Here is a 72,089-nt window from a genome sequence, read left to right as displayed (position 1 = left end):
GAGAGAGACTCTCCTAGCGGGCCAGGGCTGAGTTTTCTGCAACCAAAAAAGCCACTGAGAGGTGTTGACCTGGAAAGCAGGGCTCAAAGGAAGAACTATTTTTCCAAGGACTCACTGAATTCAGAGGCGTGTGTTCAAAACTTTTGATTTAAATTGCTCCCCCAACAGGCCTGCAATTATCTGGGCCCAGCATATCATCAACTAGTGCATGCATGTATTCTCCAAATAGACTCCTGAGATTTTTTATTTTTTTTGCTGGGCGAACGAATATCCTTTTTACAAGCAATATGTAACATCTACTTGCAACTGGCCTAAAGGCCTCATTTTTTTTTCCTGAGTAATGCTTCACAAGTACTGCAATTATTGCATATGGACTGAATATTTCAGTATCTAGAATAGAGAGAGGCTAGTAATGCTATTGTTGTGAAATATTTCTCTACTTAGGTAAAATTCACTAGGCCTTGGTAACCGTATGACAAAGCTGATAAAAAGAACAGCATAATACAGACACAGCTGAGGACGCTTTTGGTAATTGCTGATATTTTCCTGAGGCCTTAAAGTCGGCATTTGCATTTGGTACATAATAGTGGCACATACAGTTCACAAGCATCGTGAGGATCAGTAACATCATATGCACAAGCCTAGACCTTTGTAGTCTTGGGCTAACAACATCACAACCAACCTGGTTAATTGGAAGGCCTCATTAGATTTGGCTAAGAACATATCTCAGACACTGCCCTATGTTTCTACTTTTAATTATCCGGTACAACTAAGAACATGCCTACAATGACACATCTGAAAACTAGAGGTGTCACTGAGAGCCAGCAGCCCAAAGCTCTCTCCATAGTCATGGGAGACTCTCACCTTGAAGGCGCAATGCATCCCAACCTGAAAGAGGTTTCTAAGATACATGATGTGAAGCTCTCCTTGAACTTGTTTATACTTTCACATACAACTACACCACTACCTTTTAGACGTGTGCATTTTGATGAGATAGTTAGCTTTACCACATACTTCATGCTGATGGCTAGCAATGTATGGTTTAGCAGAATGTCAGACGTTGCATTGTGACAGGATTGGATTATCAGCACTGGGATCTAGATGTAAGGTCTCAGGTTAGAAGTTCCAGAAAGGGAGCATCTCACAGGCAGGAGGTGCATTCGTTTGGCTAGTATTAGCACCTCATCACTTGGCTATCTGTACAGCACTGTATTTTGGAGCCGTGTATCACAGAGAGATTTTGTATGAAGTATTGTCCTCTTGTGGCTGTCCAACAAAAGATGGGTAACTCGGAAAGTTTTCAGCTAGTGGAGAGCACATTAAGCCAGTTTGGGAACACGGAAGGGCACAGCCCTAGTTCTACTCCTAGGCATACATGAAATGTATCTGTTCACTGTGTCCATTTCTGGCATCTGTTGGGTTTATTACCTAATGATTAGCTCCATTCTCTGTTTCAAAATTTCATGGGATACGTGATTTCTGATGGTCCTAGGGCTTACTGCAGTACACACAAAGAGAACTGGACCTCATGCATTTATTCCAGCCAAAGGTCTATGCAAGCATTGCATAGGGTAGACCTGTGTTTGGTAATCCTTGGAGAATACCAGCATATCTTCTAACATATACTTGGGAGTCTTAATTTTGTAAGAGGCACACACTGCAAACATAGAGAAGAGGCTTTAGGAGTGATTGATAAACAATATTATCCACGTTAACACTGCAAAAGTTATTGGTTGGTAGTGTTGGAACAGTAAATTATACACCAAGCTGTGCATCCAGAGGGAAAGTGGTATTGCAATAAATAAATGCATGGATGCTTCCTGGAACAAGAGTGGGATTTTTTTGATTGTTCTCTGAAGTAGTGCTGGTAATTTGTGCTCATTCTTATGCCTGGCTACACATGCACTTCAAGTAGTGCATGGATTTCACAAGTGGTTTACCTTTTGTCATTTCTGGAGGGCCTATACAAAATCATAGCTGATCATAGTAATGAATTGCTAGAATGGTTATCAGTAAAGAATTTCCTGCATAAGATTCAGCTAGAATATTCTTGTGAGCTCTCGCTATAGAACCAGTGTGTAAGTCATTCCTGCAAGTACTGAGGTACTGTTTAATATAGTAATGCAAGGTATACGGAAAGATCCTTCAATGCCAAGTCTGCCTAGACTTCTATGCACTGGGAGAGGGGAAAAAATTAAATGTCTGAGTAGATCCTAAAAGTGATAATACCGTTGTTATGAAAGTCTACAGGGCAAAATTTATAGGAAGAAGTGTAGTCTTTTATCAGATACTGGATTATATTCCATTTTGTATCCCACCAGATAAAGCCAAAAGAACAAAATGCATTCTGGGTACACCATCCCTTCCCTGAGCTTCAGTTTGTGCCCATTGCCTATTTTCCTGTCATTGGGCACCACTGAGAAGAGTCTGGCTCCATCTTCTTCACACCTTCCCATCAGATATTTATAAACATCGATAAGATCCCCCACCATGAGCCCTCTCTTCTCTGGGCTAAACAGTCCTCTGCCTCCCTTTGTAAGAGAGATGCTCCAGTGCCTTAATCATTTCATGGCCCTTCACTGGACTTGCTCTGGTAAGAGGCAGAGTGCTGTGCAGACTCCTGGGCGTGCATGTTGTGGTGATAAATCTGGGTGCATCTTAACTATGCTTCTGTGCTGCGATGATGAACACTCATGGCTGGAGATAGACCTCAGGTTTGTTAAAGCACTATGGCATGGCATTCCAGCTGTGGTGCCTGGTGCAGAATAATTGAGAGGACTTTGTTGTTTGCACACTGCTCTGTACTGAAACCAAGTGTCAAGGATGTGTTTCTTAGGGGCCTTTTATTGTGGTTGCTGCCTTTCTGTAAAGGCTAAGCTCATGACTGTTTCCTGCTGGAACTCAGCTCTCAGTGCTAATGAATGTGCATTCTTAACAGTAAACCAGTGAAAGTATGAAAGTAGTTTAAGTTTTGTTCACCTTCAGCTGTGGGTCATCATGTTGACAAGGGGTTCATAATGCATTTTCTGATTTTTTTTAAAGTATATTTCAACAACTTTAAAAATAGCATGATTGTCCATTCCTATCCCAAACCATTTAAATTCCAAAGCCAGGCTTTAAGAAGTTGGTAAATGCCTCCATGAATTTTTCATGAAGCTTTTTTTTTTGGGGGGGGGGGGAGGGAAGGGGGCTGCCTCTGTTCTCATGTTGACATCACAGCAGAGTTGTTATGGATGGGATTGATGTGAAACAGTGCAGGTGAGGCATCTGTACCAGGGCTTTCTGTGTAGTTCCCTGTGCAGCAGGTGAAGAGAAATCAAGAATTGGCATTCATCCCATCCCAAAGTAAATATTTCTCCTACGCCAGATGAACTGCACCATCATAGCACCTTTTCTCTCAGCTGAAAAAGAGCCTCGGAGCCACGCACGGATGTGTAATTTCAGGGTCCAAACTAGGCAATTCCTACATCTGCAGTTAAATAAAAACCAGCAGGGCATTGTCTCCAGAACTGGTTTGGTATGACTGTCACTACTTAAATAATACAGAGCCTATCACAGCGTTGGCATGCACCAAATCCATGTCCGTCTATCTCTTTCCCTCCCCCCTCTACCCCCAAGACAATGACAGGATACAGTGCCAGGTGACTGCTCATTAATAGTTTGCCCATGGCTAACCGCTTCTGAAGTGGTAAATGGGAGAAGAGAACTGACCCATTTGGATGTGAGCCATGCTATACTCTCATAGTTTTGGGGAACAGTAGTCTGCATTGACAGCTGGAAGACCCTTTCTTACCCTTTTCAGTAAGGTCATACCAATGTAATATTCACCAACAAACTGAGGCAACCAGATCATTGCTTCTGGTACCAACAGGCTGTGCAGTCACCAACAACGTTTACTACCTCTATAAATGGAAGGAATCTCTTACGAATTGTGGACTAAACTAGCACTGTCTGAATACTACGGAAAAGTTTTCTGTAGCTACACCGTCAAAAAACATTTCAGATGTTTCTGAAAGCTACAGGCAAGTTAATGACCATGAATTTCCAAACATTTGCTTCCGAGTTGGGAAATGAAGCAGACAGCTGGGGACTGGACAAACATATCTTTTCTCATTAATCAAGATTTTCAAAATGAATATTAACCCAGATGGATGACCAGCATAAGGCACTTCAGAAGAAAGAGTTTTAGGAAGTGTAAAGAACATTCTGAGAAGGAGTTTCTTTAAAGCATCTAAGATTGAGCTGTTGTGAAAGGTCTGGAACTAGGTTTAATAATATTTTAAAATGATATGTGCGTGCCATTGTTTTGGCCACAAACTATTTCACAGCAGATAAAAGCTTGAGCAAACGTTAGCTGTTTCCAACAGCCTCTTTCTAATCAAAATGATACGCAGGTGACTTTGAACTGCATATCAAATGGTTGTCTGAGAGTGGGAATGGACAGCACTGTCAAGGAAATCCTGATGTAATGGGTTTAAAAAAAAAAAAAAAAATCTCTGCTGGGAGCAGAGGCCAAGACCTTTAGAAGCTGTAGGGATTAGCTTCTTTGTGCTTGAGGTAGGTTTGGTCATTGCTGCTTCTGTTGGGTTTAGCATGGATATCTGTCTGTTTGAATACCTGATCTAGAAGATTGGGTTTTTTTGGAAGGAGATTGTCTGCTGTAGAAACAATAGCCCTACTAAGAGCAGCATGCAGAGATGCAACCAGACTGCAGCACCCTGAAAGCCTTGTGGGATTATACAGGAAAATGCAAAATTCAGAGATGCAAGAAACTTCTGACTCTTCTTCTCTGCCTCATATACAGTTTAAGAGTGAGTGGACCAAGGAAAGAAGTTGTGACAGTGTGCTCCTTTCTCCCCCCACTGATGTGCTCTCTCCCCCTCAACCTGACCTCCCTGTAAACAGCACGTATGTAGGGGCTAGTTGAGCATGCACCAGCTAAGACCTGTCTAGCATGCAAATACAACCATGAGTCAATCATCTCCCCCCCATAAATAGGGGGCAGCCCAGAGACCATTGAGCTCTCCTGAACAGCAGCGGGCTGCACTGCAGAACCTCCTTTTGAGTAGGAGCGCCTCTCAAGGTCACTCCTCGAGGCTGAGAGATTCATTACCCGCCACAGATCCTTGGTAAGTGATCAACAGCATGCTGAACTTTTGTGAACTTCGCAAAACTTTCCTGAGTTATATCCCTGACTGATAGCACACCTAATTCCTTACACATAAACCGTTGACCAAGTCTGAGACTAGGACTGGATTCTGCCGCACCTAGGCTTCTCTTCGGAGGAGTTTAGAAAGCAAGGGGGTCCAGTCTGAATCTTGTGACTCAACGGGAGGGTTCCCTTTGCACTCACCCCTTTAGACATCAACTGTTGACCAAGTCTGGGACCAGGACTGGAGCCAGCTGCACCTGGGCTCCTCTCCAAAGGAGTTTAGAAAGCAAGGGGGTCCAGTCTGGACCTCGTGACTCAACGGGAGGGTCTCCATTGCACACGCATCTGACCCTGTCCTTCATGCAGTAAATAACTGAGAGAACCTTGCCAATCGAACCTCGTTAAATCGTTCTTATTTACGACTGAACTTTGTTAAGTCGCTGTTTTACTGCAGTAAACGTAGTGCTGCTTCCTTCTTACAAGGGAAGTGCATCACTCCTTTCGCGACAGAAGTCTTTTCTCAAACCTTTTGCAACTAAATCATAGGTGGAAGAGACAAAAGGGGCATGTTGTAGAATGTCATGTAGTACACCTCTGTTTTCTTCCCTGCTCTGCTGTCAGATATTAGACCAATCACTTGTAAATCCCTATGGATTTCCTATCTATGGAATGAAAGGCCAGTGACGCAAAGGACTTAGAAACTTCTTCCATTACATGCCTGCTTTCCTGTAGTTTTACTCTTGTTGTTTATTTATATCCACCATATTTAATAAATACTGTCTGTATATTAAGATAATTCTCCAAGAATGAAATGAATCACCATCTAAAGGTTCTTCTGTCTCTCTAGTTTAGAGGGAAACATCCAAATCAGAGTCAATATATTCCGCTCCTCAGGCTGACAGTGCAAACAAAATGCATAACGTAAAATACTGAAAATCTTCAGTGGCATCTAAGCACACTGCAGGGGGCTTTCAAAACATCCTGAGGATGCTATCAGCTCACAGAAAAGAATTTCTCCATCTGATAGCAGTCAGCGTGCTATATGCAACAGCTAGGTGCGTTTATGTTCAACCTCAGTGCAACAGCTCACAATGGCAAGGCAAAATTGGAGCACTATTTTATATGATGTCATCCCCAGGCTAAATCTCTTGATCCACAGCCTGAGAAACACAGGTGGAAAGGATGCCCTGATGTCAGCTGTCACTGTCCACCTATCTAGCCTGAACTTCATCAGTTTCTCTAGCAGGATGTCATGAGAGACTGTGTCAAAAGCCTTGTTGCAACTGAGGTAAACAAGTACCTCTCCTCTCCCCTCACCCGCCAAGCCAATCATCTCCTCAGAGCAGGCTGGCAGCTTTGTTAAGCAGAGTTTTCCCCTCATAAAGCCATCCTGTCTACCTCCAGCCTATCACCTTTCCTTCCCATGTCTGGAAATGACGTCCAGGATTAGTTGCTCCATCACCATCCTAGGGACTGAGGTGAGGCTGACTGGCTTGTAGTTCCCTGAATCCTCCTCCTTGCCCTTCTTGAAGGTAGCAGGGGCATTTGCTCTCTTGCAGTCCTTGGGAATCTCTCCTGTACACTTCCTTTTTATGTTTGAGGTCAGCCAGGAGCTCCTTGCTCATCCACATAGGCCTCTTGCTACCTTTGCTTGATTTCCTGCTTGTTGGAATGGACCACTCTTGAGCTTGGAGGAGGTGATCCTTGAATATCAGCCAGCTGTCTTGGACCCCTCTTCCCTCCAGGACCATAACTTATGGAATCCTTCCCGAGCAGGCCAAATTCTCTTCTCCTCAAGCCCAGGGTATTGATCCTGCCTTTTGTCCTCTGCTCCCTCCTCACAGGATCCTCAGCTCCACCATTTTGTGGTCACTGCAGCTAAGACTGCCCCCGACTTCCACATCTCCAGTCAGTCCTTCCTTGTTTGTATGTATGAGATCCAGAGTGCCTCTCCTCCTCAGCTCCTTGATCACCTGTGTTAGAAAGTTGTCATCAATGCACTCCATAAACTCCCTGGATTTCTTGTGCCCTACTCCATTGTCCAGCCAGCCAATATCAGGGTGGTTGAAGCTCATAGGACCAGGGCCTGTGGACATAAACTTTATTCCAGTTCTCTGAAGAATGCCTCACCTATTTCTTCTTCCCGAAGAGATTATCTACAGCAGACACCCATTACATGGTCACCAGTGCTGGTCTGCCCCCAGTCCTGACCCATGAGCTCTCAGCTGGCCTCTCACCTGTCACCACAGAGAGCTCCATGCATTCCAGCTGCTCATTCAACTATTTCTCTTCTCTTCACACTTGAAACAGATTGCATTTTAAGCAAGAACCTAAATTTTGTCAAATTTAACTTGATGGCTTCAAGGAAGTACTTCAGCTGCTGCCTTGTACATCATACCCATTCAACTTCACCTGCAACATCTAAGTTGATTGTAGAGAGGGGCACACTATTTCTGTGCTCATCCTGCACCACAGGTGTCTGCCTCCTGACAATATAGAGAAAGAAGATTGAAATCAGTATTCAGAGATATGACATCCCCGCTGTTGAAGGGACCATGTCTGTACCACACTGGCATGAGCTGTCTGAGGGTCCAGAGACACATCTCCTTTAGCAGAGCAGAGACTATGAGAAAGCAGGGAAAACCAAGGGGGAGGGAGCAATGGATTCACACACCTCACCCCAGAAGAATCAGCTGGAGAAGAGCAATTACACAGCCATTTGCCCATTGACCACAAGGCGGCTGGGCATCTGTCAACCCTCCATGCCCCATCTCCTCACCATACCGCACGCTTGAATTGCCTTCTCTGAGTCCCTACCCCAAATTGTCTTAGCTCTATGCTATGCCACCTTTTTCCTGAAGCTGCTTACCTTCCTCTGATAGTCTGCACTGTCATCTGTTTCATCTCTCAAGTGCCCCACTCCTGACCCCTTATTCAGGCAGGCACCAACAATACTGGCACCAGGGGTCACTTCTGCACTTTGGCAGAGTGACAGGGGTGCTGTTGAGCACATGCACTGATATAATGGGCTTTCTCCACAAAGGGGCCCACAAATGAGCTCTCAGGTCCATTCATTGGGTTCACCAACAAGATAACCATTTAAATGAGAAGAGTCAAGTCTAGTCACTTAAACATTTTAAACCAGGCCTAGACATACAGGTGAATTCAGAATGCCAAACAGAAGACACTTTTCAGAGCCAAGGACTGGACTCAAGTCCCAGACCTAGGTCTCTATATAGCTTGACTACCAGTGTACTTCTTCAGCATCTGCTTAAGCCGAAATAATGGCCTAGGGAAACAGGCCGTTGCCCTCTTCAGCTCAAGAGGGACAGAAGGTAGCTCCAGGTTCTTAAGTGTTTCATGCCTAAGGAAAGAAGTGACCTCATCTAGTAATCGAATCAATCACAGTGTCTAGAAGATGCCATTCCCTAGTACAAAACACAGCAGCTGTTTCTAGGAATTATTGCTATGCTAAGGTTGAAATGCTGGAAGCTTACCAAAAGTCTATATTCCCACTGAGAAACCATGAGAGGAAAAAATTAAGGGGAAGAAGCTGACAGTTCATATATATTGGGATTTGGCCCAGAGTCAGTATAACTATCCTGGTCTGAGAAAAGGCAAAGGATGGAACTGACCACCAATATATCAGGTTTTATCTTCCAGGGGGATCATTCTATTACAGTGCAATGCAGCCAGTCTCCTAACACTGCACTGAAACACTGGCATGGCATTAATCCCAGAGGAAAGGAGCACTCCTACCAAGCAATTGCATCTTCAACTACTAACGGCTCCTTCCCTATCCCCTCCCCTCCCCCCAGATAGGAAGAGGAATAGGGTACATCACCTCTGCAGAACACTCTGCATGTCCTAGAAAAGGAGAGGGAAGACAACAAGTCAGATCCCACCAAACCCCCCCCCCCCCCCCCCATCAGCATAAATATTGTAGGGTGTGTCTGCATGCCCAGCAATCCTTTTGCCTGTTAGTGCTGGGCTTTATCTAACCCAGGTGTCATTAATTCTGCTAATTATTTGGGGGAAATGGAAAGAAAGGCAGCACTTGTAAGGTCTGGCTCATGACATCTGGATGAGTCACACCCCATTTTTACCCTTTGAGTATAAAGTCTTGCTTTCCAAGGTGCAGACCTACCATGACTAAGTTTAAAGCTCAGCCTTTTCCTCACCTCACCAAGAAAGATGAAAGTCATGTTGCTCTCAGCTAGACCACATGGAAGAGATTAAACGGGGAGATCCAGGGCTCCTGGTTGCAGAGGGCTATACAGATTAATAGTGACCTCTCAAAATGCAAGGCAGAGCTTCAGCCCTGCCCCAGAGAAAGGGACTGCCACAAGAGCTTCTTTGAAAGGCTGTGACAGAGAAGTCACCAGGAGATTAGAGAGCATCTCCCAGCTGGGGACTGACCTGAGGCAACACCCCTAGGGAAGAAAGAGCCCCTCTTGTCAACTCTTCTGAGCTCACCACACCACTCCAGTTCACTCCAGCTGGGTGGGCCTAAAGAGAAGGCCCCTACCCCACTCCTCTCAGCTCTGCCCCTTCTTCCACTTACTCTCAGCTCCTTGGGCTTTTTCTCCTCCATGGATAAATGTTCCTTCAAATCCTTTGCTTTTCTGCCCAGATGCTCCACGCAAGCTTGTAGCTTATCCTGGAGAGGGAAGGGCAAGAGATTCTGCTCAGGCAAAATGGTCCAAGGCATCAGATGCTGAAGCAGCACTGAGAAGGCTTGGATCATACCAGCTGAGAATCATATACCAATTGATCTGACATGTCACTTCATGCACTTTGCTTTCATGGGATGTCAGTTATAAATTCCAGCAATCCTCTGGCTATTCACACTGAACATCTGCATCAGGTACTACACTGAGTGTTTCTGGGTTAAAGTTCTGAACACCTGTGTGTACAGCAGCAATACAGGTTACAATATTCCTCTGCCTTCAAAATTTAGCTTCTGAACAGCAGCTAGAAGTGCAGACAAGGAGTCAAAGCAAGATAGTTCTACACTGTATAGCTTAATTTTTTCTAGGGAGTCAATCACCAGAGCAACTTTCCAGGAAACCTACTGTATCTCTGAATCAAAATGGAACTTCTGACTCCACCCTCAGATACAGGACAGCAGGAGTTACTCAGTGGAACATCACAAATTTTGCTCTAACACTCCCTCCTGCCTCTGAAAACGACTAATCGAATCCTAAGTTGAGATTCCTAAAAAAAAAATAAAGAATTGGGGGGGGGTCCTGAAAAATGCCTCCAACATTTTGGATGCAACTTGTGCAGACACCTTGGCTGGGATTCTGTCCAAGATTAAGACATCTACATTTAGATGAATTAGATGAATTAGATGCCTAAATTCCACTAGATGTCAGTATAGTCACAGGAGTATTCTAGAAAGCTAATTAGCTGACTATGCATCTACTGTCCGGTGAAGTGAATAAGCACATTTGTCAGACTGTTGGTTCTAGCCACCAACACAGCTAGCTCAATTGGTTGAGGTTGCCTCAGAGGGTGAAGCACGCATCCCACTCAGCTGCTGGAATGTTTCTTCAGCTTCAAGATGGAGAGCCCATGAGCAGTAACATCAGTTTCTGATGTCGGAATCATTACTGTAGTTTTGGGTGGTCTCACCTCAAGCTGGCCATGAGGTATAGGCACATTTCTACACAGAGCTGCCTTAGTTCCCGTTCCTCCTTGCTCTATCCATTAGACTCCAGTTTCTTTACTGGATCATAGAAACGAAACCCTGAGCCCCCAGCACGTACCCTCCTCCTTCTGTAGCAGGGACTGTCTTTCTCCTCCCTTTTTGCAGAGAAGAGCGGAATCTACTAATAAGTTCTGCTTCGCTGCTTAGAGCGGGTAGGAGCCAGTAGTCATTGGGCCTACACTCAGCTCTTATGCCTAGATTAAACTCCTTCCCAGAACTGGGGAGGCCCTACATCCTCTTTCATAATCTACTCATGTTCTGATCCCTAGGCTCCGCTTCCAAACTGTGGTGCTTGAATACAAATTTCTCTAGAGTTTCTCTGGTCACCAGCACCCTTTTGAAATATTTAGCGTCAAAGTCAAACTAGAGATGCAACACTTGTTCCCAGACTGTTCTGCTGCATTCCTGTGACTTAACAAGTATTGGTGGGTCTGAACTGCCCTACTGCCTTACTTAGGATGAGATGGTTAGAAGTTTAAAGACTGGAGTGGAATGCCAGGTATCTCAAACCTTGTGAAGGAAATGCTTTCTAGCAGTACCTCCGGGAGATACCACTTGCTTACCTTGTGTTTTTTGAGGGCTTCATCCAGGGGCCCTCCTGTATGAGTGAGATGGCCGTGGGAGACTGCACACACCACACACATGGCTTCCTGGTCCTCCTTGCAGAAGAGATTGATGACCTCATGGTGCCGGCAGCAGAGCTTCTCGTTCTGCATCTTTTCCTTGACAAAAGGCAACTGCCGGGCTGTCTCCACTATGCTGGCCAGCTGCCGGTTGGGGTACATGACTTGCTGAGCACAAACATGCTGACACATTGGGCAGCTGAAGTCCTTGACCACTGGCTCCCAGTAGTGGGTGATGCAGGCTCTACACAAGCTGTGGCCACCAGGAATCATGACAGGGTCCTGCAGGTAGTCAGACTGATGGAGCAAGTGGTGTCCATGTTAAGGACCTCCAAATGACTGAGGCAAGCCATTGGTGGTAGTGCTATGAGATGGGCACAGACTTCGGGAGACAGTTCCTATATCCTCATATAGGAATAGTCACCTGGAGGGAAAAAAAGAAAAAGAAAAAAAAGAAAACCACACCACAGAGCAAATAGATCACATACATGCATTATGCAGCATGTGGACTCAAGGAAGCCTAAGAATCAGGCCTCATAGATATTCTCTCCTAGCTTGAGTGAGGAGAGAAGACTAGAGAAAAGACATGGGCTATGTAACCCAGACACCTGGTTCAGCTTCATTGTCCTGTTCCTCACTGACCAAGGCAAGCAGTAATTTAAGTAACAAGCATTTATTGAATTCCCCAGTACCTTGCAGGAGGAGTTCTTTCCCCATATCAGACATGGGGGGGGAAGGCAGGCTGGAAATAGCACGCATGTTAGCAAGCGTAGTAGTACTGAATATTTCTGCTCTGTCACCTACATACAGACTTTTTCCCTTGAACTCAGTACATGGGGACTAGACACACAGAGAAACAGAAATGAGAGGTCCCACTTTCATACATAGCCCCCTGAAGGCAGTCTGGAAGAGGACTTATTAAAAGATAGCCCAGGCCTCATGGCATAGACTAAATAGACTAGCTTCCCCCTCTCACTGTTTACACATGGTGCTTACAAGATGAAAAATTCCAATGCAAACAAGTTTGTTAACAAGGAAAACATTTTTCATCCAGAGGGTGACAAAACACTGGGACAGAAGCCTAGAGAGACTGTGATATCTTCATACTTGGAGACAGGGAAAAACCAGCTGGATAAGACCCTTAATGTCTTAATCTAATTAGGCCTACTTTGAGCAAAAGACTAAATTAGGAGACCTACAGAGAACTCATTGAACATAAACTAGTCCACAATTTCACAACCCTGTAGATCTCCACTTCAAAAAAGAAAAAGCATACTACAGTTGAAGGAAATCAACAGGAGCAGGACACCCCTAGACAGACTGAAAAAGAACAAGTCTAACCAAGTAAGACCTCTTGATAAAATTTTAAAAGCTAGAAGCACTACGAGTTAGGCATTCAGGGCATCTAAGCTTTTTGGTCACAACACTACCTTGCCAAGGATAACTTCCAAGCTAAAGAATTTGTTAGGCAATACACATCCCAGGTGGACTGCCACAGACCTTTGCTTTCAGCAACTAGAGAACAATTCCCACTCTTCTGCTTTACGGAAAAAAACACAGATGTGGCTAACAATGGCATTTACATAGGAGCAACAGCTGTGATTGCCACCCACATGCCCTTTCCTACCTCACCCTATGAGTATGAATATGAACCATATTAATTTGTGGGTTTAGGCATTAGTCATGGAATCTCTCTCCTTTCCCTCTACGTTGGATGTATATTCCCTGAGATGTTGCAGAAATCCTCTGCGCCCTCCGGGGTGACCCCTTCATTGATGTTAGGAGAAACAGTGCAGGTTTCCTTGACTGCAGAAGCAACTTGGACACCTGTGGTATGGTCAGAAATACAAGTTTATTGTCCTGTTCCAGGCTGTGTTGATCAGATTCAGGACTAATCAACAGGTACCCACAAGCAGCCCTAATGTCATTAGCTTATATTTCTCTTTCCTCTCTTCCCCTCCCAACTATGCTTTCCCTTTTGACTCCTGTTTTGCTCGTTTCACACCTGTATTTGCTATTTATATGATTATGTTGGTAACTCTAGCCTTCCTGAGCAACTTTGCTAAGACAGCAATCCTATTTCACTGTCTTTCAATATCCTTCACCCATGGGGAGTTCCTGACAAGCCTCTTTCACTCTCTGTAATGTCCAGCAGTTTCTCCTGTTTTTATCCTATTAGTGTAACCTCGGGTCATGGAGAGCCACCTGCCCAGATAGATAAAAGCCTGTTCAGATCTCCTTCTTTTTCAGAGTGCTGGGTATTACCAAGAGTGGAATAAATCCAAATCTTCTCAACATTTTGGAAAGAGACCATCTCTGTTATACAAAACTGAAATAACAGAGATAAAGTCTGTTTCTATTTAAAAGTAGACTGAAATTTAGCAAAACATCATTTCAGGACAATGTGGAACTGGAAGGTTACAGTCTAGGAATCCTAGAATAGCCTCATTTTCACACGTGTTCTTTGTGGCTTGTATGTCCAATTTATTGATAGAATTGATACAGCAGCAGCAGATTGTAGTGATGTATTGTTCCGTGCAAACAAATTGCAGTTACTTACCTTTGGTTTAATAAAGACATGATAAGTGAAAATGGATATGAATTTAACTCTTTTCATAGTCGTGGAGTTTAAGTGCAGCTGACATCTACTCTGGAATATCATTGTAATCCCAGGCAGACAAATGCATTTGAAACCTTAATTTCCCCAAAGATGCTGACCATCCATTTCTGTCTTCACAGGTAACTCTGTATATCCTGCACACCTTCAAAAGTCAGCTCAGGAATTCATACGTCCATGTACCTACTAGTCAGACAGTCAGTTTGTTATGAGTGTGAATGGAGCTTGGTTTGGTGCAGGAATGAGCAGAATTAATCAAAGAGTGTTTTCTATCAGACATTTGTCTAGTAGAATGCCATCAAAGTTGGCTGGAAAGAGTTGGAATCCAACCAGCAGACTTTAATGTCTTTTTCTGAATAAAAAAAAAATATATATTAGTATCACAGTTATAAATATGGCAGTGAAGGAATAGTTGGTTTATTTGTAATAAATCTGGAGTAGCTCTACATGCATATGCCTGCTTATGGAATTCATCTCACCTAGAGATATACCTTTAAGCATGCCTTTGTTACTGTCTTCCATCTTAGTTTCTTCTCAATAGGGAGGGGGAGGAAAAAAAAAGTAACAGGTGTTTTTACAGAATGGTTCATGTGAGTATCTTAGACATCTGCTACATGATGAGATGAGTTATGCCATAGAAGTGCCCATTTTTTCCTTCCTTTTCCCTATTCAGGATGTGTAGAATGATAAGTTCAGGAGGCTGCAGCCAGGGCCTGTCCCTCTGGCCCTGAGCCAGGTGGGCAGAGAAGACCTAGAGGTGGTAGCCGAGTTCAACCAAGAGTCCAGATGACCAGGAGAGTTCCTGGTGATGAAGCAGGTATGAGGTCAAGCTGAGAAGTCAGCCTGCGGGTCAGAGCCAGGATCAGGCCTGGTGAGGGTAACCAGGGACAGAGACAGTCCAGTGCCTACTGGCAGGCCCAAAGTGACAAGATAGGTGCAGGGTCAAGCTGGGAAGTCAGTCCACAGGGCAGGGTCCACAGCAATGGAGTCTGCACGCTGAGCTGAGCTGAGCTGGAGATCAGTGCTCCTCTAGGGTAGCTCAGACAGAAACTGAAGGCCCAGGGTTGAGCTTAAATGGGGCTCCTGGGCCCATGGGCAGGAGGTGCCAGTGGCTGCCTCAGGCGAGGATGATCAGGCCCATTAAGGCCTATTAGTGCCCTCAGACCCTGAAAACAGTAGTAATATTACATATTAAAAATAAATATTAAATATTAAAAACTTTTCTGTAATAGCAAGAGCTACAGCTTTACTGTGAGAAAGTACAATTGTGACACTTTTGACGGTGATTATTTTCACCTAAGTTTTTACTTTCAAATTTGATGCCTTGAAGATATCCCAGCTTTGTTTTCGACTGTTGCTAACTAGTACCGGTTCAGCAGTATCGCCTCCACGTTCTGTTTCCATTCCCTTACCTCATACATCCTTGTAGTCTTTTTTTTCCTGACTCACAGTCTGAAGGTGATCATTAACCTTTTAGCAATAGTGGGTCACATTCATCAGGCACCATAGACTGTTTACAGCATTAGTGATGTGGGCGACTCGAGTCTTCCATGCAAGAACAAAGTTACCACACAGCAGGTGGTGCTGAGGGACAGCCTACCCTCTTTTGTTGTGGGTGAATATCCTTGAACCAATTCACATTCATCGCAGGCTAAAAGTGTGCAGACAGAAGAATTTTTTACAAATGCTGAGGCTGGGATTCATCTTACTTAAGTTTAGACTTCTGTTAATGAGCTGCCAAAGCATAAACCAAACTTGTAGGCTCTTTCTATAGCTCATGAAGGCAAATAAAAGTCTGTTTGCCTCCATAGTTTTGGAAGAGAGATTGATCACACCTGTCTCTGTCTCCCTTGAAAGGTCTATATTTATATCTATGAATTACAGGAAGAGTGTAGAGTGACCAGCTCAGGTTTATGGAATTATTTCAAGTCCCCGTTAATGCAGCTTAATGCTGCCCTGAGTTCTGGTTTTGGATCACATTCCATCTGACTCAGGGAGCTGGCTCTCAGAGAACAAAAAGCCACTGGCTTCAGTAGGGAAAGACTTCAGTCTCAGCTGCTTTGGCCATGGAAGCAGCACAGAGAAGGAAACGGAACCTGCTATAACACTGCCTCAACACACAGAGTTATTAGACAAATGGGTGTAAGACGATTTTTCCCTATCCTTAGGAAGGACTGCAAGTAAAGGTCCCATAAAAAGCTACACTCCCTCTCACTGGGGGTCATCACTCAGAGCAACCCATTCTGCCCATCCTGAACCACTTAGACCCCTTAATGTGTAAACATAGTGTCTGAGGAAGAAATATGTTCCACTCTTCCATAGCCATAGCTTTATCATTAAGACTGACAGGTGTCATTAAGCAATAACCAGTCAGTTCCCAGAGCAACTCTGGCAGGATCTAGAAGTACAAATTTTCTGCAAGCAAACATTTTCATGCTTCCTAGAATACTGTGGATGTTTCAGATATTCCTGACTAAACTGTGAGAGAGGACTACAGCAAAGAAAAATAAATAACCCAGACAAGCAATACCTGTTGATCCACTTTTAACCCAGCTATCTCCTGAACACCACGGCTTTCACATAGTCTAGACGAGAACTCCGGAAGCCATTACATTGCCAGTCTAATGCAGTCTGGAAGAGGACTCGGTCCAATGCAAATACATTGCAGACCTCATGGTGCAGCCCAGACAGACGAGCTTCCCTCACTCATCATCTTACACATGGCACTGCACATTCATTGTCCCAGGAGTCGCCCCCACTCCACAACATGAGCAGCCACTGTAAGCACAGTCTAACCAAGGCTGCGTTACCTGGGACATTTCTGCCTGCCTAAGCCCCGCTGATGACTTTCGCTGCTAGGGACAGTCAGAGCAGATCACTCTTCAGCTGAGTAACCCAATTCAGCTCTCTGCTCTGAAGGCCAACAGTTTGTCAAACAACCTCTAAGCCCTCAAAGTAGCACAAATAAGCTAGCTTTTCTGGCAGGTAGAGATGTCCTTAAACTCCTGCCAGAATCAGGGGAAGGGTCTTTGTTCGTATGTCTCAAAGGCTCCTCAGCTTCCCAGAACAGCTGTCTTCATCATCTTATCGTAAAGTAATTTCAATAAGTGTCCAGTGATATTGCAAGAACAGAGAGAGGTTAATGGCAAACTGTTTACTAAAGCATGATATCTATGTCAACATCTTCCAACAGACCATTATTTTTCTTTTCTTCAAAAGAGTTAATTATTCAAGGACCTTACAAGAAAATTATATGTGGGATTAGGTGAAAGTGCAAAGGCAGTGTTAAGGCAGAGGCACCAGAACTCTAAGCAAATCACCAGCGATTACCTACTTGAAGAATTTTCTATCTGCATTTGAAGAAAAATCTACGCCGATGGATGGACACATAATCTGAGCCTGGATGGTCCACAGATGAACAGGTTATCACAGCAAAATATCTGCTCCACAGATGAGCAGGCTGCCTGAAACTAGATGGTCCATGAGCCAAAGAGGTTATCTAACAAAGGACACGAGTCCAAGGGTAGATGTGTTATTAGAGACAACAGGAGTCTTCTGTGGAAAAACCAGCTAACTGTGTATCAGGACTGTGCATTTTAATTAGAAGAAGAATTATCAAGTTTGATCATAATTAGTAACAGAGATGGTTTCACATTCAGATGGCATACTTAAACTCCACAGAGTTGCACTGCAGCTCTTCAGAGTCAGATAAGCAGAACTGATTCCTCTGATATCTTACACTGTACTGCTATTTACATGAATATGGTCTTGTTATTATTAAAAAAATTTGTATTAAAGTTTGCAGTCTAAAGCTTTGTTAAGCTTTGTTTGTGAGTTGATAGGGACAGACCAGGGTTCACTGAACTTGCTAGGACACTTATGTCATCAGTTTCACTAGTAAAAAGTAGTAAGGGCAGGGAATGAGATGGGCATGTCCTATGATCAATGACAACAAAGACACCCTTAGAGGATGATTCCTTCTGCTTATCACACTTATCTGAAGATGGGGTGAATTGTCCTTTGAAGGTGATATTGCTTCCTTTGTCTATAGGGGGAGCCTAGAATAGATGTTGACTAGACCCCTAACCAAGGGTAGGGGAGATTAATTCACAGAAAGATTCTTCATTAGAGTGCACCTGCTGCGACTCCTGATTAAGGCCTGGTGTCTTGCAGGAGATCTAATTTACAGACATTAAACTGCATCGAGAGTCATAAATACACCAAGTACTTCCAAGTAACACCATTTTTCTGAAGAAAGAATTCCAAAGTGGCAAGCTGAGTGTTAGAATATCACATTTCATAATGAAGTTGTTTCTCAGCGTGTCGCTCCACTAATGTTTCACAACGCCCAGGCTGCAGGTCAGCTGCAACATATAGGGAAAAGAATGAGCTGTTGCTCTAAAGGCAGTACCGAATTGCAGAGTTCTGCAAACATCGAAGCAAAGAACATTTATCTGCGCATTTATCTGGAGCAGGGAGGGGCTCTACTGCAAGTTTGAAGTCCTAAAGTTTTTCTATTTAGATAAATCTTCTGATTTGTTTCAGTAAGATGTCTTTGTAGTGAACAGGAAACAACTCGCTATTATGAAGGTACATGAAATGTTTCACAGAATCACAGAATGGTTGAGGTTGGAAGGGACCTCTGGAGATCATCTAGTCCAACCCCCTGCCCAAGCAGGGTCACCTACAGCAGTTGCCCAAGATCGCGTCCAGGCGGGTTTTGAATATCTCCAGAGAAGGAGACTCCACAGCCTCTCTGGGCAACCTGTTCCAGTGCTCTGTCACCCTCACAGTGAAGAAGTCTTTCCTCATGTTCAGATGGAAGCGTCTGTGTTTCAGTTTGTGCCCGTTGCCTCGCGTCCTGTCACTCGGCACCACTGCAAAGAGTTTGGTCCCATCTTCTCTACACCCTCCCTTCAGATACTTGTACACATTGATAAGATCTCCTCTCAGCCTTCTCTTCTCCAAGCTAAACAGGCCCAGCTCTCTCAGCCTTTCCTCATAAGAGAGATGCTCCAATCCCCTAATCATCTTTGTAGCCCTTCGCTGCACTTGCTCCAGTAGTGCCACATCCCTCTTGTACTGGGGAGCCCAGAACTGGACGCAGTACTCCAGATGTGGCCTCAGCAGGGCTGAGGAGAGGGGGAGGATCATCTCCCTCGACCTGCTGGCAACACTCTTCCTGATGCACCCCAGGATACCATTGGCCTTCTTGGCCACAAGGGCACATTGCTGCCTCATGCTTAACTTGGTGTCCTTCAGCACTCCCAGGTCCTTCTCCGCAGAGCTGCTTTCCAGCAGGTCAACCCCCAACCTGTACTGCTGCATGGGGTTATTCCTCCCCAGGTGCAGGACCGTGCACTTGCCTTTGTTGAGCTTCAGGAGGTTCCTCTCCACCCACCTCTCCAGCCTCTCCAGGTCTCTCTGAATGGCAGCACAGCCCTCTGGTGTATCGGCCACTCCTCCCAGTTTTGTATCCTCAGCAAACTTGCTGAGGGTGCACTCTGTCCCTTCATCCAGGTCATTGATGAAAAAGTTGAACAAGACTGGACCCAGTCCTGACCCCTGGGGGACACCACTAGCTACAGGCCTCCAACTAGACTCCACACCACTGATCACAACTCTCTGAGCTCTGCCATTCAGCCAGTTCTCAATCCACCTCACTGTCCACTCATCTAACCCACACTTCCTGAGCTTGTCTATGAGGATGCTATGGGAGACAGTGTCAAAAGCCTTCCTCAAGTCAAGGGAGACAACATCCACTGCTCTCCCCTCATCTACCCAGCCAGTCATTCCATCACAGAAGGCTATCAGATTGGTTAGGCATGATTTCCCCTTGGCGAAGCCATGCTGGCTACTTGTGATCACTTTCTTGTCCTCCACATGCTTGGAGATGGCCTCCAGGATGAGCTGCTCCATCACCTTTCCAGGGATGCAGGTGAGGCTGACTGGCCTGTAGTTGCCTGAGTCCTCCTTCTTGCCCTTTTGGAAGACTGGGGTGACACTGGCTTTCTTCCAGTCTTCAGGCACCTCTCCTGTTCTCCATGACCTTTCAAAGAGGATGGAGAGTGGCTTAGCAATACCATCCGCCAGCTCCCTCAGCACTCGTGGGTGCATCCCATCGGGGCCCATTGATTTGTGGGTGCCAAGTTTGCTTAAATGATCTCTAACCTGATCCTCCTCCACCAAGGGAAAGTCTTCCTTTCTCCAGACTTTCTCTCTTGCCTCCAGGGTCTGGGGTTCCTGAGGGCTGGCCTGAGCAGGAAAGACTGAAGCAAAGGCGGCATTCAGTAACTCTGCCTTCTCTGCATCCTTCGTCACCAGGGCACCCTCCCCGTTCTGCAAAGGGCCCACATTTTCCCTAGTCTTCCTCTTGCTACCGATGTCTTTGAAGAAGCCCTTCTTGTTGTCCTTGACATCCTCTGCCAGATTTAATTCCAAATGGGCCTTAGCCTTCCTCATCGCATCCCTGCATACTCTGACAATGTTCCTGTATTCCTCCCAAGTGGCCTGTCCCCCTTTCCACTTTCTGTATGCTTCCTTCTTCTGGTTGAGTTTTGCCAGGAGCTCCTTGCTCATCCATGCAGGTCTCCTACCTCCTTTGCTTGACTTCCAACTCATAGGGATGCACCGATCTTGAGCCTGGAGGAAGTGATGTTTGAATATTAACCAGCTCTCTTGAACACCCCTTCCTTCTAGGACCCTAACCCATGGCATTCCTCCAAGTAGGTCCCTGAAGAGGCCAAAGTTTGCTCTCCTCAAGTCCAGGGTTGCGATCCTACTCAGTGCCCTGCCTCCTCCTCGCAGCATCCTGAACTCCACCATCTCATGGTCACTGCAGCCAAGGCTGCCCCCGACCTTCACATCTTCCACCAGTCCTTCTTTGTCTGTTAATACAAAGTCCAGCAGCACACCTCTCCTTGTTGGCTCCTCCACCACCTGTGTCAAGAAGTTGTCACCAATGCTCTGCAGGAACCTCCGGGACTGTTTGTGCCTAGCTGTGCTGTCTTTCCAGCAGATCTCAGGGTAGTTGAAGTCCCCCATGAGAACCAGGGCCTGGGATCGTGAGGCTACTTCCAGCTGTCTGTAGAAGGCCTCATAAGTTTGTAGCTTTTGAAATAAGAGTTTATTTCTGCAACAATACGGCATAAAATATCTCGCACCTTCAGGCAAGGAAGGTAGGCCTATTTCTTCATTTTAGAGATCAAAAAGATCATTTTCAATCTGCAGATAGAATCATAGAGTCATTTAGGTTGGGAAGGATTTCTGGAGGTCATCAAGTCCAACCTCCTCCTCAGAGCAGGTTCAGTCAGATCAGATTGCTCCGGCCCGATCCAGCTGAATTTTAAATGTCAGCACAGATGGAGATTCTACAAATTTGCACCTAATCCAGTGTTTGATCACTCACGTTGGGGCAGGAGAGGGAAATTTCCTCCTTCAGTTTCCCAAGTAGTCCATGGAAGAGAGCAACCTGTTGATAGCAAGCTCATTGAAGCCCTTTTCTGAGAATTAACTGGGCTACTTGCTGTGCTTTAGGGCAGAAAAGGTTGGGTAGGTTGGGGATAAACAACAGCCAGCTATGCAAAGATAACTCAGTGTGTAAAGGCAGTCTGGTCTTTTGTGCATCTAAGCAGGGTAAGCATTTTGCTCACTTAAACTGTGTACCTAACCATTATAGGCTGGTTTTAATCCTGCTGTCTGCTTCTTGAAATGGGCAAGTACTTCTGAAGATATGGCTCAAGGGGGGAATAAACTGGCGTGGTATCCACAGTATTTACTCTTGTCTTTCTGGATGAAACAGGTCAGTAAGAGAATAGTTTTGTACCTATGCAATACCTTGAAGCCTGTGCTAGAAACAGACCTCAGCAAGAACTGAAACCTCCATTCAGTCACCCACATGATAAGAACTCCGCTTTGAGAGCGTCAGCCAGGTTACTGGTAACCTCCAATAGATTAACAATAATTTTTCATGTGAGGTGAAGCTGGTAGAACCTTTACAGGGATGACTGATTCCCTTCTTGTTCAGGATTCCTTCCCTTTTAGCATGAGATTTTCCACCCTCTAAATGGAAAGTATTCCATTTGGTGACTCTTCCCAATTTATTCCTGAGCAGAAGATGGCCACTTTTCCTTGGCAACGGGGATGCAAGCAAATGAGAAATCCTTTCTCAGCCAAACCTGGAGGATCTTGTGGTATCTCCTCCTCTTTGGGAAGATGCAAAGCTGGGTTTTCCTGCTGCTGTTGCCATTTAGTGCTTGGCACCTTTCATTCAAGAGAGGAAACTCTTACTTTCTTCTGCCAGGTTGTGGATTTGTTATTTGTATGTTTACAAGTTGCAGTCCCAAAGGTCAGGCTGGTGGAGGTCCATGTAATGAAGGCAGGTCTTAGCAAGTTGGCACAGCTGCAGCCTAACCATTATATTCCTATTTCAGCAAGGCTGAACGGGGGCTGCTTTGCCCTGTTAATGGACTTTGTGGCCCATACTGAGCTCTAACTACCCTGCTACCAATGCCCGGGGAGTTAGCTAGTAGGCAAAAAATGTATTGGTGATTGCAATACAGGAAGAATGATGTCTGAACTAGTGTCAAGACCATGTATCTTCAGGAACAAGCAGGCCATTGCCCTTGGAGTGGGCCATTTGGATGATACTGTACACCCAACCGTGGCCACGAGTGAGGGGAGAAGAGTGCTCCATAGATGTCCTCAAGAAAAGCAGACTTTTTTCCTTAAATAAGGAGAAAGAGGGCACACAAAAACCATTGTAGTGCCAAACTCGGACTTGTGTTTCACAGTGCTGCTGCTGCCTTTTGAATAAATTATTTTGTCTTTCTGGGCTTTCTTATCTCACCTGAAAAATAGGAACAGTACTCCCTTGTTTCACAAGTCATTTCAATGCGTAATTAAAGAAGTCTAGTCAGAAGCTATGATGAAAATGCGCCGTACTTCCTTGTGGCTACTGAGACAATCCATTGTGTGTTGCCAGTTTCCCATCACTTCTAGGTGTTGAACCAGATTCCTGTTGGGAGATGATATGAGTGTGCTAGCAACATGCCTGAGAGGAATCACTGTGTGGCCATTGAGTTTATCCTCTCTGGACTAACAGAAAGCCAAGAGGTGAAGGTAACCCGCTTTTTTTAAGCACATTAATAGGGAATCTTGGAATGATCATGTAGATGAAGGTTGATCCCCGGGCTTCATGCACTGTGTACCTTTCCCTCAGTAACTTGGCTTCTGTGGATTTCTGTTACTCCTCAGCTATCTCCCCGAGGTTGCTGGTGAACTCTTCAGCAGTGAGGCGAGCCACTTCAGTCAGTGCCTGTGTGGCACAGCTATTCACTTGTCTCCTCATGGCTAGTGCTGTGTGTCTCCTGCTGGCAGTAATGGCATATGACTGCATGTGGCTCTCTGTAACCCTCTCCTTTATGCAACTGTCATGTCCTCAAAAGCCTGTACACAGATGGTAATCATCTCCTCTTTCTTTGGCTTTGTCCACGCACTTGCGCAAACTATCTCCACCTTCACATTCTCTTTCTGTGACTTTGGTGTTATCGGTCATTATTTCTTTGACATCCCCCTAGGATCCAGCTTTCATGCTCTGACACCTACAGCAAAGAGACGGTACTTCACATTTTTGGTGTGTTTCGTGGTATCTCCACATCTCTGGCAATTCTCATCTCCTCCATCTAACTCATCTCCATCACCCTGAGGATCCACTCCTCCAAGGGCAGATGCAAAGCCTTCTCCACCTCTGCTTCCCATCTGAGAGCTCTCTTCTTGTTTTATGGCAGCACCGTTTTTATGTGCGGTAGCCCAATATGCAGCTACTCATTGGACTGAGATAAATGGGCCTCTCTGTTCTCTACAGTGGCGACTCCAGTGCTGAATCTTACCAGCTACAGCCTAAGGAATAAGGAGGTGAAGGATGCTCTGAGGAGAGTTTTAGGTCATATTAGAGAAACTTCAGCAGACTTGTTAGAAAGAGAACTTTGTTTGGGGAGAATTTATCAAAACCTTGGTACAAAGAGTAGGACTTCCAAGGAAGATTTGATCAGCTTCCAAGGGTGAGATTCAGAAAGGTACTCAATTGTTAGAAGTGCTTTTAGGTGGACTTTTAACTGGTTGTATCTGCAACTTCTATCTTGAAAGACTGTGTTCCTCTGCTGCTGAAAGCTGGAGGAATCCTGACTCTTAACTTGCAAGTTCCAAGCACAAACAGGACTCCTGCCTGAGGAGTGCGTGGCACAGAATTGCAGTTCTCTGTTCTACTAGGAACGTTTGCTCATGTAGGAAAACCACCAGTCCGTCAAGATGAGAAAAAGCTTTCAGAGATATTCAAGAGGAGAAAAGAAATGTGATTTGAATTTACGGCCATTTCTGCTACGTCTTCAGTATTTGAAAGGAGTAGCCTCTTCCAGTGCAACACACAGAACCTGAAGTTCTGGAAAGGAAATCTTGGAGAACAGACACCCGTGTTTTTGCCCCCCAAACACTAGGGAAAGTAACTGTCCCTCTTCTGTTAAATCTCCCTCTTCTGTCACTCATTACTACCTCCTTTTTTCCCCTTCTGCCTGGAAACATGAAAAAACTACAGAAATGCAAAAAAGATTGACTTCTAATTTTGCTACCATTGTGAAGTAACAAGACCTTATTCCTGCTTTTCATCTCCACATATCATCAATCCACTTGAGGCAACTGAGTGAACTGGTAGTTATTTCAAGGACATTGGACATAATCTGAAAGTTAATCAAGCTGCAGTGTTCTTTCACTTAAAAGAATGCCGAAATAAGATGGTGACTTACCAACAACGTGTCTGCCATCAATGTGATTTTGAGAATAAACGACCAATCATTTCTGGGAGATGAGAAAGTTGGGAAAGGCTTTGGAATCCTTTTATCAATTCAACTAAGCTAGCTCTAAGGATAGGTGTTCTATCACTAGTAGATGTTTCAACCCTTCTGGCTGAGTTTACAAATGCTGTCCCTCAGTTGGCAGAAGGAGTTGAAATCTTTATTGAGCTGAAAGTGACAGAATTAATCTCAGACAGGCGAGAGGTTCCTGCCTCTGCATAAGGTTCACAGTCAAAGGGGGATGGAAAGAGGTCTTGCGGATTCCCTTTGCATTTCACTGCAAGCCTGTTAGGGCTGTTATTTCCCCTGACTTCCTCTCCTTAAAGCTGTGCATAACTGTAGCAAAGATTGTGTCCCTGTGATCATCTATGGCACCCTAAAGAAGGATTTTACACGTCTCAGGAAAATGTAGCCTTTTGGTCCTGCTAGTTGTCATCTTTCTGTTGCTGCAGAGGCTGAAGCTCATGGGCCAATGTGTAGAGGAATCGAATGTTGTTGTTGTTGTTGACGCCTTCCATAAGCTATGGTCCCGCTGTTGCCTGCTAGCATCCAGCAGCCGGAAGAGAAATCAGAAAAATCATGGCGTTCTTCCCCAAAACATTAAAAAACAAAACAAAAACAGTTTTAAAATTATAAGCCTTAGCTTGAACTGGCCGTGTGCCCTAACCCCTCAGCAGTTTCAGTATGAAGGGGGTCAGTGGGCCCCATCTGTCTTTCTACCTGCCCCACCCCGGGTGAGACAGACCAGCCTCTGAAGGCACCTGTCCCTCTCTGTTGACAATGGTGCTCAGCTAGACAACTGTCCTTCATTGCATGAAGAATTTAGACTGCTACAAATAGGTGGGGCTGGTCCCACCTTTAGCTGTGTCCACAGAGTGTGAATGCTGGGTGAGGGACATGCTGGCCCAGGCCTGAGGGACACTATCCCTCTAAGCCTTGAGAATCAGGATTTATCCCAGTTCCGTCCTGCTGGCTGCCATCCACATAACCCACCATGGTGAGGAGAAGACACTGAGACGTCCGCAGTATACTGGTGCATGCCTGTGAAACGGGAACCCACTCTGCCACCCCCTGCATAGAGCAGAGGACATTCGGGGAAGCAGAGCATTTCCGACATTGTCCCAGGGTTTGGTCTGTAGATGTGCCGCTCTCCTCTGCAGGGAACACCTTCTTATCTTGAATCACACTTAAGCCATGTTAAGGTGCAACACAAGTGCAAGCCAGTGTTTATAGGGAACATGAAGTGAAGGAAGAAAAAAGAAAGTGCTTTAGTTACTTTCAGAGTGCATTACACAGATGTCTTTCTCCCTCACGCAGCTCATTTGCTCTTTTCCTCCTGGCAAGGTAGGAGTCAGGGTCCCGTGGCTCCTCGTGGCTCCTTCGGCCTTGTGGAGAACCTTAGCTGCTACAACTAACCTCCCTGTGGCAGCTGTGACTGGCTCTGAGATGATTTAATCTTCCATCTTCACATTTCTTCTCTTCCCTCCTGCAGGAGTAGCTGCTCCAGCTGTTCCCTTGGAATACATGTTTCTTCCTTTGCCTGGGCCTGTAGATGTGCCCTGTTGGGCTAGGAGTTATCCTGCATACAGGAATTATTCCCAGATAACTCTTTTTTTTCATTAACACATAAAATTGTGCCCCCCAATGCTTTCTCTGGTGGCGACAATTTCCTACAGTGAGCAATTTATCTTTCACTTGGATCTTTGATTCTCTATTAGTCTAAACAGTAAAATGCAAAATCTGAGGCAGAGATGAAGGGCAGAGGGGATGGCTAGGAAGGAGGGCATTAGTGACAGGTGAACTACTGCAGAAAGGCAGAGAGTTGCTGCACTGGAATGGGAAGGGGAGAAGCTTCTCCTCATATCATCTGCATCAGCAAATGACCCAACCAGCATCTAATATCAGCAGTTTAATTGCTAACCCATGGATTCAGCATATGACAATGCAGTACTCCTAAGAAGGCATTTACTCCAAAGTAAAGGGGAAGGAAGCCTTTGGTACAATTGCTTCCAGCAGCAGGGGACCAACAGCCTTGCAGACACCTTGGGCCATCGTTTCCTAGCTGAGTAGATTACAGAGTAGATGGAGTTTGTCTGACGGAAAGTTTACACCTGGGAGAGCTCGGACTAATGGGATGCTCTGCCTGGAACACATTTTAATATTTTTCATAGCATTCATGTATTTATTTGCTGGTGTCTCAGCAGTGCTTGGAAGCCCCAGTCCTGGGCCTGTGCTATTCAAAAAGAGAACATAAAGGGAATCCCTGCTAGTCACAGAGTTTACAATGCCATTCCAATCAAAACATGAGCTTTCAGTGTCTTCCTAATTACTGCAACAGCTAAAACCAAGCTTTTCTTCAAAAGGGAGCTTTCAGTAAATTTTCCAAAATGGAATTATAGTGAGAGAGACTTGATTTTCTCAGCTCCTGAGAAAATGTTACCACAGTTCTACACCTCACCCTTTTCACTCCAGACTTTTCTATTCCACAGTTTTCTCATGGCACTTTTCATCTCCTCATTTCTCAGTGTGTAGATGAGTGGGTTCAGCATGGGCGTGATGACAGTGTAAAACACAGCTAACCTCTTGTCCTCCGAGAGACTGCTGGATGGGCGTGTGTAGGTGAATATGCATGGCCCAAAGAAGAGAATCACCACAGTAATGTGGGACCCACAGGTGGAGAGGGCTTTGTACCGCGCTTTGGACGTTCGGCTTTTCAAGGAAAACAAAATGACAATGTAGGACGTGACCAGGATGAAGAAAGAGACCAAAGCAATCATTCCACTGTTGGCAACGACAATGATGCCTGCAACATAGGTGTCTGTACAGGCCACTTGTAGTAGGGGATGGACATCACAGAAGTAGTGGTCAATTTTGTTGGGGCCGCAAAAAGGGAGGCTAACGGTTATGAGGGTCTGCACCAGGGAGTGCACAAAGCCCCCCACCCATGAACCCATCGCCATCCAGCCACACACACGCCTGGTCATGAGGGTGGTGTAGTGCAGGGGTCTGCATATGGCAAAGTAGCGATCATAGGCCATCACTGTGAGGATGAAGACCTCAGCGCCGCCGAAGATATGAAACCCAAATAGCTCTGCCATGCAACCCCCAAAGGAAATGGTTTTCTTCTCAACAAGGAAGTCAGCAATCATTTTGGGAGCTGTGACAGAAGAGAGGCAAAGATCTGCAATGGACAGGTGGCAGAAAAAGAAATACATGGGGGAGTTCAGACTCTGACTGCTAACTACAGTGACAACAATGAGCAGATTTCCTGCCAGAGTAACAATATAGAAGAACAAAAACACCACAAAACATATTTTCTGCACCCCTTGGTTCTTTGAAAGGCCCAGAAGAATGAATTCCTTCACACTGCTTACATTCTCCATGTTGGTCAGTCGGGTGGCAATATGCAATATACAGCTTACACACCTGGGAAAACAAAGACAGACACATGATTCATCAGCATTTTTTCATTATTAATGATGAGTTCTATATCAGAAGTGGATACAAACCAAGAAAGATATAGCATTAGTATTAAGCTTATGAAGTGTTTAGTTTCTGTCATGTATTTTTTCACAGCTATTTAATTCTCCACAGTACAAAGCTTCTGCCATGGCTTTGGTGGCACAGAGATAGGTGCACTCTGTGATATGTTCCTTAATCCTGGTCCTCCAGGATTTTGAAGGACTGGCTCCATGGCTGGTAGCCTTCCATGCACTAAGGACACGGCCAGAGTGTTCACCTTGGGCACTACAAGGCAGATAATGCAGCATGTTTGCCCTCAGGGGAGACAAAGTCCCTGACAGCAATCTTTGTAAAATGGGTGTCTTTAAGAATACCTGGAAATATTGCTCAGAATGATGATTTGCTTTATAAGTACACATGATCTTTGAATTCTTGTTTAGAAGGGAAATGTACCCACAGGCAGGGAAAAGCACTCTCTTGTGTATATACATTTTGAAACGTAAATATGAAATGTCACAGGCTGAAAAAGGAGTTCTGGGAAGGTTATCTATCATGGAGGGGAAAAAAATTGCACATATGACTTAATGGAGTATTTCACATTGTTCTAAATCTCAGCATTGTTTCTATCAGAGGAAGGAAGAATGAAAGACTCTTGTGAGATCTTCTGTCCCAGCGTTGTACTGATTTTACCTAGTATGATTTTTGATACACTCTGTGTGATCCTTTCAAGGGTTAACTTAGCTTAATGAAGCTAGTCTAACTAAACTCCTTCAACAGCCAGTATAAGTCTGATTCATAGGCTGATTCAGAATGACTAAATTAGGGTCCTTTGCAGAACCCTTTTTTCCTCCATTCACTGTGAGGAGCAAATTAGCACCACCAGGTTAGAATGACCTTTAGAGAATAATCCCTTTTGGTGCCTGAAAGTAGCTCAGAGCTTTTTGTGATGCCATCCACCTGTTTTAGGTTATGGCTGAGCTCCTTGTCCCTAGGCATTTCTACATCCATACAGTTTCTCATTCGAGACAAGGTCACATTCCAGCATAAACATGGGACTTCTTTGGTTCACCCTGTATTCCAGCTACAACCCATCGAGCATTACGTGTCACTAATAAATGAGTAGCCTACACCTTTAGAAAGAGTGTAACGTCTCTAGCTTGCCATTATGCACCCAGACCACCAGAATTCCCTTGCTCAAAGAAGTCTGGGAACCACCAGATGAAGCTCTTCACAGAGAGTTTAAGGTCAGCCAAAAGCAGGCACTCTTTTAATAAAAATATCCACTGTATGGGCTTCCTTCTAGGATCCAAACATTTCCCGTCAGCTGGTGTTAAAATGCACCATTTTAAGTCCTGCAAAATTCCATCACAACGAGGTCTTCTCATTTGTCTTGGTGATCTGTGAGCAAATCTGTGGAATGATTCAGTTAAGCCAAGTTATCTACCAACTACTTCCATCTGCAGCATAATCAGAAATTCTCAGGCAGGCACAAAGTGATCAAGCATCCACAGGAAACACTGAAACTGAGAAAAGCCAAGATTACTTTCAAACCCACAAAGTGAAGCCGAGAGAGGAAGTGGGCAAAGTTAGGGACTTTTCCTATGCTTACAGTTGTACTTACACTAGATGAAAGTTTTTCAAGCAGAAGGGTAAAATTTACATGGATGGTTCCCCTTCAGATATTTCTACAAGGAAAAGGATCAGTAAGAACAATGTGAGGTCAGTTTCTCCCTCGTCTTACCAGGTCGTGATCCTTTCTACCCCTCTTCCTTCTACTGAGCAACGACGTAGACCTCTCAACAAAATAAATGACAGGGATGAAATGAGCACACCTTTATGGCTGTGCAGTACCCAGTTGAAAAGAAATAGCTGGGCTCCATCCAAGCCAGAGCATCACTGGAAGCATACCACAGCAATCACAGGGCCATATTTAGGCAGTCAGAAAGGAGTGACCAAGAGAGAAATGGTCAGGGGAAACTATATGCCTGAATGCCAGCAGATGGCAAATTCCTGAGCTAAAAACAAGGTGTGCATCTACAAAAGGACCGATTCACAATTCAGACAGCTCGGCTATGTATATTGCTTGAAAAGGTCCTTTCCATCACCACCAAACTGCATCTAACAAACTACCCATCTGTCTGATCTCATCTCATCGCCTTAAGTCATGTAGGCACCTGTACCTAAGCTAGGCATATTACACCTGACCAGTCTACTTGTAGATGTGATGAATCATGTGCTGCCGGTACCCGTTTCTTACTGTTGACTCCAAGAGGATTACTAGGATGACTAATTCAGTAGAGGATTGCCACCAGTTATGGCTTATCTCTTCAAGTGCCTTTGCAGGGGTAGACCTGAGCTATATGACATAATGCAATCAGCTGCAAAATAAAATGAATCTCATGTGTACTCTTAACATCTCAAAAAGGGTGAGAAATTGCACCATCTCCTTACTGCATGCATTCTTCCCTGAAATCTCAGGTGGTTATGGGAAACAAAAGAATAATATCGAAGCAATCGAATCTGCGGCTGTAGAACTAGCTCTGTATATGATTCTAGCCAAAGACAACTAGAGACAGTTGATAACTTCAGTGGAAGTTCCTTTCTGTATTTTCACATTTGTGCAAGAAGAAAGGAAAAGGAAGAGGAAAGCAAAGCAAATCAAACAAAGCGCAGCAAAGCGAGAAGCCAGAGAAGCTGCAAAACTTACCTCGCCTGTGTTTAGAGATCTAATTTTTTGTGTAAGGGCTGTACAACTTTATCTCCTCAACTTCTGTCTTCCCTGGTATGAATGTGTTAGAGCACAGCACCTTTAAAGAACATAGAATGGCTTCTGGAAAGCTTCCAAAACTTGCTTAGGAGGTGGCTGTTAGTGTATAATCCAATCCCACCTAATGTATTACTTGCTTTCGTGTGTCACAAGTGTATCTTGATGTTTCCTGCCTGTGTGAGAAGTGGTTTAATAGGCTGTGTGGATGATGTGACCTGGGTGTGTTGAAGGATGCTTTCATACCCCAGCAGCTGCAAAAAGGGCTGAGAAGAAAACCGTTTAAGTACCAATCTTTAACCCTCTCCCAGGAAATCTTCCACCTGAAGGGCTCTTGGGGCTGGAGGAGGGAGGGGTGGAGGCTTAGTGAAGGGAAGGCGTGAAAGAAAGGGGCAAAGGAGGAGAATGAGTTCTGTCTTGACTGAAAAGTTTAAGTAAATATATTATAAAGAAACAGTTGTCAGTCAATGCTTTTCTAATGATATCACAAAGGCATTTCAGGGTTTCTCCATAAGAAATAACAGTCAAAGGAATAGCCGAATATTCAACTGGACAAGCATATGCATGGAACTATCCAGCTAACGCTTCTCGGAGTTCTTCCTTACTCCAAGCTGATAGTTGTATGGATTTCCCATGTGTAAAGGGCCATTAGGTCCACTGCTCTGGCTTCCTAGCATTGTGAATGCTAAAACAGTCCATTTGTAATCTAGATATTTTCTCTCACTGTCATGATGGGCCCCATCTTTCTTAACCTGAGCAGCTGCAGTCAAAGGTGAACCTATGAAATGAAACAAACGAAGCAAATAGACATGCTGATTTATATCAGCATATCATCTCAACCAAGGCCCAAGTCAAATTCAGCATGGCTCTGAACTCTACTGTGTATTTGTAGCTTATGCCTCATGGATGTCAGGAAAGACATTGTCTCAGCTACTGTCCTTTCCTTTGTTTTGCTGAAATTTCTGGAAATGTGGAATGGCCTGATAGCAACATAGTTAATGTCTCCATCTCCTCTGCACAGAATGCCAGCGATCTCCACACTGAAAACAGAAATCCTACAGTTAATGAGAATAAATACTGGTAAAGAAATGTCTTGGTGAAAATAGTCCCCTAACTTCAATGTCCTTTTACTGTCGCCTGGAGTCTTGGGCAGCTTAATGAGGGTTAACAGTAGTCACTACAGGAAACAAGAGTATTGGGTAAGAAGGTAAACAAAGTCTTACAGTCTTTGGGAAAGGAAGAGGACCAACAGATGACAGAAGCGAGAGATCAGGCCAATAGCATCTGGTCTGCTAACCTAGTATGAATCAGCCTGCCACTTTCTGTACCCAGTGGCACACATGGCAGCAACTTGGCTAGCATCACATTCATGTCCTTTTGTTTCCCTAGCCAAATGGACTACCAGAGGTGACTTAATGCACAAGTCCAAATGAAGAATTGCTGCTACCTCCTGCTGCAAAATAATTCCCCGTAGGGGTGTGCTTAGTGCCAGCAAAGGAGAAAGGTCTTTTCTCCATTTTCATTCCACTTACCTTGGCACCTGGCTCTGGACACCACTATGGCAGCAGGTCATGCTTGGGGAGCTGTGATTTGGACAAGGAGGGACTGTGCATGGTGAGATGAATGAGGTTTTGCAGCTGGATAGTGAATACTGGCAAGGGGTTTGTTGACAGAGCCATGGTGAATGTGTGTTGTGAATTTGATGATGGGCACGATGGGGACAAGGCACGGTGCAGAGGGAAGTTGTGAAACTTGAAATGGATGCTACATGGCCAGGGACTGTCTTCGTGGAGTTTGTGAAATCAGAAGTGCCTGAGGTGTGGTGAGGGACTGTGCTGAAAGACAGTATGAAGTGGCAGGTAATACTGTGGGTGTTAAGCTGTGTTGAAAGACCTTGTGACATCAGAAGCGGACATCGTGTTTTGAAGGGTAACACTAGGAGAGGTTGCAGAATTGTGGCTGCTGAGGTGTCATAAGGCTGGCTAGAGAGTTCAAGGAGACCCTACCGTAGAACAGGTAGTGTGAAGTAGGAGGGGACAATGTATGGTGACAGCTTGTGTTGGGAGAGGTTTTGAGGTCAGAAGAGGACACTCGGTAGTGAGGAATGTGCTAGGGGAGGTTCTGCAGTGACAGTGGACCTTGGGGAATGAGAAGCTGTGTTGAGGGAGGTTGTGAAATCAGCAGCAGGCATTAGGGAAGAGGACTGACCATTTCTCAATCTGTGTGACCCTGAGCAGCAGTAGGCCATCTTCTGCAAGGTCTATGAAACTAGAGCTGCTCATGGATGCATCTGGGAAGCAAAGCATCAGTGCAAGAGTCAAGCTATAACTTTGGACAGACAGTTCTTGTGTTCTTTATATCGCGAGACTGTCTGAAGAAGGGAGAAGTAGTGAAAAAGCATTACTATTGCATGCCAAACATTGGTAAATTCCCATTTTTGATGGTCCCTGGCTCATCCCTCTGGGACAGCAGCACCAACCCGGTCATTTACTTCCTCTTCAGGAGCAACCGTCACCACCAGCTCCATGGCTCTGCGAAAGTCACCTTCTGACAAGTGTTTCCAGAGAAAGCAACGTGCGGAGAAGGAAGCCAAGTGCCCAGAGACACTGCTGCAGAGACTGCTGTATAAATCCCTGCTGGCGAGGAGGTGTGGGAGGGTGGGGCAGCCTGCAGAGGGGACTGAGGGGAGGTGGGCAGCAGTGCTCAGCCCCCAGCGGAGCCAGGGCATCTCCACTGCGGTGGGAGCAGCTCAGCTGGTGACGTGCCCCTTCCGAGCAGGGCTGTGCTGGGGACCAGGGAGCTGGGTGAGAGCGATCCTTGTCTGCACACCATGCCAGTGCCTCTTCTCATTACATGGTCCCCCCTTGTGGAAGGGGACATGGTGCACAGAGCATGGCTATGCAGAGCATGCAGAGCGCGGGGAGGAAGAGTGACCCAGGATGCTGGGCATGTCTTTGGGACCCTGAACCTTACAGGGAGTCTTTTCCCTCACTTTGACTTGAGGTCAGGCCTGCAGGACTCCAGTGCATTCTGGCAGCTCCTGGGAGGCCACTCTCAGCAGGGATGAGTTTCATCCTGGCTATTTTGGGCTTGTATAGAAACATCCTTCAGGCCTGAACACCTAGGGGACCGTTCAGCTGGTGCCACGGCTGCTCTGGTCAACACACAGGGGTCCTGGAGTGATGCGTGGTGCTTCTGTGTGTGTAGAAAGAGCACCAATTCCTCACCTACACCCTGAGCCTCTCCATCGCTGTCCCCAGAGGACATCTCAACTCATCACTCCCAGCTTTCGCCCAAGATGGCCATCTCCAGATGAGTTAGTTGCCCTAGGCTGCCTGTACAGGCAGTGGAGAGAAAGGTGCTTGTAAGGAGCTTTTCCCTTCCCTATGTGGCTGCAGCACGCAGCTCCTGCTGAGCCATCAGCCACCCTCCTGTCCCTGTGCCAAATCTCTTCCCCACCACCGTCTCGCCCCACACTGGGGATGCCTCGCTCCCCTTACGCAGTGCCATGCAAGGCCTCTCACCCTAGTGCTTCTGAGAAAGCTTTCAGCTCCCAGCCACAGCACCTTATCTCACTGTCTTCCCAGTAGCTGCTGGGAGGGTCACCTCTCTTCCTGGCACTGGCACTTGCCTGTTGCTGCAGGGCTGAAAGGGCATTTCTCTGCCTCTCCATCCAGCTCTCCAGACTTTCTATTTGTTTTTTGTTTTTTTTGGCTCCTGCCCTCAATCCTTCCCTCCTTTGTGTCTCCATTACTCTCTTTCTGGGTTGGCTGGTGCGTGGATCGAATTAACACTAAAACAGTTTGTGAGCAAGTGAAGGGCTGGATTTAAAAGGAATGGATCTAAATCTGATTTTTTGAAATTAAGTTGAAGGCAGAGGAAGAAGGGAAAATGTCTGCACCAGAACATTCAAAGAACTAACAGGGGTCAAAACTTTTCTCTTTTGTTCATTTTAATTCTATGGGGTAACAGTATTCCTGAAGCCATTTCACAGAATCACAGAATGGTTGAGGTTGGAAGGGACCTCTGGAGATCATCTAGTCCAACCCCCTGCCCAAGCATGGTCACCTACAGCAGTTGCCCAAGATCGCGTCCAGGTGGATTTTTGAATATCTCCAGAGAAGGAGACTCCACAACCTCTCTGGGCAACCTGTTCCAGTGCTCTGTCACCCTCACAGCGAAGAAGATTTTCCTCATGTTCAGATGGAAGTGTCTGTGTTTCAGTTTGTGCCCGTTGCCTCGCGTCATGTTGCTGGGCACCACTGAAAAGAGTCTGGCTCCATCTTCTTGATACCCTCCCTTCAGATACTTGTACACGTTAATAAGATCTCCTCTCAGCCTTCTCTTCTCCAAGCTAAACAGGCCCAGCTCTCTCAGCCTTTCCTCATAAGAGAGATGCTCCAATCCCCTAATCATCTTTGTAGCCCTTCGCTGCACTTGCTCCAGTAGTGCCACATCCCTCTTGTACTGGGGAGCCCAGAACTGGACACAGTACTCCAGATGTGGCCTCAGCAGGGCTGAGTAGAGGGGGAGAATCACCTCCCTCGACCTGCTGGCCACACTCTTCCTGATGCACCCCAGGATACCATTGGCCTTCTTGGCCACAAGGGCACATTGCTGCCTCAGGCTTAACTTGGTGTCCACCAGCACTCCCAGATCCTTCTCCACAGAGCTGCTTTCCAGCAGGTCAGCCCCCAACCTGTACTGCTGCATGGGGTTATTCCTCCCCAGGTGCAGGACCCTGCACTTGCCTTTGTTGAGCTTCAGGAGGTTCCTCTCCACCCACCTCTCCAGCCTCTCCAGGTCTCTCTGAATGGCAGCACAGCCCTCTGGCGTATCTGCCACTCCTCCCAGTTTTGTATCCTCAGCAAACTTGCTGAGGGTGCACTCTGTCCCTTCATCCAGGTCACTGATGAAGAAGTTGAACAAGACTGGACCCAGTCCTGACCCCTGGGGGACACCGCTAGCTACAGGCCTCCAGCTAGACTCTGCGCCACTGATCACAACCCTCTGAGCTCTGCCATTCAGCCAGTTCTCAATCCACCTCACTGTCCACTCATCTAACCCACACTTCCTGAGCTTGTCTATGAGGATGCTATGGGAGACAGTGTCGAAAGCCTTCCTCAAGTCAAGGGAGACAACATCCACTGCTCTCCCCTCATCTACCCAGCCAGTCATTCCATCAGAGAAGGCTATCAGATTGGTTAAGCATGATTTCCCCTTGGTGAAGCCATGCTGACTACTCCTGATCACTTTCTTGTCCTCCACATGCTTGGAGACGGCCTCCAGGATGAGCTGCTCCATCACCTTTCCAGGGATGCAGGTGAGGCTGACTGGCCTGTAGTTGCCTGGGTCCTCCTTCTTGCCCTTTTGGAAGACTGGGGTGACATTGGCTTTCTTCCAGTCTTCAGGCACCTCTCCTGTTCTCCAAGACCTTTCAAAGAGGATGGAGAGTGGCTTAGCAATAATGTCCACCAGCTCCCTCAGCACTCGTGGGTGCATCCCATTGGGGCCCATTGATTTGTGGGTGCCAAGTTTGCTTAAATGATCTCTAACCTGATCCTCCTCCACCAAGGGAAAGTCTTCCTTTCTCCAGACTTTCTCTCTTGCCTCCAGGGTCTGGGGTTCCTGAGGGCTGGCCTGAGCAGGAAAGACTGAAGCAAAGGCGGCATTCAGTAACTCTGCCTTCTCTGCATCCTTCCTCACCAGGGCACCCTCCCCATTCAGCAAAGGGCCCGCATTTTCCCTAGTCTTCCTCTTGCTACCGATGTCTTTGAAGAAGCCCTTCTTGTTGTCCTTGACATCCTCTGCCAGATTTAATTCCAAATGGGCCTTAGCCTTCCTCGTCGTATCCCTGCATACTCTGACAATGTTCCTGTATTCCTCCCAAGTGGCCTGTCCCCCTTTCCACTTTCTGTATGCTTCCTTCTTCTGGTTGAGTTTTGCCAGGAGCTCCTTGCTCATCCATGCAGGTCTCCTACCTCCTTTGCTTGACTTCCAACTCATAGGGATGCACCGATCTTGAGCCTGGAGGAAGTGATGTTTGAATATTAACCAGCTCTCTTGAACACCCCTTCCTTCTAGGACCCTAACCCATGGCATTCCTCCAAGTAGGTCCCTGAAGAGGCCAAAGTTTGCTCTCCTCAAGTCCAGGGTTGCGATCCTACTCAGTGCCCTGCCTCCTCCTCGCAGCATCCTGAACTCCACCATCTCATGGTCACTGCAGCCAAGGCTGCCCCCGACCTTCACATCTTCCACCAGTCCTTCTTTGTCTGTTAGTACAAAGTCCAGCAGCACACCTCTCCTTGTTGGCTCCTCCACCACCTGTGTCAAGAAGTTGTCACCAATGCTCTGCAGGAACCTCCGGGACTGTTTGTGCCTAGCTGTGCTGTCTTTCCAGCAGATCTCAGGGTAGTTGAAGTCCCCCATGAGAACCAGGGCCTGGGATCGTGAGGCTACTTCCAGCTGTCTGTAGAAGGCCTCATAAGTTTGTAGCTTTTGAAATAAGAGTTTATTTCTGCAACAATACGGCATAAAATATCTCGCACCTTCAGGCAAGGAAGGTAGGCCTATTTCTTCATTTTAGAGATCAAAAAGATCATTTTCAATCTGCAGATAGAATCATAGAGTCATTTAGGTTGGGAAGGATTTCTGGAGGTCATCAAGTCCAACCTCCTCCTCAGAGCAGGTTCAGTCAGATCAGATTGCTCCGGCCCGATCCAGCTGAATTTTAAATGTCAGCACAGATGGAGATTCTACAAATTTGCACCTAATCCAGTGTTTGATCACTCACGTTGGGGCAGGAGAGGGAAATTTCCTCCTTCAGTTTCCCAAGTAGTCCATGGAAGAGAGCAACCTGTTGATAGCAAGCTCATTGAAGCCCTTTTCTGAGAATTAACTGGGCTACTTGCTGTGCTTTAGGGCAGAAAAGGTTGGGTAGGTTGGGGATAAACAACAGCCAGCTATGCAAAGATAACTCAGTGTGTAAAGGCAGTCTGGTCTTTTGTGCATCTAAGCAGGGTAAGCATTTTGCTCACTTAAACTGTGTACCTAACCATTATAGGCTGGTTTTAATCCTGCTGTCTGCTTCTTGAAATGGGCAAGTACTTCTGAAGATATGGCTCAAGGGGGGAATAAACTGGCGTGGTATCCACAGTATTTACTCTTGTCTTTCTGGATGAAACAGGTCAGTAAGAGAATAGTTTTGTACCTATGCAATACCTTGAAGCCTGTGCTAGAAACAGACCTCAGCAAGAACTGAAACCTCCATTCAGTCACCCACATGATAAGAACTCCGCTTTGAGAGCATCAGCCAGGTTACTGGTAACCTCCAATAGATTAACAATAATTTTTCATGTGAGGTGAAGCTGGTAGAACCTTTACAGGGATGACTGATTCCCTTCTTGTTCAGGATTCCTTCCCTTTTAGCATGAGATTTTCCACCCTCTAAATGGAAAGTATTCCATTTGGTGACTCTTCCCAATTTATTCCCGAGCAGAAGATGGCCACTTTTCCTTGACAACAGGGATGCAAGCAAATGAGAAATCCTTTCTCAGCCAAACCTGGAGGATCTTGTGGTATCTGCTCCTCTTTGGGAAGATGCAAAGCTGGGTTTTCCTGCTGCTGTTGCCATTTAGTGCTTGCCAGCATTTCTTTCAAGAGAGGAAACTCTTACTTTCTTCTGCCAGGATGTGGATTTGTTATTTGTATGTTTACAAGTTGCAGTCCCAAAGGTCAGGCTGGTGGAGGTCCATGTAATGAAGGCAGGTCTTAGCAAGTTGGCACAGCTGCAGCCTAACCATTATATTCCTATTTCAGCAAGGCTGAACGGGGGCTGCTTTGCCCTGTTAATGGACTTTGTGGCCCATACTGAGCTCTAACTACCCTGCTACCAATGCCCGGGGAGTTAGCTAGTAGGCAAAAAATGTATTGGTGATTGCAATACAGGAAGAATGATGTCTGAACTAGTGTCAAGACCATGTATCTTCAGGAACAAGCGGGCCATTGCCCTTGGAGTGGGCCATTTGGATGATACTGTACACCCAACCGTGGCCACGAGTGAGGGGAGAAGAGTGCTCCATAGATGTCCTCAAGAAAAGCAGACTTTTTTCCTTAAAAAAGGAGAAAGAGGGCACACGAAAACCATTGTAGTGCCAGACTAGGACTGGTGTTTCACAGTGCTGCTGCTTCCTTTTGAATAAATTATTTTATCTTTCTGCGCTTTCTTATCTCACCTGAAAAATAGGAACAGTACTCCCTTGTATCACAAGTCATTTCAATGCGTAATTAAAGAAGTCTAGTCAGAAGCTATGAGGAAAATGCTCCGTACTTCCTTGTGGCTACTGAGACAATCCATTGTGTGTTGCCAGTTTCCCATTACTTCTAGGTGTTGAACCAGTTTCTTGTCGGGAGATAGCATGAGTGTGCTAGCAACATGCCTGAGAGGAATCACTGTGTGGCCATTGAGTTTATCCTCTCTGGACTAACAGAAAGCCAAGAGGTGAAGGTAACCCGCTTTTTTTAAGCACATTAATAGGGAATCTTGGAAGGATCATGTAGATGAATGTTGATCCCCCGGCTTCACACACTGTGTACCTTTCCCTCAGTAACTTGGCTTCTGTGGATTTCTGTTACTCCTCAGCTATCTCCCCAAGGTTGCTGGTGAACTCTTCAGCAGTGAGGCGAGCCACTTCAGTCAGTGCCTGTGTGGCACAGCTATTCACTTGTCTCCTCATGGCTAGTGCTGTGTGTCTCCTGCTGGCAGTAATGGCATATGACTGCATGTGGCTCTCTGTAACCCTCTCCTTTATGCAACTGTCATGTCCTCAAAAGCCTGTACACAGATGGTAATCATCTCCTCTTTCTTTGGCTTTGTCCACGCACTTGCGCAAACTATCTCCACCTTCACATTCTCTTTCTGTGACTTTGGTGTTATCGGTCATTATTTCTTTGACATCCCCCTAGGATCCAGCTTTCATGCTCTGACACCTACAGCAAAGAGACGGTACTTCACATTTTTGGTGTGTTTCGTGGCATCTTCACATCTCTGGCAATTCTAATCTCCTCCATCTACCTCATCTCCACCACCCTGAGGATCCACTCCTCCAAGGGCAGATGCAAAGCCTTCTCCACCTCTGCTTCCCATCTGAGAGCTCTCTTCTTGTTTTATGGCAGCACCGTTTTTATGTGCGGTAGCCCAACATCCAGCTACTCATTGGACTGAGATAAATGGGCCTCTCTGTTCTCTACAGTGGTGACTCCAGTGCTGAATCTTATCAGCTACAGCCTAAGGAATAAGGAGGTGAAGGATGCTCTGAGGAGAGTTTTAGGTCATATCAGAGAAACTTCAGCAGACTTGTTAGAAAGAGAACTTTGTTTGGGGAGAATTTATCAAAACCTTGGTACAAAGAGTAGGACTTCCAAGGAAGATTTGATCAGCTTCCAAGGGTGAGATTCAGAAAGGTACTCAATTGTTAGAAGTGCTTTTAGGTGGACTTTTAACTGGTTGTATCTGCAACTTCTATCTTGAAAGACTGTGTTCCTCTGCTGCTGAAAGCTGGAGGAATCCTGACTTTTAACTTGCAAGTTCCAAGCACAAACAGGACTCCTGCCTGAGGAGTGCGTGGCACAGAATTGCAGTTCTCTGTTCTACTAGGAACGTTTGCTCATGTAGGAAAACCACCAGTCCGTCAAGATGAGAAAAAGCTTTCAGAGATATTCAAGAGGAGAAAAGAAATATGATTTGAATTTACGGCCATTTCTGCTACGTCTTCAGTATTTGAAAGGAGTAGCCTCTTCCAGTGCAACACACAGAACCTGAAGTTCTGGAAAGGAAATCTTGGAGAACAGACACCCGTGTTTTTGCCCCCCAAACACTAGGGAAAGTAACTGTCCCTCTTCTGTTAAATCTCCCTCTTCTGTCACTCATTACTACCTCCTTTTTTCCCCTTCTGCCTGGAAACATGAAAAAACTACAGAAATGCAGAAAAGATTGACTTCTAAATTTGCTACCATTGTGAAGTAACAAGAACTTATTCCTGCTTTTCATCTCCACATATCAGCAATCCACTTGAGGCAACTGAGTGAATTGGTGGTTATTTCAAGGACATTGGACATAATCTGAAAGTTAATCAAGCTGCAATGTTCTTTCACTTAAAAGAATGACGGAATAAGATGGTGACTTACCAACTACATGTCTGGCATCAATGTGATTTTGAGAATAAACGACCAATCATTTCTGGGAGATGAGAAAGTTGGGAAAGGTTTTGGAATCCTTTTATCAATTCAACTAAGCTAGCTCTAAGGATAGGTGTTCTAGCGCTAAACGATGTTTCATCCCTTCTGGCTGAGTTTACAAATGCTGTCCCTCAGTTGGCAGAAAGAGTTGAAATCTTTATTGAGCTGAAAGTGACAGAATTAATCTCAGACAGGTGAGAGGTTCCTGCCTCTGCATAAGGTTTACAGTCAAAGGGGGATGGAAAGAGGTCTTGCGGATTCCCTTTGCATTTCACTGCAAGCCTGTTAGGGCTGTTATTTCCCCTGACTTCCTCTCCTTAAAGCTGTGCATAACTCTAGCAAAGATTGTGTCCCTGTGATCATCTATGGCACCCTAAAGAAGGATTTTACAAGTCTCAGGAAAATGTAGCCCTTTGGTCCTGCTAGTTGTCATCTTTCTGTTGCTGCAGAGGCTGAAGCTCAAGGTTTATCTCTTGTTTCTCATCATTAAGTATCATCAGATATGTGAAGTTCACAGTTTTTACACGTATCAATGTTGCGTTGTCCTTATCTTGAACAGAGAAGTGAGCTTTTTAAACCAGATTTCTGAGGTGTCCAAAATTGTCTCTTTCAGTGGACTCCCAGCTTACAGGAAGGAAATAGCTTGAAAAGAAATCACAGGCATCATTTTATTTTCCTGTGTATGTTTACAGGTCTCTGGGAAGAGCAATGTACACTACTACTCTTCCAGAAAAAGACAGGTAGGTTGTCATCAAAGAGCTTCCCTGCACAGCAATGAGTCATGTCTGCACACCTCTCTCTGCGCTGATGTTTAAGATGATAGTCAAAGCCATCTAGAGCTAAGCATCAGCAGAACCGGCAGCATGTTTCAATCAAGAATCACAATCTCAAACCTAAATATGCTTTCTGACAAATATCATCAAAAAGAACAGATTTTCCGAAGCCCCACATTCATCTAAGCCCTGCATTCACCTATCCCTTAGTCTCCACCTCGAGAAACCCAGACAAAATTAGGGAATTTAAAATGTTAAAGAGCTGCTGTCTCTTCAAATCTACAGTTTGCTTTTCTAAGAAAGCCTTCTGATCCACCATCCAGAATCCTGTTCCTCTTCTTCCCTTCCCCAAATCTCAGTTCCAGGAGGAGATCTGGGAAAATCCCGGCCTTGAATCACTTGTCATGACAGCAATGCTAAAGTAAGTCCATTTGCGGTAGAACAGCATTGCCCAGAGTCAGGAGGTCGTAGGGGCATTTGGGGGTTTCCCTGCTGCAAACAGTTGAGGAAAACTCGATGGATCAAGAACAGTACTGTTAAGAATTTTAGGGAAATTTTCAGTGTTCAGCTAGGATTTAGGTTATATCTTATGGAGTATGGAGAGATATTAGATACCCATATTTCCACTGAGATACCTATTCCTTAGATCTTTATAGTGTAAAGCACCAGACGACTGGCCAAAGTATGAAACTTCATCCAGTCTCTAAATAAAGCGGTGAAAAATGTCCCGACAATTGAACTGGATTGTGGCTCCATCATTGACTATGGTATTTAACCGTGCTTGGATTGCTGCTCTGATAGATTATAAAGCTCAGCTATGACATAAGGTCAAGGCCTTGGAAAGGTGTTAGCAGAGCTCCTTTAAATGAAGCGTTCCCAGAGACACCAGGTTGGCACAGACTGATGAAAATCGGAGTGAATGCCTGGCATCGGGGAACGGCCTCTGTGTCCATCAGTGTTCCTGGGAGCCTTGGAAAGTCTAGTACGGTGTATGTCACCCTTCACTGTAAGGCAGACACCTAGTGCAGCATCCTGCTCCTCTCATGCTCCTATTTTACCATGCAATGAATCTTAGTCCCCTCAAAGGTCTCTTGCTGTCTTCAGCAGCTCTCTCAAGTTGAGGCACCTCATGTCAGCACACCAATATATGTGAGATGAAACCTGCTTGTGCTGTGCCATCCTGAAGGATTTGCTTTCTCTTGGAAGTTTAGCACCACCATCACTTTTTTTGTGTGGAAACGTGAGCAGACACCACTCTCTGAAGCTCGTAGGAGCTAATGGGAAAGCATAACCTCTCAAAATACCTAGTTATTCCTCTTAATGCCAGGAGAAGCCTAGACCTGAGACTTACACAGCTCTAAGGTGTCTAAAGGTAAAAGCCACAATACCACCCCAAAGGCTCGGGTTTGACTGGTGACAATATCCTCACATCCTTGTGACTGACAATTTCCAAAGAAAGATGAGAGCTACATGAAACCTTGAATTTAGTTTCAGTTCTACTCTTGTCTGCTGAGAAGATGGTGGAAGGGCGCATAGAGATGAAAATGCATGGCCCAAGGAACAGAAGTGCAACAGTGATATGGGAGGTGCAGGTAGAGAGTGCTTTGAGACGCCCTTTGGAAGAGTGTGTCCTCAAGGAGACCAAAATAATGACATAGGACACAACAAGAACAAGCAAAGAGCCCGAGGAAATCAGACCACTATTGGCAACCACGATGCAACTAACCACGTAGGTGTCAGTGCAGGCCAGCTTCAGCAAAGCGTGTACATCACGGAAGTAGTGGTCGATCTCATTGGGCCCACAAAACAATAGCTGAGCGGTCAGCAGGGTCTGCACCAGGGAGTGCACACAGCCTCCCACCCACGAAGCTGCCACCAGCCGGCCACACACATGCTTGTTCATAATGCTTGTGTAATGAAGTGGCTTGCATATAGCAGTGTAACGATCATACGCCATTGCTGTGAGGATGAACATCTCGGTGCAGGCAAAGAGATGGACCCCAAAGAGCTGTGCTATGCAGCCCACAAAAGAGATGGTCTTCTTTTCAGCAAGAAGGTCATAAATGAGTTTGGGAACTGTGACAGTAGAGTAACTGATATCTACAAAGGACAAGTAGCTCAGGAAGAAGCATGCGGTGGGAGAGTCCAGCTGTTGACTGTTCCGTATAGTGATGATGATAAGCAGGTTTCCAAGAATGATAGTGGCATAGAAGACTAAGAAGAATGTGAAGCATACTTTTGCTAATGTATCATCTTGTGTGAGTCCCTGGAGGACAAACTCCGTCACATTGTTTTTGTTCTTCATATATGTCACGTAGACAGGACCTGAAGCACAGAATAAAGCCACCTGTGATGGCATTAGAAACACAGTGTTATCAGTACACATCCATATTGATCACTGGTATGTTCAATATCAATGTATTCCCTTTTATGCCTTTTGGGGAAAGTTTCCTTTCAAAGTCAATGCTTCTCTCAAGGAGTGACAGTTGATATCTGACTCAGAATGTATTACTGAAGTGTGTAACAGCGAGCTCCATTTATTTGTTTGAGGGAGTTGGTGGAAATATCCTCCAGATTCATATTTCTGATTTTTGCCCTTTTAAAAGGGAAGACTAGCTGCTAGGCTCCCTAAACATTCACTTTTGAAGTGTTGATTTGGAAATGAAAAACTGACTGAGAAGGACAGCGCATGTTTTGATTTGAGTCTCAACATGTTAGTCATGCCCTAAGGAATTCTGCTCAAGCAGTGAATGTACCTTCTTTTTCAACCCTCTGAGGGAATTCAACAGAACTAGTCCTTACTAGTGCTCTCTGACTCTGGTAGAATGTCCATGCATTTCTGTGCAGCCATCAATATTCACATCATGACACAAGGCAGCTGGCTAATTAACATCACTTCAACTCTCAGTGTAGATCCTTCTGGAGGAGGTAAAGTGGACACCTACCTCATGTCTGTTTAGCAGAGATGTGCCTTTAGGCACCAACTGTCTTTAAGGCACCCTAAGTGAAATCAGACCATGTTCAAGGCATGCCAGGAAACCTGAAGCAGGAGAGTCATTGTCCTATATGTGCTGTACTGGGCTACATCTTGTATTCACCTTTGCTGCACTCTGTGCAGTACGCAAGTATCACTAGTGTTCAGTTTCTACATTGAAAAGATAGACAGCAAGAACTGCATAACAATGTCCACAATACTGGCAAGTCCTCTGGGATCTTAATCCCAAAGTTAAGATTGAGTACATAGGAAGTGCTGCAGCTACCTATTGACTCCTTGACTCTGTAACACCAGAAACTTCCTTTTGACAGATATTTCTGGAAATGGCATATAACTGAAAAAAAAGCAAAGAAGACGCCAATTAAAACAAAGGGTAAAAAAAATTGAGTTCTTTCTACTTCATAAAATGCACCTCACAATAGTCACTCAACAGTCATGCCTCTTTTCAAAGGCAGGATTTCATAGTCATGCTTGAACAAAACAAAGAAGCAAGATCAGAAAACTTACACAGTTTATATTTGCTAGTCTCCAACAGTTTGCCTGCTATTCTCTGATGACCTTCTAGGACCACTTTAGGCAGTTTCATCAAAACCTCTCAGCTCCAAGCTGCTTCTTATGTGTCACGAGAGCAGTCCACATCTCTGCCAGGGCTGAAAACTACAGGGGATGAAACGGACAGCCTGAATGTCTAGCTCCATTTCTCATTCTGCAAAAACAACTTCCAAGAGCATCTGCAAGAAAAATCTTTCTCTCCAGATGGGGAAGTTGTGGCAGAAATATTTCAAGTAAATTGCACAGCAGAAGCACAAGCTTACCAGAAGCAATGAGATCGCAGAGGCATGTGAAGTATTCTTTGTCAGAAAGAATCAGTGGACGGGGAGCTAAAATATATATTTTGGACAGCTATTAGAGTAATCTCTACAGGGTGACTCTGGAGCGTGATCACCTAGACCATGTCACATTGTGGGGGGGGTTTGCTTGCTTTCTTGCTTGCTTTCCAATGCTGTCCAGATAAATGGACTTCATTTAGTATTAGCTATGTGCTTCTTTTGGAAACATTTCTATTTAAAATCAATGTCATGGCTGACCATTTGCAAGAGTTTGTGTTCACATTGCCCTTGCAATCAAACATTTTTTGAGTAAAGATGTCTCTTACACGTGTCAGATATTTTTTCCCTTCCAAGACAATATTTCACATATGCTTTCTTATTTCTTATTAACTTGCTCTTACCATTGCATGTTTGCAGCATAAATAAATATCAGAAATGTGCTATATGACTGTTGGCACTTAGACATCTGGTCTGTACACGTTTGAAACAAGAAGTAAACGACGAAATTATTTCAAGACTTTAAAAATGTTTGTGGTCAGGCCTCACTACTTGCCAGGTATTTTTACTCAGGCAATGCAAAATATAGAAGCAGCTGTTTAGTCCTCATATTAAGTCATTATAAGAATCTGGGCCAATGTGTAGAGGAATCAAATGTTGTTGTTGACGCCTTCCATAAGCTATGGTCCCGCTGTTGCCTGCTAGCATCCAGCAGCCGGAAGAGAAATCAGAAAAATCATGGCGTTCTTCCCCAAAAGATTTAAAAAAAAAAAAACAGTTTTAAAATTATAAGCCTTAGCTTGAACTGGCCGTGTGCCCTAACCCCTCAGCAGTTTCAGTATGAAGGGGGTCAGTGGGCCCCATCTGTCTTTCTACCTGCCCCACCCCGGGTGAGACAGACCAGCCTCTGAAGGCACCTGTCCCTCTCTGTTGACAATGGTGCTCAGCTAGACAACTGTCCTTCATTGCATGAAGAATTTAGACTGCTACAAATAGGTGGGGCTGGTCCCACCTTTAGCTGTGTCCACAGAGTGTGAATGCTGGGTGAGGGACATGCTGGCCCAGGCCTGAGGGACACTATCCCTCTAAGCCTTGAGAATCAGGATTTATCCCAGTTCCGTCCTGCTGGCTGCCATCCACATAACCCACCACGGTGAGGAGAAGACACTGAGATGTCCGCAGTGTACTGGTGCATGCCTGTGAAATGGGAACCCACTCTGCCACCCCCTGCATAGAGCAGAGGACATTCGGGGAACCAGAGCATTTGCGACATTGTCCCAGGGTTTGGTCTGTAGATCTGCCGCTCTGCTGTGCAGGGAACACCTTCTTATCTTGAATCACACTTAAGCCATGTTAAGGTGCAACACAAGTGCAAGCCAGTGTTTATAGGGAACGTGAAGTGAAGGAAGAAAAAAGAAAGTGCTTTAGTTACTTTCAGAGTGCATTACACAGATGTCTTTCTCCCTCACGCAGCTCATTTGCTCTTTTCCTCCTGGCAAGGTAGGAGTCAGGGTCCCGTGGCTCCTCGTGGCTCCTTCGTCCTTGTGGAGAACCTTAGCTGCTACAACTAACCTCCCTGTGGCAGCTGTGACTGGCTCTGAGATGATTTAATCTTCCATCTTCACATTTCTTCTCTTCCCTCCTGCAGGAGTAGGTGCTCCAGCTATTCCCTTGGAATACATGTTTCTTCCTTTGCCTGGGCCTGTAGATGTGCCCTGTTGGGCTAGGAGTTATCCTGCGTACAGGAATTATTCCCAAACAACTCTTTTTTTTCATTGACACATAAAATTGTGCCCCCCAATGCTTTCTTTGCCCCCAAATGCTTTCTTTGGTGGTGACAATTTCCTACAGTGAGCAATTTATCTTTCACTTGGATCTTTGATTCTCTATTAGTCTAAACATTAAAATGCAAAATCTGAGGCAGAGATGAAGGGCAGAGGGGATGGCTAGGAAGGAGGGCATTAGTGACAGGTGAACTACTGCAGAAAGGCAGAGAGTTGCTGCACTGGAATGGGAAGGGGAGAAGCTTCTCCTCATATCATCTGCATCAGCAAATGACCCAACCAGCATCTAATATCAGCAGTTTAATTGCTAACCCATGGATTCAGCATATGACAATGCAGTACTCCTAAGAAGGCATTTACTCCAAAGTAAAGGGGAAGGAAGCCTTTGGTACAATTGCTTCCAGCAGCAGGGGACCAACAGCCTTGCAGACACCTTGGGCCATCGTTTCCTAGCTGAGTAGATTACAGAGTAGATGGAGTTTGTCTGACGGAAAGTTTACACCTGGGAGAGCTCGGACTAATGGGATGCTCTGCCTGGAACACATTTTAATATTTTTGATAGCATTCATTTATTTATTTGCTGGTGTCTCAGCAGTGCTTGGAAGCCCCAGTCCTGCGCCTGTGCTATTCAAAAAGAGAACATAAAGGGAATCCCTGCTAGTCACAGAGTTTACAATGCCATTCCAATCAAAACATGAGCTTTCAGTGTCTTCCTAATTACTGCAACAGCTAAAACCAAGCTTTTCTTCAAAAGGGAGTTTTCAGTAAATTTTCCAAAATGGAATTATAGTGAGAGAGACTTGATTTTCTCAGCTCCTGAGAAAATGTTACCACAGTTCTACACCTCACCCTTTTCACTCCAGACTTTTCTATTCCACAGTTTTCTCATGGCACTTTTCATCTCCTCATTTCTCAGTGTGTAGATGAGTGGGTTCAGCATGGGCGTGATGATACTGAAAAACACAGCTAACCTCTTGTCCTCCGAGAGACTGCTGGATGGGCGTATGTAGGTGAATGTGCATGGCCCAAAGAAGAGAATCACCACAGTAATGTGGGACCCACAGGTGGAGAGGGCTTTCTTCCGCCCTTCGGACGTTCGGCTTTTCAAGGAAAACAAAATGACAATGTAGGATGTGAGCAGGATGATGAAAGAGACCAAACAAATCATTCCAGTATTGGCAACGACAATGATGCCCACAACATAGGTGTCTGTACAGGCCAGTTGTAGTAGGGGACGGACATCACAGAGGTAGTGGTCAATTTCGTTGGGGCCACAAAAAGGGAGGCTAATGGTTATGAGGGTCTGCACCAGGGAGTGCACAAAGGCCCCCACCCATGAACCCATCACCATCCAGCCACACACACGCCTGGTCATGAGCGTGGTGTAGTGCAGGGGTCTGCATATGGCAAAGTAGCGATCATAGGCCATCACTGTGAGGATGAAGACCTCAGCGCCACCGGAGATATGTAACCCAAATAGCTGTGCCATGCAACCCCCAAAGGAAATGGTTTTCTTCTCAACAAGGAAGTCAGCAATCATTTTGGGAGCTGTGGCAGAAGAGAAGCAAGTATCTGCAATGGACAGGTGGCAGAGAAAGAAATACATGGGGGAGTTCAGACTCTGACTGCTAACTACAGTGACAACAATGAGCAGATTTCCTGCCAGAGTAACAATATAGAAGAACAAAAACACCACAAAACATATTTTCTGCACCCCTTGGTTCTTTGAAAGGCCCAGAAGAATGAATTCCTTCACACTGCTTACATTCTCCATGTTGATCAGTTGGGTGGCAATATGCAATATACAGCTTATACACCTGGGAAAATAAAGACAGACACATGATTCATCAGCATTTTTTCATTATTAATGATGAGTTCTATATCAGAAGTGGATACAAACCAAGAAAGATATAGCATTAGTATTAAGCTTTTGAAGTGTTTAGTTTCTCTCATGTATTTTTTAACGGCTATTTAATCCTCCACAGTACAAAACTTCTGCCATGGCTTTGGTGGCACGGAGATAGGTGCACTTTGTGATATGTTCCTTAATCCTGGTCCTCCAGGATTTTGAAGGACTGGCTCCATGGCTGGTAGCCTTCCATGCACTAAGGACACGGCCAGAGTGTTCACCTTGGGCACTACAAGGCAGATAATGCAGCATGTTTGCCCTCAGGGGAGACAAAGTCCCTGACAGCAATCTTTGTAAAATGGGTGTCTTTAAGAATACCTGGAAATATTGCTCAGAATGATGATTTGCTTTATAAGTACACATGATCTTTGAATTCTTGTTTAGAAGGGAAATGTACCCACAGGCAGGGAAAAGCACTCTCTTGTGTATATACATTTTGAAACGTAAATATGAAATGTCACAGGCTGAAAAAGGAGTTCTGGGAAGGTTATCTATCATGGAGGGGAAAAAAATTGCACATATGACTTAATGGAGTATTTCACATTGTTCTAAATCTCAGCATTGTTTCTATCAGAGGAAGGAAGAATGAAAGACTCTTGTGAGATCTTCTGTCCCAGCGTTGTACTGATTTTACCTAGTATGATTTTTGATACGCTCTGCGTGATGCTTTCAAGGGTTAACTTAGCTTAATGAAGCTAATCTAACTAAACTCCTTCAACAGCCAGTATAAGTCTCTCTGTAGGCTGATTCAGAATGACTGAATTAGGGTCCTTTGCAGAACCCTTTTTTCCTCCATTCACGATGAGGAGCTTAAGCAAATTAGCACCACCAGGTTAGAATGACCTTTAGAGAATAATCCCTTTTGGTGCCAGAAAGTAGCGCAGAGCTTTTTGCAATGCCATCCACCTTTTTCAGGTTATGGCTGAGCTCCTTGTCCCTAGGCATTTCTACATCCATACAGTTTCTCATTCGAGACAAGGTCACATTCCAGCATAAACATGGGACTTCTTTGGTTCACCCTGTATTCCAGCTACAACCCATAGAGCATTACATGTCACTAATAAATGAGTAGCCCACATCTTTAGAAAGAGTGTAACGTCTCTAGCTTGCCATTATGCACCCAGACCACCAGAATTCCCTTGCTCAAAGAAGTCTGGGAACCACCAGATGAAGCTCTTCACAGAGAGTTTAAGGTCAGCCAAAAGCAGGCACTCTTTTAATAAAAATATCCACTGTATGGGCTTCCTTCTAGCATCAAAACATTCCCCGTCAGCTGGTGTTAAAATGCACCATTTTAAGTCCTGCAGAATTACATCACAACCAGGTCTTCTCATTTGTCTTGGTGATCTGTGAGCAAATCTGTGGAATGATTCAGTTAAGCCAAGTTATCTACCAACTACTTCAATCTGCAGCATAATCAGAAATTCTCGTGCAGGCACAAAGGGATCAAGCATCCACAGGAAACACTGAAACTGAGAAAAGCCAAGATTACTTTCAAACCCACAAAGTGAAGCCGAGAGAGGAAGTGGGCAAAGGTAGGGACTTTTCCTATGCTTACAGTTGTACTTACACTAGATGAAAGTTTTTCAAGCAGAACGGTAAAATTTACATGGATGGTTCCCCTTCAGATATTTCTACAAGGAAAAGGATCAGTAAGAACAACGGGAGGTCAGTTTCTCCCTCGTCTTACCAGGTCGTGATCCTTTCTACCCCTCTTCCTTCTACTGAGCAACGACGTAGACTTCTCAACAAAATAAATGACAGGGATGAAATGAGCACACCTTTATGGCTGTGCAGTACCCAGTCGAAAAGAAATAGCTGGGCTCCATCCAAGCCAGAGCATGACTGGAAGCATACCACAGCAATCGCAGGGCCATATTTAGGCAGTCAGAAAGGAGTGACCAAGAGAGAAATGGTCGGGGGAAACTATATGCCTGAATACCAGCAGATGGCAAATTCCTGAGCTAAAAACAAGGTGTGCATCTACAAAAGGACCGATTCACAATTCAGACAGCTCGGCTATGTATATTGCTTGAAAAGGTCCTTTCCATCACCACCAAACTGCATTTAACAAACTACCCATCTGTCTGATCTCATCTCATCGCCTTAAGTCATGTAGGCACCTGTACCTAAGCTAGGCATATTACACCTGACCAGTCTACTTGTAGATGTGATGAATCATGTGCTGCAGGTACCCGTTTCTTACTGTTGACTCCAAGAGGATTACTAGAATGACTAATTCAGTAGAGGATTGCCACCAGTTATGGCTTATCTCTTCAAGTGCCTTTGCAGGGATAGACCTGAGCTATATGACATAATGCAGTCAGCTGCAAAATAAAATGAATCTCATGTGTACTCTTAACATCTCAAAAAGGGTGAGAAATTGCACCATCTCCTTACTGCATGCATTCTTCCCTGAAATCTCAGGTGGTTATGGGAAACAAAAGAATAATATCGAAGCAATCGAATCTGCGGCTGTAGAACTAGCTCTGTATATGATTCTAGCCAAAGACAACTAGAGACAGTTGATAACTTCAGTGGAAGTTCCTTTCTGTATTTTCACATTTGTGCAAGAAGAAAGGAAAAGGAAAAGGAAGAGGAAAGAAAAGCGAGCAAGGGAAAGCAAAGCGAGAAGCCAGAGAAGCTGCAAAACTTACCTCACCTGTGTTTAGAGATCTAATTTTTTGTGTAAGGGCTGTACAACTTTATCTCCTAAACTTCTGTCTCTCCTGGTATGAATGTGTTAGAGCACAGCACCTTTAAAGAACACAGAATGGCTTCTGGAAAGCTTCCAAAACTTGCTTAGGAGGTGGCTGTTAGTGTATAATCCAGTCCCATCTAATTTATTGCTTGCTTTCATGTGTCACAAGTGTATCTTGATGTTTCCTGCCTGTGTGAGAAGTGGTTTAATAGGCTGTGTGGATGATGTGACCTGGGTGTGCTGAATGACGCTTTCATATCCCAGCAGCTGCACAAAGGGCTGAGAAGAAAACCATTTAAGTACCAACCTTTAACCCTCTCCCAGGAAATCTTCCACCTGAAGGGCTCTTGGGGCTGCAGGAGGGAGGGGTGGAGGCTTCGTGAAGGGAAGGCGTGAAAGAAAGGGGCAAAGGAGGAGAATGAGTTCTGTCTTGACTGAAAAGTTTAAGTAAATATATTTTAAAGAAACAGTTGTCAGTCAATGCTTTTATAATGATATCACAAAGGCATTTCAGGGTTTCTCCATAAGAAATAACAGTCAAAGGAGTAGCTGAGTATTCAACTGGACAAGCATATGCATGGAACTATCCAGCTAATGCTTCTCGGAGTTCTTCCTTACTCCAAGCTGATAGTTGTATGGATTTCCCCTGTGTAAAGGGCCATTAGGTCCACTGCTCTGGCTTCCTAGTATTGTGAATGCTAAAACAGTCCATTTGTAATCTAGATATTTTCTCTCCTTTTTTCACTTCTGTGTATTCCAAAAAACATGTAAAAGAGAAATCTTCATTAAAGGAAAAAAAGAAAGAAACCTCAAGCTGTAGGAAGAGTCACCATCCTCCAGGGATGGTAAAGAATTCCTATCACAGGAGTCTTTTAAGGACAGGTTGGGCTCATTTCTCTCAGGAGTGGTTACGATTAAGTTTTTATAGGGACAGAAGATGTCCTGGGTGACCTCTTGATGACCCTCCAAGTCCTATCTCACCAGAAATTTCATCACTGGAAATCCAGTGAATAAAGCCTCTTTGCAAGAATTTGCATGTTTTAACAGAGGTCAGTGAATTACCAAGTCAGTCAAAAAAGTCCTTCATTTACGCATTGGGAAACTGAGGGAGGAAGTCACCTATTTAATGCCGATGGAAGTCAGCGAGTTTAACCCTGACTTAGTCACTCTAGGCTCTTCTGTGGAAAAAAATGAATGTCTCTGGAGGCAGATGCATCTGATCTACCTCAGAACTGATTTTAGGATGCGATTAGGTGTGAAATAGACATCTAGCTTTTAAACAAAATAACTTAGGGCGGAAAAATCTCAACTGTCATGATGGGCCCCATCTTTCTTAACCCGAGCAGCTGCAGTCAAAGGTGAACCTATGAAATGAAACAAACGAAGCAAATAGACATGCTGATTTATATCAGCATATCATCTCAACCAAGGCCCAAGTCAAATTCATCTTTTCTCTCAACTCTACTGTGTATTTGTAGCTTATGCCTCATGGATGTCAGGAAAGACATTGTCTCAGCTACCGTCCTTTACTTTGTTTTGCTGAAATTTCTGGAAATGTGGAATGGCAACATAGTTAATGTCTCCATCTCCTCTGCACAGAATGCCAGCGATCTCCACAGTGAAAACAGAAATCCTACAGTTAATGAGAATAAATACTGGTAAAGAAATGTCTTGGTGAAAATAGTCCCCTAACTTCAATGTCCTTTTACTGTCGCCTGGAGTCTTGGGCAGCTTAATGAGGGTTAACAGTAGTCACTACAGGAAACAAGAGTATTGGGTAAGAAGGTAAACAAAGTCTTACAGTCTTTGGGAAAGGAAGAGGACCAACAGATGACAGAAGCGAGAGATCAGGCCAATAGCATCTGGTCTGCTAACCTAGTATGAATCAGCCTGCCACTTTCTGTACCCAGTGGCACACATGGCAGCAACTTGGCTAGCATCACATTCATGTCCTTTTGTTTCCCTAGCCAAATGGACTACCAGAGGTGACTTAATGCACAAGTCCAAATGAAGAATTGCTGCTACCTCCTGCTGCAAAATAATTCCCCGTAGGGGTGTGCTTAGTGCCAGCAAAGGAGAAAGGTCTTTTCTCCATTTTCATTCCACTTACCTTGGCACCTGGCTCTGGACACCACTATGGCAGCAGGTCATGCTTGGGGAGCTGTGATTTGGACAAGGAGGGACTGTGCATGGTGAGATGAATGAGGTTTTGCAGCTGGATAGTGAATACTGGCAAGGGGTTTGTTGACAGAGCCATGGTGAATGTGTGTTGTGAATTTGATGATGGGCACGATGGGGACAAGGCACGGTGTGGAGGGAAGTTGTGAAACTTGAAATGGATGCTACATGGCCAGGGACTGTCTTCGTGGAGTTTGTGAAATCAGAAGTGCCTGAGGTGTGGTGAGGGACTGTGCTGAAAGACAGTATGAAGTGGCAGGTAATACTGTGGGTGTTAAGCTGTGTTGAAAGACCTTGTGACATCAGAAGCGGACATCGTGTTTTGAAGGGTAACACTAGGAGAGGTTGCAGAATTGTGGCTGCTGAGGTGTCATAAGGCTGGCTAGAGAGTTCAAGGAGACCCTACCGTAGAACAGGTAGTGTGAAGTAGGAGGGGACAATGTATGGTGACAGCTTGTGTTGGGAGAGGTTTTGAGGTCAGAAGAGGACACTCGGTAGTGAGGAATGTGCTAGGGGAGGTTCTGCAGTGACAGTGGACCTTGGGGAATGAGAAGCTGTGTTGAGGGAGGTTGTGAAATCAGCAGCAGGCATTAGGGAAGAGGACTGACCATTTCTCAATCTGTGTGACCCTGAGCAGCAGTAGGCCATCTTCTGCAAGGTCTATGAAACTAGAGCTGCTCATGGATGCATCTGGGAAGCAAAGCATCAGTGCAAGAGTCAAGCTATAACTTTGGACAGACAGTTCTTGTGTTCTTTATATCGCGAGACTGTCTGAAGAAGGGAGAAGTAGTGAAAAAGCATTACTATTGCATGCCAAACATTGGTAAATTCCCATTTTTGATGGTCCCTGGCTCATCCCTCTGGGACAGCAGCACCAACCCGGTCATTTACTTCCTCTTCAGGAGCAACCGTCACCACCAGCTCCATGGCTCTGCGAAAGTCACCTTCTGACAAGTGTTTCCAGAGAAAGCAACGTGCGGAGAAGGAAGCCAAGTGCCCAGAGACACTGCTGCAGAGACTGCTGTATAAATCCCTGCTGGCGAGGAGGTGTGGGAGGGTGGGGCAGCCTGCAGAGGGGACTGAGGGGAGGTGGGCAGCAGTGCTCAGCCCCCAGCGGAGCCAGGGCATCTCCACTGCGGTGGGAGCAGCTCAGCTGGTGACGTGCCCCTTCCGAGCAGGGCTGTGCTGGGGACCAGGGAGCTGGGTGAGAGCGATCCTTGTCTGCACACCATGCCAGTGCCTCTTCTCATTACATGGTCCCCCCTTGTGGAAGGGGACATGGTGCACAGAGCATGGCTATGCAGAGCATGCAGAGCGCGGGGAGGAAGAGTGACCCAGGATGCTGGGCATGTCTTTGGGACCCTGAACCTTACAGGGAGTCTTTTCCCTCACTTTGACTTGAGGTCAGGCCTGCAGGACTCCAGTGCATTCTGGCAGCTCCTGGGAGGCCACTCTCAGCAGGGATGAGTTTCATCCTGGCTATTTTGGGCTTGTATAGAAACATCCTTCAGGCCTGAACACCTAGGGGACCGTTCAGCTGGTGCCACGGCTGCTCTGGTCAACACACAGGGGTCCTGGAGTGATGCGTGGTGCTTCTGTGTGTGTAGAAAGAGCACCAATTCCTCACCTACACCCTGAGCCTCTCCATCGCTGTCCCCAGAGGACATCTCAACTCATCACTCCCAGCTTTCGCCCAAGATGGCCATCTCCAGATGAGTTAGTTGCCCTAGGCTGCCTGTACAGGCAGTGGAGAGAAAGGTGCTTGTAAGGAGCTTTTCCCTTCCCTATGTGGCTGCAGCACGCAGCTCCTGCTGAGCCATCAGCCACCCTCCTGTCCCTGTGCCAAATCTCTTCCCCACCACCGTCTCGCCCCACACTGGGGATGCCTCGCTCCCCTTACGCAGTGTCATGCAAGGCCTCTCTGCAAGGCGTGTCATGCAAGGCGTGGATCGAATTAACACTAAAACAGTTTGTGAGCAAGTGAAGGGCTGGATTTAAAAGGAATGGATCTAAATCTGATTTTTTGAAATTAAGTTGAAGGCAGAGGAAGAAGGGAAAATGTCTGCACCAGAACATTCAAAGAACTAACAGGGGTCAAAACTTTTCTCTTTTGTTCATTTTAATTCTATGGGGTAACAGTATTCCTGAAGCCATTTCACAGAATCACAGAATGGTTGAGGTTGGAAGGGACCTCTGGAGATCATCTAGTCCAACCCCCTGCCCAAGCAGGGTCACCTAGAGCAGTTGCCCAAGATCGCGTCCAGGTGGATTTTTGAATATCTCCAGAGAAGGAGACTCCACAACCTCTCTGGGCAACCTGTTCCAGTGCTCTGTCACCCTCACAGCGAAGAAGATTTTCCTCATGTTCAGATGGAACTGTCTGTGTTTCAGTTTGTGCCCGTTGCCTCGCGTCATGTTGCTGGGCACCACTGAAAAGAGTCTGGCTCCATCTTCTTGATACCCTCCCTTCAGATACTTGTACACGTTAATAAGATCTCCTCTCAGCCTTCTCTTCTCCAAGCTAAACAGGCCCAGCTCTCTCAGCCTTTCCTCATAAGAGAGATGCTCCAATCCCCTAATCATCTTTGTAGCCCTTCGCTGCACTTGCTCCAGTAGTGCCACATCCCTCTTGTACTGGGGAGCCCAGAACTGGACACAGTACTCCAGATGTGGCCTCAGCAGGGCTGAGTAGAGGGGGAGAATCACCTCCCTCGACCTGCTGGCCACACTCTTCCTGATGCACCCCAGGATACCATTGGCCTTCTTGGCCACAAGGGCACATTGCTGCCTCAGGCTTAACTTGGTGTCCACCAGCACTCCCAGATCCTTCTCCACAGAGCTGCTTTCCAGCAGGTCAGCCCCCAACCTGTACTGCTGCATGGGGTTATTCCTCCCCAGGTGCAGGACCCTGCACTTGCCTTTGTTGAGCTTCAGGAGGTTCCTCTCCACCCACCTCTCCAGCCTCTCCAGGTCTCTCTCAATGGCAGCACAGCCCTCTGGCGTATCGGCCACTCCTCCCAGTTTTGTATCCTCAGCAAACTTGCTGAGGGTGCACTCTGTCCCTTCATCCAGGTCACTGATGAAGAAGTTGAACAAGACTGGACCCAGTCCTGACCCCTGGGGGACACCGCTAGCTACAGGCCTCCAGCTAGACTCTGCGCCACTGATCACAACCCTCTGAGCTCTGCCATTCAGCCAGTTCTCAATCCACCTCACTGTCCACTCATCTAACCCACACTTCCTGAGCCTGTCTATGAGGATGCTATGGGAGACAGTGTCGAAAGCCTTCCTCAAGTCAAGGGAGACAACATCCACTGCTCTCCCCTCATCTACCCAGCCAGTCATTCCATCAGAGAAGGCTATCAGATTGGTTAAGCATGATTTCCCCTTGGTGAAGCCATGCTGACTACTCCTGATCACTTTCTTGTCCTCCACATGCTTGGAGACGGCCTCCAGGATGAGCTGCTCCATCACCTTTCCAGGGATGCAGGTGAGGCTGACTGGCCTGTAGTTGCCTGGGTCCTCCTTCTTGCCCTTTTGGAAGACTGGGGTGACATTGGCTTTCTTCCAGTCTTCAGGCACCTCTCCTGTTCTCCATGACCTTTCAAAGAGGATGGAGAGTGGCTTAGCAATACCATCCGCCAGCTCCCTCAGCACTCGTGGGTGCATCCCATCGGGGCCCATTGATTTGTGGGTGCCAAGTTTGCTTAAATGATCTCTAACCTGATCCTCCTCCACCAAGGGAAAGTCTTCCTTTCTCCAGACTTTCTCTCTTGCCTCCAGGGTCTGGGGTTCCTGAGGGCTGGCCTGAGCAGGAAAGACTGAAGCAAAGGCGGCATTCAGTAACTCTGCCTTCTCTGCATCCTTCGTCACCAGGGCACCCTCCCCGTTCTGCAAAGGGCCCACATTTTCCCTAGTCTTCCTCTTGCTACTGATGTCTTTGAAGAAGCCCTTCTTGTTGTCCTTGACATCTCTCGCCAGATTTAATTCCAAATGGGCCTTAGCCTTCCTCATCGCATCCCTGCATACTCTGACAATGTTCCTATATTCCTCCCAAGTGGCCTGTCCCCCTTTCCACTTTCTGTATGCTTCCTTCTTCTGGTTGAGTTTTGCCAGGAGCTCCTTGCTCATCCATGCAGGTCTCCTACCTCCTTTGCTTGACTTCCAACTCATAGGGATGCACCGATCTTGAGCCTGGAGGAAGTGATGTTTGAATATTAACCAGCTCTCTTGAACACCCCTTCCTTCTAGGACCCTAACCCATGGCATTCCTCCAAGTAGGTCCCTGAAGAGGCCAAAGTTTGCTCTCCTCAAGTCCAGGGTTGCGATCCTACTCAGTGCCCTGCCTCCTCCTCGCAGCATCCTGAACTCCACCATCTCATGGTCACTGCAGCCAAGGCTGCCCCCGACCTTCACATCTTCCACCAGTCCTTCTTTGTTTGTTAGTACAAAGTCCAGCAGCACACCTCTCCTTGTTGGCTCCTCCACCACCTGTGTCAAGAAGTTGTCACCAATGCTCTGCAGGAACCTCCGGGACTGTTTGTGCCTAGCTGTGCTGTCTTTCCAGCAGATCTCAGGGTAGTTGAAGTCCCCCATGAGAACCAGGGCCTGGGATCGTGAGGCTACTTCCAGCTGTCTGTAGAAGGCCTCATAAGTTTGTAGCTTTTGAAATAAGAGTTTATTTCTGCAACAATACGGCATAAAATATCTCGCACCTTCAGGCAAGGAAGGTAGGCCTATTTCTTCATTTTAGAGATCAAAAAGATCATTTTCAATCTGCAGATAGAATCATAGAGTCATTTAGGTTGGGAAGGATTTCTGGAGGTCATCAAGTCCAACCTCCTCCTCAGAGCAGGTTCAGTCAGATCAGATTGCTCCGGCCCGATCCAGCTGAATTTTAAATGTCAGCACAGATGGAGATTCTACAAATTTGCACCTAATCCAGTGTTTGATCACTCACGTTGGGGCAGGAGAGGGAAATTTCCTCCTTCAGTTTCCCAAGTAGTCCATGGAAGAGAGCAACCTGTTGATAGCAAGCTCATTGAAGCCCTTTTCTGAGAATTAACTGGGCTACTTGCTGTGCTTTAGGGCAGAAAAGGTTGGGTAGGTTGGGGATAAACAACAGCCAGCTATGCAAAGATAACTCAGTGTGTAAAGGCAGTCTGGTCTTTTGTGCATCTAAGCAGGGTAAGCATTTTGCTCACTTAAACTGTGTACCTAACCATTATAGGCTGGTTTTAATCCTGCTGTCTGCTTCTTGAAATGGGCAAGTACTTCTGAAGATATGGCTCAAGGGGGGAATAAACTGGCGTGGTATCCACAGTATTTACTCTTGTCTTTCTGGATGAAACAGGTCAGTAAGAGAATAGTTTTGTACCTATGCAATACCTTGAAGCCTGTGCTAGAAACAGACCTCAGCAAGAACTGAAACCTCCATTCAGTCACCCACATGATAAGAACTCCGCTTTGAGAGCATCAGCCAGGTTACTGGTAACCTCCAATAGATTAACAATAATTTTTCATGTGAGGTGAAGCTGGTAGAACCTTTACAGGGATGACTGATTCCCTTCTTGTTCAGGATTCCTTCCCTTTTAGCATGAGATTTTCCACCCTCTAAATGGAAAGTATTCCATTTGGTGACTCTTCCCAATTTATTCCCGAGCAGAAGATGGCCACTTTTCCTTGACAACAGGGATGCAAGCAAATGAGAAATCCTTTCTCAGCCAAACCTGGAGGATCTTGTGGTATCTGCTCCTCTTTGGGAAGATGCAAAGCTGGGTTTTCCTGCTGCTGTTGCCATTTAGTGCTTGCCAGCATTTCTTTCAAGAGAGGAAACTCTTACTTTCTTCTGCCAGGATGTGGATTTGTTATTTGTATGTTTACAAGTTGCAGTCCCAAAGGTCAGGCTGGTGGAGGTCCATGTAATGAAGGCAGGTCTTAGCAAGTTGGCACAGCTGCAGCCTAACCATTATATTCCTATTTCAGCAAGGCTGAACGGGGGCTGCTTTGCCCTGTTAATGGACTTTGTGGCCCATACTGAGCTCTAACTACCCTGCTACCAATGCCCGGGGAGTTAGCTAGTAGGCAAAAAATGTATTGGTGATTGCAATACAGGAAGAATGATGTCTGAACTAGTGTCAAGACCATGTATCTTCAGGAACAAGCGGGCCATTGCCCTTGGAGTGGGCCATTTGGATGATACTGTACACCCAACCGTGGCCACGAGTGAGGGGAGAAGAGTGCTCCATAGATGTCCTCAAGAAAAGCAGACTTTTTTCCTTAAAAAAGGAGAAAGAGGGCACACGAAAACCATTGTAGTGCCAGACTAGGACTGGTGTTTCACAGTGCTGCTGCTTCCTTTTGAATAAATTATTTTATCTTTCTGCGCTTTCTTATCTCACCTGAAAAATAGGAACAGTACTCCCTTGTATCACAAGTCATTTCAATGCGTAATTAAAGAAGTCTAGTCAGAAGCTATGAGGAAAATGCTCCGTACTTCCTTGTGGCTACTGAGACAATCCATTGTGTGTTGCCAGTTTCCCATTACTTCTAGGTGTTGAACCAGTTTCTTGTCGGGAGATAGCATGAGTGTGCTAGCAACATGCCTGAGAGGAATCACTGTGTGGCCATTGAGTTTATCCTCTCTGGACTAACAGAAAGCCAAGAGGTGAAGGTAACCCGCTTTTTTTAAGCACATTAATAGGGAATCTTGGAAGGATCATGTAGATGAATGTTGATCCCCCGGCTTCACACACTGTGTACCTTTCCCTCAGTAACTTGGCTTCTGTGGATTTCTGTTACTCCTCAGCTATCTCCCCAAGGTTGCTGGTGAACTCTTCAGCAGTGAGGCGAGCCACTTCAGTCAGTGCCTGTGTGGCACAGCTATTCACTTGTCTCCTCATGGCTAGTGCTGTGTGTCTCCTGCTGGCAGTAATGGCATATGACTGCATGTGGCTCTCTGTAACCCTCTCCTTTATGCAACTGTCATGTCCTCAAAAGCCTGTACACAGATGGTAATCATCTCCTCTTTCTTTGGCTTTGTCCACGCACTTGCGCAAACTATCTCCACCTTCACATTCTCTTTCTGTGACTTTGGTGTTATCGGTCATTATTTCTTTGACATCCCCCTAGGATCCAGCTTTCATGCTCTGACACCTACAGCAAAGAGACGGTACTTCACATTTTTGGTGTGTTTCGTGGCATCTTCACATCTCTGGCAATTCTAATCTCCTCCATCTACCTCATCTCCACCACCCTGAGGATCCACTCCTCCAAGGGCAGATGCAAAGCCTTCTCCACCTCTGCTTCCCATCTGAGAGCTCTCTTCTTGTTTTATGGCAGCACCGTTTTTATGTGCGGTAGCCCAACATCCAGCTACTCATTGGACTGAGATAAATGGGCCTCTCTGTTCTCTACAGTGGTGACTCCAGTGCTGAATCTTATCAGCTACAGCCTAAGGAATAAGGAGGTGAAGGATGCTCTGAGGAGAGTTTTAGGTCATATCAGAGAAACTTCAGCAGACTTGTTAGAAAGAGAACTTTGTTTGGGGAGAATTTATCAAAACCTTGGTACAAAGAGTAGGACTTCCAAGGAAGATTTGATCAGCTTCCAAGGGTGAGATTCAGAAAGGTACTCAATTGTTAGAAGTGCTTTTAGGTGGACTTTTAACTGGTTGTATCTGCAACTTCTATCTTGAAAGACTGTGTTCCTCTGCTGCTGAAAGCTGGAGGAATCCTGACTTTTAACTTGCAAGTTCCAAGCACAAACAGGACTCCTGCCTGAGGAGTGCGTGGCACAGAATTGCAGTTCTCTGTTCTACTAGGAACGTTTGCTCATGTAGGAAAACCACCAGTCCGTCAAGATGAGAAAAAGCTTTCAGAGATATTCAAGAGGAGAAAAGAAATATGATTTGAATTTACGACCATTTCTGCTACGTCTTCAGTATTTGAAAGGAGTAGCCTCTTCCAGTGCAACACACAGAACCTGAAGTTCTGGAAAGGAAATCTTGGAGAACAGACACCCGTGTTTTTGCCCCCCAAACACTAGGGAAAGTAACTGTCCCTCTTCTGTTAAATCTCCCTCTTCTGTCACTCATTACTACCTCCTTTTTTCCCCTTCTGCCTGGAAACATGAAAAAACTACAGAAATGCAGAAAAGATTGACTTCTAAATTTGCTACCATTGTGAAGTAACAAGAACTTATTCCTGCTTTTCATCTCCACATATCAGCAATCCACTTGAGGCAACTGAGTGAATTGGTGGTTATTTCAAGGACATTGGACATAATCTGAAAGTTAATCAAGCTGCAATGTTCTTTCACTTAAAAGAATGACGGAATAAGATGGTGACTTACCAACTACATGTCTGGCATCAATGTGATTTTGAGAATAAACGACCAATCATTTCTGGGAGATGAGAAAGTTGGGAAAGGTTTTGGAATCCTTTTATCAATTCAACTAAGCTAGCTCTAAGGATAGGTGTTCTAGCGCTAAACGATGTTTCATCCCTTCTGGCTGAGTTTACAAATGCTGTCCCTCAGTTGGCAGAAAGAGTTGAAATCTTTATTGAGCTGAAAGTGACAGAATTAATCTCAGACAGGTGAGAGGTTCCTGCCTCTGCATAAGGTTTACAGTCAAAGGGGGATGGAAAGAGGTCTTGCGGATTCCCTTTGCATTTCACTGCAAGCCTGTTAGGGCTGTTATTTCCCCTGACTTCCTCTCCTTAAAGCTGTGCATAACTCTAGCAAAGATTGTGTCCCTGTGATCATCTATGGCACCCTAAAGAAGGATTTTACAAGTCTCAGGAAAATGTAGCCCTTTGGTCCTGCTAGTTGTCATCTTTCTGTTGCTGCAGAGGCTGAAGCTCAAGGTTTATCTCTTGTTTCTCATCATTAAGTATCATCAGATATGTGAAGTTCACAGTTTTTACACGTATCAATGTTGCGTTGTCCTTATCTTGAACAGAGAAGTGAGCTTTTTAAACCAGATTTCTGAGGTGTCCAAAATTGTCTCTTTCAGTGGACTCCCAGCTTACAGGAAGGAAATAGCTTGAAAAGAAATCACAGGCATCATTTTATTTTCCTGTGTATGTTTACAGGTCTCTGGGAAGAGCAATGTACACTACTACTCTTCCAGAAAAAGACAGGTAGGTTGTCATCAAAGAGCTTCCCTGCACAGCAATGAGTCATGTCTGCACACCTCTCTCTGCGCTGATGTTTAAGATGATAGTCAAAGCCATCTAGAGCTAAGCATCAGCAGAACCGGCAGCATGTTTCAATCAAGAATCACAATCTCAAACCTAAATATGCTTTCTGACAAATATCATCAAAAAGAACAGATTTTCCGAAGCCCCACATTCATCTAAGCCCTGCATTCACCTATCCCTTAGTCTCCACCTCGAGAAACCCAGACAAAATTAGGGAATTTAAAATGTTAAAGAGCTGCTGTCTCTTCAAATCTACAGTTTGCTTTTCTAAGAAAGCCTTCTGATCCACCATCCAGAATCCTGTTCCTCTTCTTCCCTTCCCCAAATCTCAGTTCCAGGAGGAGATCTGGGAAAATCCCGGCCTTGAATCACTTGTCATGACAGCAATGCTAAAGTAAGTCCATTTGCGGTAGAACAGCATTGCCCAGAGTCAGGAGGTCGTAGGGGCATTTGGGGGTTTCCCTGCTGCAAACAGTTGAGGAAAACTCGATGGATCAAGAACAGTACTGTTAAGAATTTTAGGGAAATTTTCAGTGTTCAGCTAGGATTTAGGTTATATCTTATGGAGTATGGAGAGATATTAGATACCCATATTTCCACTGAGATACCTATTCCTTAGATCTTTATAGTGTAAAGCACCAGACGACTGGCCAAAGTATGAAACTTCATCCAGTCTCTAAATAAAGCGGTGAAAAATGTCCCGACAATTGAACTGGATTGTGGCTCCATCATTGACTATGGTATTTAACCGTGCTTGGATTGCTGCTCTGATAGATTATAAAGCTCAGCTATGACATAAGGTCAAGGCCTTGGAAAGGTGTTAGCAGAGCTCCTTTAAATGAAGCGTTCCCAGAGACACCAGGTTGGCACAGACTGATGAAAATCGGAGTGAATGCCTGGCATCGGGGAACGGCCTCTGTGTCCATCAGTGTTCCTGGGAGCCTTGGAAAGTCTAGTACGGTGTATGTCACCCTTCACTGTAAGGCAGACACCTAGTGCAGCATCCTGCTCCTCTCATGCTCCTATTTTACCATGCAATGAATCTTAGTCCCCTCAAAGGTCTCTTGCTGTCTTCAGCAGCTCTCTCAAGTTGAGGCACCTCATGTCAGCACACCAATATATGTGAGATGAAACCTGCTTGTGCTGTGCCATCCTGAAGGATTTGCTTTCTCTTGGAAGTTTAGCACCACCATCACTTTTTTTGTGTGGAAACGTGAGCAGACACCACTCTCTGAAGCTCGTAGGAGCTAGTGGGAAAGCATAACCTCTCAAAATACCTAGTTATTCCTCTTAATGCCAGGAGAAGCCTAGACCTGAGACTTACACAGCTCTAAGGTGTCTAAAGGTAAAAGCCACAATACCACCCCAAAGGCTCGGGTTTGACTGGTGACAATATCCTCACATCCTTGTGACTGACAATTTCCAAAGAAAGATGAGAGCTACATGAAACCTTGAATTTAGTTTCAGTTCTACTCTTGTCTGCTGAGAAGATGGTGGAAGGGCGCATAGAGATGAAAATGCATGGCCCAAGGAACAGAAGTGCAACAGTGATATGGGAGGTGCAGGTAGAGAGTGCTTTGAGACGCCCTTTGGAAGAGTGTGTCCTCAAGGAGACCAAAATAATGACATAGGACACAACAAGAACAAGCAAAGAGCCCGAGGAAATCAGACCACTATTGGCAACCACGATGCAACTAACCACGTAGGTGTCAGTGCAGGCCAGCTTCAGCAAAGCGTGTACATCACGGAAGTAGTGGTCGATCTCATTGGGCCCACAAAACAATAGCTGAGCGGTCAGCAGGGTCTGCACCAGGGAGTGCACACAGCCTCCCACCCACGAAGCTGCCACCAGCCGGCCACACACATGCTTGTTCATAATGCTTGTGTAATGAAGTGGCTTGCATATAGCAGTGTAACGATCATACGCCATTGCTGTGAGGATGAACATCTCGGTGCAGGCAAAGAGATGGACCCCAAAGAGCTGTGCTATGCAGCCCACAAAAGAGATGGTCTTCTTTTCAGCAAGAAGGTCATAAATGAGTTTGGGAACTGTGACAGTAGAGTAACTGATATCTACAAAGGACAAGTAGCTCAGGAAGAAGCATGCGGTGGGAGAGTCCAGCTGTTGACTGTTCCGTATAGTGATGATGATAAGCAGGTTTCCAAGAATGATAGTGGCATAGAAGACTAAGAAGAATGTGAAGCATACTTTTGCTAATGTATCATCTTGTGTGAGTCCCTGGAGGACAAACTCCGTCACATTGTTTTTGTTCTTCATATATGTCACGTAGACAGGACCTGAAGCACAGAATAAAGCCACCTGTGATGGCATTAGAAACACAGTGTTATCAGTACACATCCATATTGATCACTGGTATGTTCAATATCAATGTATTCCCTTTTATGCCTTTTGGGGAAAGTTTCCTTTCAAAGTCAATGCTTCTCTCAAGGAGTGACAGTTGATATCTGACTCAGAATGTATTACTGAAGTGTGTAACAGCGAGCTCCATTTATTTGTTTGAGGGAGTTGGTGGAAATATCCTCCAGATTCATATTTCTGATTTTTGCCCTTTTAAAAGGGAAGACTAGCTGCTAGGCTCCCTAAACATTCACTTTTGAAGTGTTGATTTGGAAATGAAAAACTGACTGAGAAGGATAGCGCATGTTTTGATTTGAGTCTCAACATGTTAGTCATGCCCTAAGGAATTCTGCTCAAGCAGTGAATGTACCTTCTTTTTCAACCCTCTGAGGGAGTTCAACAGAACTAGTCCTTACTAGTGCTCTCTGACTCTGGTAGAATGTCCATGCATTTCTGTGCAGCCATCAATATTCACATCATGACACAAGGCAGCTGGCTAATTAACATCACTTCAACTCTCAGTGTAGATCCTTCTGGAGGAGGTAAAGTGGACACCTACCTCATGTCTGTTTAGCAGAGATGTGCCTTTAGGCACCAACTGTCTTTAAGGCACCCTAAGTGAAATCAGACCATGTTCAAGGCATGCCAGGAAACCTGAAGCAGGAGAGTCATTGTCCTATATGTGCTGTACTGGGCTACATCTTGTATTCACCTTTGCTGCACTCTGTGCAGTACGCAAGTATCACTAGTGTTCAGTTTCTACATTGAAAAGATAGACAGCAAGAACTGCATAACAATGTCCACAATACTGGCAAGTCCTCTGGGATCTTAATCCCAAAGTTAAGATTGAGTACATAGGAAGTGCTGCAGCTACCTATTGACTCCTTGACTCTGTAACACCAGAAACTTCCTTTTGACAGATATTTCTGGAAATGGCATATAACTGAAAAAAAAGCAAAGAAGACGCCAATTAAAACAAAGGGTAAAAAAAATTGAGTTCTTTCTACTTCATAAAATGCACCTCACAATAGTCACTCAACAGTCATGCCTCTTTTCAAAGGCAGGATTTCATAGTCATGCTTGAACAAAACAAAGAAGCAAGATCAGAAAACTTACACAGTTTATATTTGCTAGTCTCCAACAGTTTGCCTGCTATTCTCTGATGACCTTCTAGGACCACTTTAGGCAGTTTCATCAAAACCTCTCAGCTCCAAGCTGCTTCTTATGTGTCACGAGAGCAGTCCACATCTCTGCCAGGGCTGAAAACTACAGGGGATGAAACGGACAGCCTGAATGTCTAGCTCCATTTCTCATTCTGCAAAAACAACTTCCAAGAGCATCTGCAAGAAAAATCTTTCTCTCCAGATGGGGAAGTTGTGGCAGAAATATTTCAAGTAAATTGCACAGCAGAAGCACAAGCTTACCAGAAGCAATGAGATCGCAGAGGCATGTGAAGTTTTCTTTGTCAGAAAGAATCAGTGGACGGGGAGCTAAAATATATGTTTTGGACAGCTATTAGAGTAATCTCTACAAGGTGACTCTGGAGCATGATCACCTAGACCATGTCACATTGTGTGGGGGTTTGCTTGCTTTCTTGCTTGCTTTCCAATGCTGTCCAGATAAATGGACTTCATTTAGTATTAGCTATGTGCTTCTTTTGGAAACATTTCTATTTAAAATCAATGTCACGGCTGACCATTTGCAAGAGTTTGTGTTCACATTGCCCTTGCAATCAAACATTTTTTGAGTAAAGATGTCTCTTACACGTGTCAGATATTTTTTCCCTTCCAAGACAATATTTCACATATGCTTTCTTATTTCTTATTAACTTGCTCTTACCATTGCATGTTTGCAGCATAACTAAATATCAGAACTGTGCTATATGACTGTTGGCACTTAAACATCTGGTCTGTACACGTTTGAAACAAGAAGTAAACGACGAAATTATTTCAAGACTTTAAAAATGTTTGTGGTCAGGCCTCACTACTTGCCAGGTATTTTTACTCAGGCAATGCAAAATATAGAAGCAGCTGTTTAGTCCTCATATTAAGTCATTATAAGAATCTGGGCCAATGTGTAGAGGAATCAAATGTTGTTGTTGACACCTTCCATAAGCTATGGTCCCGCTGTTGCCTGCTAGCATGCAGCAGCCGGAAGAGAAATCAGAAAAATCATGGCGTTCTTCCCCAAAAGATTAAAAAAAAAAAAAAACAGTTTTAAAATTATAAGCCTTAGCTTGAACTGGCCGTGTGCCCTAACCCCTTCGCAGTTTCAGTATGAAGGGGGTCAGTGGGCCCCATCTGTCTTTCTACCTGCCCCACACAGGGTGAGACAGACCAGCCTCTGAAGGCGCCTGTCCCTCTCTGTTGACAATGGTGCTGAGCTAGACAACTGTCCTTCATTGCATGAAGAATTTAGACTGCTACAAACAGGTGGGGATGATCCCACCTTTAGCTGTGTCCACAGAGTGTGAATGCTGGGTGAGGGACATGCTGGCCCAGGCCTGAGGGACACTATCCCTCTAAGCCTTGAGAATCAGGATTTATCCCAGTTCCGTCCTGCTGGCTGCCATCCACATAACCCACCACGGTGAGGAGAAGACACTGAGACGTCCGCAGTGTACTGGTGCATGCCTGTGAAACGGGAACCCACTCTGCCACCCCCTGCATAGAGCAGAGGACATTCGGGGAACCAGAGCATTTGCGACATTGTCCCACGGTTTGGTCTGTAGATCTGCCGCTCTCCTGTGCAGGCAACAACTTCTTATCTTGAACCACACTTAAGCCATGTTAAGGTGCAACACAAGTGCAAGCAAGTGTTTCTAGGGAACGTGAAGTGAAGGAAGAAAAAAGAAAGTGCTTTAGTTACCTTCAGAGTGCATTACACAGATGTCTTTCTCCCTCACGCAGCTGATTTGCTCTTTTCCTCCTGGCAAGGTAGGAGTCAGGGTCCCGTGGCTCCTCGTGGCTCCTTTGGCCTTGTGGAGAACCTTAGCTGCTACAACTAACCTCCCTGTGGCAGCTTTGGCTGGCTCTGAGATGATTTAATCTTCCATCTTCACATTTCTTCTCTTCCCTCCTGCAGGAGTAGCTGCTCCAGCTATTCCCTTGGAATACATGTTTCTTCCTTTGCCTGGGCCTGTAGATGTGCCCTGTTGTGCTAGGAGTTATCCTGCGTACAGGAATTATTCCCAAATAACTCTTTTTTTTTCACTGACACATAAAATTGTGCCCCCCAATGCTTTCTTTGGTGGCGACAATTTCCTACGGTGAGCAATTTATCTTTCACTTGGATCTTTGATTCTCTATTAGTCTAAACAGTAAAATGCAAAATCTGAGGCAGAGATGAAGGGCAGAGGGGATGGCTAGGAAGGAGGGCATTAGTGACAGGTGAACTACTGCAGAAAGGCAGAGAGTTGCTGCACTGGAATGGGAAGGGGAGAAGCTTCTCCTCATATCATCTGCATCAGCAAATGACCCAACCAGCATCTAATATCAGCAGTTTAATTGCTAACCCATGGATTCAGCATATGACAATGCAGTACTCCTAAGAAGGCATTTACTCCAAAGTAAAGGGGAAGGAAGCCTTTGGTACAATTGCTTCCAGCAGCAGGTGACCAACAGCCTTGCAGACACCTTGGGCCATCGTTTCCTAGCTGAGTAGATTACAGAGTAGATGGAGTTTGTCTGACGGAAAGTTTACACCCGGGAGAGCTCGGACTAATGGGATGCTCTGCCTGGAACACATTTTAATATTTTTGATAGCATTCATTTCTTTATTTGCTGGTGTCTCGACAGTGCTTGGAAGCCCCAGTCCTGGGCCTGTGCTATTCAAAAAGAGAACATAAAGGGAATCCCTGCTAGTCACAGAGTTTACAATGCCATTCCAATCAAAACATGAACTTTCAGCGTCTTCCTAATTACTGCAACAGCTAAAACCAAGCTTTTCTTCAAAAGGGAGCTTTCAGTAAATTTTCCAAAATGGAATTATAGTGAGAGAGACTTGATTTTCTCAGCTCCTGAGAAAATGTTACCACAGTTCTACACCTCACCCTTTTCACTCCAGACTTTTCTATTCCACAGTTTTCTCATGGCACTTTTCATCTCCTCATTTCTCAGTGTGTAGATGAGTGGGTTCAGCATGGGCATGATGACAGTGTAAAACACAGCTATCCTCTTCTCCTCCGAGAGACTGCTGAATGGGCGTATGTAGGTGAATGTGCATGGCCCAAAGAAGAGAATCACCACAGTAATGTGGGACCCACAGGTGGAGAGGGCTTTGTACCGCGCTTCGGATGTTTGCCTTTTCAAGGATAACAAAATGACAATGTAGGACGTGACCAGGATTGTGAAAGAGACCAAACAAATCATTCCACTATTGGCAACGACAATGATGCCCACAACATAGGTGTCTGTACAGGCCAGTTGTAGTAGGGGACGGACATCACAGAGGTAGTGGTCAATTTTGTTGGGACCACAAAAAGGGAGGCTAACGGTTACGAGGGTCTGCACCAGGGAGTGCACAAAGCCCCCCACCCATGAACCCATCACCATCCAGCCACACACACGCCTGGTCATGAGGGTGGTGTAGTGGAGGGGTCTGCATATGGCAAAGTAGCGATCATAGGCCATCGCTGTGAGGATGAAGACCTCAGCACCGCCGGAGATATGTAACCCGAACAGCTGTGCCATGCAACCCCCAAAGGAAATGGTTTTCTTCTCAACAAGGAAGTCAGCAATCATTTTGGGAGCTGTGGCAGAAGAGTAGCAAATATCTGCAATGGACAGGTGGCAGAGAAAGAAATACATGGGGGAGTTCAGACGCTGACTGCTAACTACAGTGACAACGATGAGCAGATTTCCTGCCACAGTAACAATATTTTGAATTCTTTGAATTCTTGTTTAGAAGGGAAATGTACCCACATGCAGAGAAAAGAACTCTCTTGTGTTCATACATTTGGAAACGTAAATATGAAATGTCACAGGCGGAAAAATGAGTTCTGGGAAGGTTATCTATCATGGAGGGGAAAAAAATTGCACATATGACTTAATGGAGTATTTCACATTGTTCTAAATCTCAGCATTGTTTCTATCAGAGGAAGGAAGAATGAAAGACTCTTGTGAGATCTTCTGTCCCAGCATTGTACTGATTTTACCTAGTGTGATTTTCAAGGGTTAACTTAGCTTAATGAAGCTAATCTAACTAAACTCCTTCAACAGCCAGTTTAAGTCTGATTCATAGGCTGATACAGAATGACTAAATTAGGGTCCTTTGCAGAACCCTTTTTTCCTCCACTCCCTATGAGGAGCTTAAGCAAATTAGCACCACCAGGTTAGAATGACCTTTGGAGAATAATCCCTTTTGGTGCCTGAAAGTAGCTCAGAGATTTTTTTTTAATGCCATCCACCTGTTTTAGGTTATGGCTGAGCTCCTTGTCCCTAGGCATTTCTACATCCATACAGTTTCTCATTTGAGACAAGGTCACATTCCAGCATAAACATGGGACTTCTTTGGTTCACCCTGCATTCCAGCTACAACCCATCGAGCATTACGTGTCACTAATAAATGAGTAGCCTACATCTTTAGAAAGAGTGTAACGTCCCTAGCTTGCCATTATGCACCCAGACCACCAGAATTCCCTTGGTCAAAGAAGTCTGGGAACCACCAGATTAAACTCTTCACAGAGAGTTTAAGGTCAGCCAAAAGCAGGCACTCTTTTAATAAAAATATCCCCTGTATGAGCTTCCTTCTAGGATCAAAACATTCCCTGTCAGCTGGTGTTAAAATGCACCATTTTAAGTCCTGCAGAATTACATCACAACCAGGTCTTCTCATTTCTATTCGTGATCTGTGAGCAAATCTGTGGAATGATTCAGTTAAGCCAAGTTATCTATCCTATCTGGCTCCATCCAAGCCAGAGCATCACTGGAAGCATACCACAGCAAT

This window comes from Apteryx mantelli, chromosome 4 (assembly GCF_036417845.1).
Source record: "Apteryx mantelli isolate bAptMan1 chromosome 4, bAptMan1.hap1, whole genome shotgun sequence".
Taxonomy (NCBI): domain Eukaryota; kingdom Metazoa; phylum Chordata; class Aves; order Apterygiformes; family Apterygidae; genus Apteryx; species Apteryx mantelli.
Note: the sequence above shows the minus strand (reverse complement) of the source record.